Source organism: Hypomesus transpacificus, chromosome 18 (assembly GCF_021917145.1).
Source record: "Hypomesus transpacificus isolate Combined female chromosome 18, fHypTra1, whole genome shotgun sequence".
NCBI lineage: Eukaryota > Metazoa > Chordata > Actinopteri > Osmeriformes > Osmeridae > Hypomesus > Hypomesus transpacificus.
The window spans coordinates 11378449-11448153 of NC_061077.1; the positions used below are offsets into that span (position 1 = coordinate 11378449).

The 69705-nt window shown below is 44.6% G+C and overlaps 6 protein-coding genes across 7 annotated transcripts in view; 5 read left to right on the top strand and 1 right to left on the bottom strand.

Moving 5' to 3' along the window:
• The first annotated feature begins 7906 nt into the window (after window positions 1–7906).
• Window positions 7907–18597, top strand: nr1d4a (nuclear receptor subfamily 1, group D, member 4a). The gene is made up of 9 exons (XM_047040760.1): window positions 7907–7986; window positions 8047–8101; window positions 12426–12722; window positions 13008–13096; window positions 13218–13362; window positions 15630–16201; window positions 16354–16539; window positions 16685–16895; window positions 17086–18597. Exons 2-9 carry the CDS (start codon window positions 8080–8082, stop codon window positions 17280–17282), a joined length of 1719 nt encoding a protein of 572 aa, XP_046896716.1. The 5' UTR covers window positions 7907–7986; window positions 8047–8079; the 3' UTR covers window positions 17283–18597.
• Window positions 18598–19074: 477 nt separating this feature from the next.
• mfsd5 (major facilitator superfamily domain containing 5) lies at window positions 19075–21783 on the top strand. Its single transcript, XM_047040733.1, has 2 exons — window positions 19075–19219; window positions 19672–21783. The coding sequence occupies exon 2, from the start codon at window positions 19744–19746 to the stop codon at window positions 21187–21189; it is 1446 nt and encodes a 481-aa protein (XP_046896689.1). The 5' UTR covers window positions 19075–19219; window positions 19672–19743; the 3' UTR covers window positions 21190–21783.
• A 552-nt stretch (window positions 21784–22335) lies between these two features.
• On the top strand, window positions 22336–27048 carry LOC124481042 (protein lifeguard 2-like). The gene is made up of 12 exons (XM_047040803.1): window positions 22336–22526; window positions 23763–23880; window positions 24010–24098; window positions 24274–24338; window positions 24551–24604; window positions 24713–24763; window positions 24859–24898; window positions 25060–25097; window positions 25316–25403; window positions 25551–25646; window positions 25782–25835; window positions 25924–27048. Exons 1-12 carry the CDS (start codon window positions 22512–22514, stop codon window positions 26068–26070), a joined length of 855 nt encoding a protein of 284 aa, XP_046896759.1. The 5' UTR covers window positions 22336–22511; the 3' UTR covers window positions 26071–27048.
• A 391-nt stretch (window positions 27049–27439) lies between these two features.
• senp1 (SUMO specific peptidase 1) lies at window positions 27440–34630 on the top strand. The gene is made up of 18 exons (XM_047040693.1): window positions 27440–28059; window positions 28299–28357; window positions 28440–28636; window positions 28728–28809; window positions 28907–29102; window positions 29305–29458; window positions 29656–29774; window positions 29892–30178; window positions 30308–30371; window positions 30468–30506; window positions 30644–30728; window positions 30900–31043; window positions 31780–31911; window positions 32091–32294; window positions 32700–32779; window positions 33115–33199; window positions 33291–33386; window positions 33473–34630. Exons 1-18 carry the CDS (start codon window positions 27926–27928, stop codon window positions 33533–33535), a joined length of 2220 nt encoding a protein of 739 aa, XP_046896649.1. The 5' UTR covers window positions 27440–27925; the 3' UTR covers window positions 33536–34630.
• A 266-nt stretch (window positions 34631–34896) lies between these two features.
• Window positions 34897–51987, bottom strand: rbms2b (RNA binding motif, single stranded interacting protein 2b). 2 transcript variants are annotated; one of them, XM_047040744.1, is made up of 15 exons: window positions 51850–51932; window positions 50153–50346; window positions 46600–46793; window positions 43334–43392; window positions 42929–43020; window positions 40709–40866; window positions 40166–40245; window positions 39831–39940; window positions 39536–39582; window positions 39254–39347; window positions 38955–39005; window positions 38739–38849; window positions 38441–38521; window positions 38220–38307; window positions 34897–38025 (listed from the first exon to the last, which is right to left on the bottom strand). In XM_047040744.1, the coding sequence occupies exons 2-14, from the start codon at window positions 50315–50317 to the stop codon at window positions 38233–38235; spliced, it is 1317 nt and encodes a 438-aa protein (XP_046896700.1). In that variant the 5' UTR covers window positions 50318–50346; window positions 51850–51932; the 3' UTR covers window positions 34897–38025; window positions 38220–38232. The 2 variants fall into 2 exon arrangements, with proteins under 2 accessions (XP_046896700.1, XP_046896702.1); XM_047040746.1 differs by lacking the exon at window positions 50153–50346 and having other exon boundaries at window positions 51850–51987.
• A 5104-nt stretch (window positions 51988–57091) lies between these two features.
• Window positions 57092–69705, top strand: part of lrp1ab (low density lipoprotein receptor-related protein 1Ab) — a 79402-nt gene continuing 66788 nt past the window's right edge. Inside the window, exons 1-2 of the mRNA XM_047039379.1 lie at window positions 57092–57729; window positions 67705–67830. Coding sequence (XP_046895335.1) covers window positions 57657–57729; window positions 67705–67830 — 199 coding nt within the window. The 5' untranslated portion in view covers window positions 57092–57656. The remainder of the gene's footprint in view (window positions 57730–67704; window positions 67831–69705) is intronic.

Sequence of the window (69705 nt, forward strand, 5' to 3'; positions counted from 1 at the left end):
GGCATTCAAAGCCAGTACTGTTGATTCAGTGCTGCAAAGTCAACAATTACTCTCAAATGTAATTAATAGCTCAGTAAATATTGTCAAGATGGAGATAAGCTGATCCTGCACAACCCATCTTGGCAATGTAAACATAATGGTTTTGCACGATGGATTTGAAATGGATGTCAAATATATGACATGATGCAGTATAGTAGGATACAGTATTTACAGTGTGTTGTGTTGGGAGCATTATGATTATGGTAACGTTATGGTACCATATTATGGTAAAGTTATGACATACAGTGCCCTCCAAAAGTATTGGAACAGTGAGGCGAATTCCTTTATTTTTGCTGTAGACTGAAAACATTTGGGCTTGACATCAAATAATGAACGTGAGACCAGAGATCAACGTTTCAGCTTTTATTTCCAGGTATTTACATCAGGATCTGATGCACAACTAAGAAAATATCACATTTTGTTTGAATCCACCCATTTGTCATGTGATCAAAAGTATTGGAACAGATATACTTAAAACATATTTAAGTGAATAAGACTTAATATTTAGTTGCAAATCCTTTGCTTTCAATAACTGCAGCAAGTCTGTGACCCATTGACGTCACCAAACTTTTGCATTCTTCCTTTTTGATGCTTTCCCAGGCTTTCACTGCAGCCTCTTTCAGTTGTTGTTTGTTTTGTGGGGTTCCTCCCTTCAGTCTCCTCTTAAGCAGGTAAAATGCATGCTCTATAGGGTTTAAGTCTGGAGATTGACTTGGCCAGTCTAATACCTTCCATTTCTTGCCCCTGATGAACTCCTTTGTTGTTTTGGCAGTGTGTTTTGGGTCGTTATCTTGCTGCATGATGAAGGCTCTGCCAATCAGTTTGGTTGCATCTCTCCTTAAATTGGCAGACAAAATGTTTCTGTAGACTTCCGAGTTCATTTTGCTGCTGCCATCATGTGTTACATCCTCAATGAAGATTAATGAGCCCGTCCCAGAAGAAGCCATGCAAGCCTAAGCCATGACATTACCTCCACCGTGTTTCACAGATGAGCTTGTGTGTTTGGGATCATGAGCAGTTCCTTTCTTTCTCCAAACTTTAGCCTTTCCATCACTTTGGTAAAAGTTAATCTTTGTCTCATCAGTCCATAAAACTTTGTCCCAGAATTTTTGAGGTTCATCTCTGTACTTTTTGGCAAATTCCAGCCTGGCCTTCCTATTCTTCTTGCTAATGAGTGGTTTGCATCTTCTGGTGTAGCCCTTGTACTTTTGTTCATGAAGTCTTCTGCGAACAGTAGATAGTGATACCTTCACTCCTGCCATCTGGAGGTTGTTGCTGATCTCACTAACAGTTGTTTTAGGGTCTTTCTTTACAGCTCTCACAATGTTTCTGTCATCAACTGCTGATGTTTTCCTTGGTCTACCTGTTCGACGTCTGTTACTTAGTACACCAGTAGTTTTCTTCTTCTTCAGGACATTCCAAATGGTTGTACTGGCTATGGCCAATGTTTCTGCAATGGCTCTGATTGATTTTCCATCTTCTCTAAGACTCACAATTGCTTGTTTTTCACCCAAAGACAGCGCTCTGGTTTTCATGTTGTTTTCACCTCTGAATACAGTCTGCATAGACAAAACCTATCTTACCCAATCTGAACCTGAGTGTAGACATTCAGTGGTATTTATTGATTGAATAATGTATGTAATAGGACACACCTGGGCAACAAAACACACCTGTCAGTCACATGTTCCAATACTTTTGCTCACGTGACAAATGGGTGGGTTCGAACAAAAAGGTGATATTTTCTAATTTGTGCATCAGATCCTGATGTAAATACCTGGAAATAAAAGCTGAAACGTTGATCTCTGGTTTCACATTCATCGTTTGATGTCAAGCCCAAATGTTTTCAGTCTACAGCAAAAATAAAGGAATTGGCCTCACTGTTCCAATACTTTTGGAGGGCACTGTATTTTGTTTTGATCATAAACAACAAATGATCAGTGATTGTGTGTATCTAGGGTGCGTGATTATACATTTGTGTGGTGTTTGTGTGTACGTCCAGGCTGGCATGCATGAGTGCATGCATGCATCCGTGTGTGTGTGTGTGTGTGTGTGTGTGTGTGTGTGTGCGTGTGTGTGTAGCCAGTAGCAGCGGGCAGGTCAGAGGTTAGAAGTGTTTGTGTTTCAGTGTCAGTGGAGTGTGCTGCAGGCTGAGATTTATGATCTTTGTGTCTGGGAGACTACAGAGTGGGGGATAATGAAGATAGATCAGAGTACTATCTTTCTCTCACACACCCCTCTTTTACTGGGCAGCATTGGAAACATGCCTTATGGCCTCCTAAGTCCACACACACACCTCCTCAGACTACAGCTATCACTTGCTCATTGGCAGTAAGATCATAACACACTTACTGACACATGACATTAATCCTCACTCTAAACCCGGCGCACACACACTAGCACACACACACCAGCACACATGCTATGGCACGCACGCACAAGCATTCTGTAACCACAGGTCCACTGCTTTTAGACAACGCCTCGCAATATGGGTTTAAACTCAGACTGTTGGTGTAGAGCTCACTTTGAGCTCAGTTTTTTTTATGGACAATATTCATGAAAACATTACTCCAACGTGTTTCTACTTTAGAGCCAACTCTTATTTGCATTTGAGAAACTACAGAGGGGAAGAAGCCTGCGGCTGGCTGGCTTAGAGGGGGAAAGAGAGAGGACAGGGGTAATCGAAAGAGGCAAGGAGGGGAGAATGAAAGGGCGAGGGAGGGAGCAAAAAAGAAAGAGAAGGAGGGAGGGAGGGAGGGAGGGGAGGGGAGGGGAGGGGAGGGGAGGGGAGGGGAGGGAGGGAGGGAGGGAGGGAGGGAGGGAGGGAGGGAGGGAGGGAGGGAGGGAGGGAGGGAGGGAGGGAGGGAGGGAGGGAGGGAGGGAGGGATGGAGGTGGTGGTGGTGGCCGCGGCAGGCTTTAATCAGGAACAAGATGCTTGTAATGAGATCACTATTTCCCTGCCTTCAGATTGATGTCATGTGAAGTTTGGTGCCGCACTGAGACATGCAGGGGACGCAAGGCAGGCACACGCTGCTCCAACAAACACACACGCACAAATATACACTAGACACACACTTACTTGTGCATACTGCGTTTTTAGTTACAGACTTAAACACACATCCTGTGCAATGAAGGAGCTCATTCATCCAGGCTGGCAAAAACGCATTCATTTCAGACTCCAACTGCCATGAAGTATAACACACACAGAGGAATACTGCTCAGAGGAAAATGAGCCGCTTCCAGCACTAGGGACTGTGTGTATTAATCACAGACACTGAGCCAACACTATGAGCTGTATGAAACACAAATGTGGAAATGGGCCACAAATCAGTAAGCGGGATGGGGATGGAAGTGTAAATGCAAGGAAGAGTGTCTGTGCACTGTGTATGCCGATATACGTGTGTGTGTGTGTGCGTGTGTGTGTGTGTGTGTGTGTGTGTGTGTGTGTGTGTGTGTGTGTGTGTGCGTGCGTGCGTGCGTACAGAAGTGTACATTTTGGGGTGCAGAGCAGGGTTGTCCACACAGCAACCAGCATGTGTGCCAGTACATGAGTACATTGCCTATTCCCCAACATGTGTGACCAATGAAAGGTGAATAGCCCTCCTGTCTATACTCTCCTCAAAATCAGCCATGATGTCACTGTGAACCCTCTCTGAACCCACCTCTGTCAAGAGGCATTACCCCAGCACTCCTTCTTTCTCCCTGATTTTCTCTTCCACCTCTCCCTCCTGTGTTCCCTCTCCGTTCTGCCTATCATTTTGCCGGAATTCTTTCCCCTGAAAACCACTTTTTTTTTTGGTTCCTCTTTTCGTTTTCTTGTATTCTTCCACTTCTCCCTCCCCCGTTCCCGTCTCTCTCTCTCTCTCTCTGCTTCTCTCTCTCGTTGGCTAGCTCGTTCTAATTGAATCACCACAAGTGCAGCCTCACTGCCAAATGCTGCCAGGATGTTCTGATTAAGTTAGACTTTGTTTAAGCAGTGGTTTTGCAAAAATTGCTCCGAGTCCTGAAAGAGAAAGAGAGAGAGTAAGGACAACAGTTCAGACACAGACTAGAAACAGTGTAGGGAGAGAGAGAAGGGGGGGAAGAAAGAGAGCAGGGGAAAAATGGGGTGGTGGAGGCAGAGAGAAGGCATCCAGAGATGCACATATGGAAGTGATTCAGTAATTACGGCAATTCTGTGAGCTCAAAAGGAAAGGTCCTCTTTTCCATGCCTCCTTCCCTGCACATAAAACGGGGCCTTGTGAGAAAACTGGGTACTAAAAACTATGTGGTGGAGGTTTAAAAAAAAAAAAAAGTTTTAATTTGCTTTTCTTTGAATCAATTGCCCACAGGCCTCATGCAAAGGAAAGTTTTAGTCAGTGTGCTTTTTTTCATGTCCTCATTGTTGGAGTAAGAGGTAACATCTCATTTCCCTCCATTCTCTGATCTACTGGGCTTGCTTGATGAGCTTAATCAGCCATCACATAGCAGTCTAAACCAACTATGGGGCTTAGCTTGGTATAAACTTGTTCAATCCTCCATCAACCATAGCTTAACTGGCATTACCTCAAATGTACCTCAAACATATTTCAACACAATGATTTGTGTGTGAGTGTGTAAGGGGGGGGGGGGGCTCTGCGTGTGTTTGTGGGCGCTAGTCTGTGAGAGAAGGGGTGTTACAGAAAGTGATGACTGTCTTTTCAGCCTCAGGCAGAAGGTGATTTGCAGGTGTGTGTGTTGGCAGCAACTTCTGTTCAGTCCCCAAACGGTTCCAGCACCCTGTAATTACCTCATACCCTGCCATAACATGTTTGCATGACGTGCGTGAGTCGTCCAAACACACACATTTTGCTTTTGACGGCACCGAATTTGGCATCAAATTCATCTCGGCTAGAGTTAATTTATGTAGGCTATGTATTATCTTAGTGTTGAGTTATAGGCTGTAGGTTGATGCTTTGTAAGATGAAGTTGCCATGCAAAAACAACCGTCTTTTATAAAGAAATTAGATATGGCAAATCGCCAATGACCGATGGCCGAACAATCAACCGTTAGATGCCGATGCTGCATGTGACAATTTTGAATAAAGACGGAATTGAACTTTCCTTGTGCGCATTGTCGTCGTAGTTTGTTAAATTACTTAATTGTCATGTTCATGTACCGTCGTCATTACGGATGTGGAAATAATTTTCAGACTAAAAGGAGAAACTGCTGGAGATTATTAGCTATTTAGTTCCCTCTAGCGACATAATAATTAAGTACAGTTAGTGTGCGCCTTGGACATGAAATATGGTTAATGTTCATAATTTTTGCTTGGTCTCAAATGTTGTCGGTATTTTTTCTTCACCATAGCTGCCTATTAGCAAACCAACGTACAAATTAATGTAGGCCTATGCATAAACTGCATTTGTTGCAGGAATTGAAGCAGTTGAACGTTGTTGGAACTGTTTCCACTCGTACTCATGTATTTTCAACTATAGGTCGTCGAATGATTCAAATGATAGTTTAATGAATATAAACTAATAGGCCTGTTCATCTTGAGAAGGCTGTGATACCTGGCTGCTCTGCAGAGAGCGATTTGAACCGTCAGCCTTCAGGATGGTCCAGCTGATGCAGAGGGAAAAGGACACGATCTGTAAGAATCAGAACATTCTCTGGCCCTGGCTCATCTCTGCTGTAGGTTGAGATGAAGTTGAGCACCCACAGCAAGGGAGAGAGGAGTGTCTGGATGAGCAGCTCATCTGGGGGAAGAGGGAGGGCCTGGTGCAGCTGCTCCTTGGTGTGAGAAATCTGTTGTTCCCGTCTTTTAGATACAGGCCACTCTAATATTTACCTTTGACTGATGTCCCTAATAAGTAAGAAATAAACAGCAAAACGTTTTAGGTTTTTATTTTAGGCGAATTCCTCATGTGTTGGATGTGTCACATGACTATATATACAACTATGAGAACCCATTAGTTTGTGGTGCCTTCTGTTGGGGGCATGTGGAAAAAAATAGATTCTCCACCACTTTGTGTTGGTTACACGTCTGATTGGTTCTCTAGTCTGCATTAATAACACACAACTCAGTCATGTCAATGACATGTCATTTACAATGATAGTTGACTGTGTTACATCAACTAAAATACAGTCATTTGAAGGAGGGGATCCCTCACAGTTGCGCCTCAGTTTTCTTCCATGTTTTCCTCCATAGAGGTTTCCAGGTGGTTCAGGTTGCTTCAGTGCAGTTCTATGGGTGGATGTGAAGTCTTCTGGGACTGCTTGCAAAGCGGGATTAACAAATACCTTTAATTTAATTAATACAATTAAGATCCATATATGTTTATTGTATGCACCTTCCTGCCACAGTAAATTCCTTGTTTGTGTGAACTTGCAAGGCAAATAAAACTAAATGTGATTACCTCTAAACAGGCATGCTTCAAGATATACATTGTAAACTTATACAGTTAATACAGTCTGTGTTAAATCCCCCTCTTGACCCTATCACCTACCCGGGTCAGTGAACACTAGTGGCCTGGTTTGCACCAACTACTCACCCGTATAATATCTGGGATGTTTGAAAGTTGTGTGAACGAGCCAAGGTATTTATTTTGTGCCCCTGCAGGGATATAGTTGACTTCCAGCTATGAAGTAAATATGAAACTTACCTCAAAGTGTAAGATTCAGCTCCAAAACGTACTAGGCTATGGTATACAAAGTGTGATTGCCATTTAGTCTACTGACAAGTTAGTTTGCAACACCAACGCAGTTCCGCTCACATTATACCTTGCCTTTTTCATTTGACAATGATGGTGGGCCGATGAGGTTGTTATCGTTTTGAGCAATTGTTACACCACCAGGAGGCGCTATACAACACAAACCATTTAGCAGCAGTCCATGTCTGTTTTATATAAGTCTATGGTCCGTTCATGTGATGCAGTGGCCCCACTTAACCATAAATTCACATCTGTCCTATTGGATTTCTCACTCATGAATGTTACAGTGAGCCAGTAGGGATGAGCCAATTTACTGAACACTAGAGTAGCCTACAGTGCTGCCCATAGTCCACCATTTTGTTTACATCTTGGAAATCTGATGTTTTTCTCAATGTCAAACACATTTTGGTAAATGTGTAAATGCATAAAGAGCCACATTCAGACATATCTCACTTATACGAAATGGCACACACGCGTGAGCGCACACACACACACCAACAAACAAGCCCACTGTCTATAGAAAGCTTCACCACAACTGACCGCCATTTGACATTGTGTTCAATGTCCAGTGTTCACAATAAAAGTGTAGCCCGCAACTCCAAGAACAAGTAGTCACGTTAAGTCACGCCCATTGCCCATGTGCCTCACCCCCACCCTCTACTGTTTCTAATCGCGTGCTCCGTAGTTTGCATAAAATGTGTGTCACTAGGGCAGCGCTCTCCGTGGCACATGCCGAATGCACATGTAGCATGGCTTTAGAGACCGCATCACGGTCGAATAAGTGCGTCAAACTCCACTTACCCATTCCCGCCCGCCAATGAAAACGCACCAAAGAGTAATAGGAGGGAGAAAACGAGAGAGACTTCACAGGATGCAGTGAGCCAAAACCCATACCTAACTGGCAAAACAGAAGTTTTAGAGAGCAAAAAAAAAACGCAAGTCACATTTCTTAAGTCACCTGAAAACGTGATTGATGTGGGTGCATTTACCATTGGTTGTGTAGCCCCAGCCAGTTCATTTTAGGAGATCCTGAGGATTAGGAATTCCTAGGATAACTGAATTCACTTTTCTCTGCTCGTGCTGTAGGCTACCGCTCTCGCTCAACCAAAGTGCTCTATTCAGAGTGCAGAACGGACCCAGGTAGCGTCAAAGCCGTTCAGCACACCTGAGAGGCACAGCTGTGCAATTTGGACAGCTGTATACAATTAACTTTTTCGTGTCAAGATACATTGTCAATAACGCTTCGGATCGGAATTTCGTGGCCCAGTTGTTTTGTGACGGTCAAACTTTTTTGATTAAGACATTTTGCTATTGACTTTGACAGAAAAGTATAGTCACGAAAAGCACTATCATCTGAGCACTACAGGAAGATGGATAACAATTCCGGTGGTGGTAAGTAATAATATTTGTGATTAAGATGATAATTTTGACGATTAAGAATGATGAGGATTTATGCCCATTCAAAAAAATAAAATAATGGTTGAATGGTTTAATCGTAAAGAAGATTGCCTATATGTAGATTTTAATTTGATAATGATTACCATTTTGAGTCCACTTGAATACAGTTCCATCATTAAATGTGTTTTTTGTCGCATTGAACTTTAAACAAAATTGTGCAGGCAAAAATGTTTAGTACAGAGGTATAGGCTACTCGCTATAGCTTTCGTTTGAGTGTTACGCGTCAATCTATTGGCGACATGTTATTGCGGTTGCTGTCCTAAGTATCAGCCCTAAATAACTGAGTCAAAAAATATGTTTGCAGGTCAAAATTATATTGTAAGCTATTGAACACTTATTTGAGAAGCCTGATGTGTACAACATGTCAAATGTTTGATAAGAACATTGGTGCTGTAAATGTATCCAGTTACATGCTAAAACTGGGACTTTGGCGTTCTCGTCTGTGTGTGACAGATTGGCGGAGATATGAAGTGAGGTTCGCCTTAATTGCACAGAGGGGCGACTTCCTGTTTCTCGCATGAAAACAAACTCACGTGGAGCTGCAGGCAGCTATCTGTCAGTGGCTTAAATGCCTTCACAATACAGTTATACAAAGCCAAGTTCATTTTCACGCGTCACGTTAACGATTGTCAACAAATCCATTGTGGTGCGTCACGCGTAACAATTTCCGAGGTAAATTGTTTGGCGATTGCAAATAATCACTATGGGAAGGTAACACGCCACTAAAGTTTTTCCTTAAGGTTAGGCAAAGTGCTCATGTGAACTTGTCACAATTCCGGTTCACACTTCCATTAATTGACGGGAGAGAACAAACCAGTCACGTTTCACGACAGGTGATGAAATGGCTTGTGTCAAGGCCCACCCTTTTCCATGAGTAGTTTGACACAGAACCCATCTAAAGCCAAGCGTAGAAGTGTAGTTCATCTTACCTAAGGCTACTGTAAATGAGTCACCCGTTGGCAAGTTTCAGACGGGTGACTGATGATTAACTGAGTTCCTATTTTTTTTTATCCACCAGATGGCAGTTATGGTAGATTGTGTGACTTGCAAATCCACAAATATGGTTCATGGGGCTTACAGTAGCCTATGACAAAAAGGTACATCGATGGAACCAAAATAACTGGGATCATTCTTTGAAAGGATGAGTGCTTTTCCGGACCTCTCTTTTACATGACAATGTCTGAAAAACATTTAAATTGTGTATTTATGGAAGCGCACCGATTTGTCATGGAGACACGGTCATGGTCACTGTCTTAATCTCAACATGAGTTGACCATAAATCCCCATTTACCCAGACGCATTACAAGGGCAAACAATTGGCTACTGACGTGCATGCGCGCGAACAGCGCGCACACAGCTACTCGATTACTAATCAAAACATGCAAGGTGTCTATCACTAGGTGGTCGGTTTTGCCATGTGGCTAGTAAGTACTAGTACAACACAATGCATCTTATGCCAATCACTAGGCCCTCATAGCCTAACCAGTGCCGTTCAACTCTTTCTCATTATTGTGAGTATCTATAGGCTACTGACAGCATGAATGATGACGTTAGTCCAGAGCTTGATGGTGAATGATAGCTGTGCTCGTTGCTTCGTCAGAACACCCCCGCTCACTCTCATCTATCCTTCTCTATTTAATTCTACTCTTTAATTATAGCGAAGGAGCCGAAGCTTCTGTCGGAGTTGATAAGTTATGACTACCGGTGGGAGTGCAGCGCAATGTAGTCTAACTGAATGCACTCCTTCCATCGAATTCGCCTCACGTGTGAATGCACTTGCTGAGCCGCGTGCTGCGCGTGATTCCCAGGCCTTCCTCCCTCCAGTTTCTCGCTCTCATGGACATTAGTCTTGCTGCCGCCTGCGGTGTTGGATAGGGGGAGGTTGGTCAGTGGGTCAGCGATTTCATGCACGGAGTTAATCTCATGTCACGTTTGTCCGCCTCATGCGCATTTTGTTCTTTCCTTCTTTTTTTTTATTGAAGGCAAATGCAGTAGTGACATGGTGGTGGTTCAAACACACAACATCTGTCCCCAACTCGATGCTATGCGCGCACACACCCGCTTTCTAGTGTTACACCTGGAACTACTATGTCCGTCTCTTCCCATTCTCAGCGCGATACTGATATCGATACAGTATTAACGCTGAAAGTGCAAAAAGCTATTGGTATTGCTATAAGTAGGTTACAGAGCGATTGAAATAATGAGACTTGTATACTATGGTTGGTCACTGCAAATGCATCCCATGAATGTCAGTGAGTTACAATGCAGTATGGCACAGGGGCCCATTCAAATTCTATTGTTGCTGTGATATTGACCTACTTACTCTGGACAGTATAATGGAGTTGGCTGAATGCTCCTCACAAGTGACTGATGACAGCTGTACAGATAATACATTATAGTAGCATGACACAATAAGTCATGGCTGATAAACATTTGACTTTTTTGACACTCAAAAGATAACATGTGTGCCCCTATCTCCCCAAGTCCAGCAACTTTACAATCGAGAGACACGCCACCAATATAAATATTGGTGTGCTCTGTATTCTTTCTGTGCCGATCATGGGCGTGAGAGGAAGGGTATAATGAAGGGAGAGCGGGAGTAGGGGACTGTTACAAATTGCTCACGTTTCTCTTCCTGCAATGACTCACAGGCAGATTAGTTCCTGCCCGGGCAGTATAAGCTCACCATGGGCTGCATGGGACCTGCTGATTCTTCAATGAATGCCAGTGTCTGCACTGACCCCAATAGCAACTGACTTGTGTGACTGACTATAGACAGTGGCAGCTTCTCTCTAGGTTACATGGGCCATGCTCTGGAAATGAACACTAAGCCTTCACCGATCCTCCATCCTGAAGTGTACAGTGTTGAACTACAGTCACCTGAACTAGAATAAGTTAGTCTGTTATTGTTAAAGTTAGCCATTCAAAGAGTTGGTTGACATAGAATCCCATCTTTCTATCAAGCTGTTTCCGAATGGTTCCGCTTTACCTCATAAACCAACTGTAAAAGTTATTATCAGCACAAAGTTTATGGCATGGTGGCCTTCAGAGCCATATTAACAGTGTAACGTGTTAGCTTCCATGTGAGTCTTCAGGTGGATTTGCAATGTTTTTGGGTGGGTCCAGGGATTTCAAAACAGGGCTGGGCTAGAATTGGAGATGCATGTCTCAGGTATAGAGAGGCCCAGCCTTCCCATGTGTATTGAGTGTGAGTGACCGGGTCAACAGACACAGTGAAACGTGCAGACCGAGGAATCACAACAATCCTTCAGCTAAACAAATTCCTTGCACAGCAAAGAGCAGTACAAAAACAAAGTTCAAGAAAAACTTTCACTCACACAGTCCAGCCTACTAAAGCCCGGAGTTGCTTCCAAAACATTGTTTTATTGGTGTTTTTGCCTGATATTTGGGATGACCGTGTATCAAACCATCCTATCCTCTCTGTCTCTCTGTCTCTCTCTCTCTCTGTCTCTCTGTAGCATAATGTGACTCATTGGTGGCAATGCATGCTGCATTGTATACCTCTGGATAGCGCAGTATCCATGGGGCGTTGCCCTTGTATGTGACAGTAAACACATAGCTGACTTGTGATTATGGTATAAGTCAACACGAGACTGCGGATTTGGCCTGGGTAGTAACCGTGTCTGTCAGGAGTCCATGTGAGTCGGCGGTCAGGTGTCGTGCAGTTAGTTGGCACGGTGCCAGGGGAGCGGGGCTATTATTGGAGCGAAGTAGGCAGCAAACCTTGCAGACACGTGAGGCTGTGTTTCAGCTCATCAACAACGCATGACCAATAGATGCGAGGGAATGCCAGTGAAGTGAAAGCAGAGATATTATATATTTTTTATTTATAAGAAAACACTTAGCCTGTTCAAAACGACGCATATAAAAATACTTTTGTTGAATGACGCAGGAATTATTTGCCAATGTGAGGTATTTTTCCGGCGAGTCCTCTGTTGCTGTGCTTCCCGTAGTATTTTTAGCGCTCACTCTGTCTCTGTCGGCCTATTATACTCGACTAGGCTAGGATGCTTGTACTTTTCAGTGTGGCCCATCAGAGGTTGTTCAGGATTGCATCACATGCTACGCATCAGTAAAAGTGACCCCCCCCCCTAAAAAAAGATATAGGGTATAACACTAATGGCACTGTCATAACATATTTTCACCCTACCAATTGTGTGCTGTCAGCCTAGTGGGGTATTTGTTTTAATTCATGAACTTGACTTTGATTCTTCTGTGTACTTCCCTTGTTCTGCAGGTGTCATCCTGTATGCAGGCTCCTCTGGCAGTGCCAGCCCCAGCCCTGGCAGTCCCTCTAGTGGGTACCAGACACAGTCCCCCTCCTCTCACTCCCAGCCCTCGTCCCCGGAGGAGGTCACATTCACAGAGATCGGTGCGCTGAAAGGGCGCGTGGGCAGTGGCACCACGTCATCCTCCAAACTGTTGTTTCAGTTCCCTGAGGTTTATAATGGGCCCTCAGCGGCCCCGGTTCAACACGTCTACCAGCACCCCATCGCTGGGAAAAGGCAATGCAGCTTTACAGGAACCTTCACCAGTGAGTTCCATACCAGCTCCTGCAACAACCAAGTCAAATACTAGAACTGTCTTTACTACATTAAGAATTCTTGATTTACTTTACTCAGTATATATGATAACCATTTGGGTAGTCTCATAAGAGAGCACATAAGTCAAGCATAAGTCAAGTTGACCTCAAATTATTGTTAACCTCTAACTATGGTGCACTGTGACTTGACCCATACCCAGCACATTTGGGACCAGTCCATTTTGATTCGGACCATGTAAAGTCTCTGCCCGTCTGACTTTGGGTTTCACTTTGCAGAGACTGGTGGAATGGTGCTGCTGTGTAAAGTGTGTGGAGACATCGCTTCAGGGTTCCACTATGGAGTTCACGCTTGCGAAGGCTGCAAGGTAAGGAAGGCCCTTGACGGCCGCCCAAAATAGCTTTTGAAGAAGTGCCCCATTTTCAGTGTTTCCCAAAAGGATGAGCGTGTGGGCCGACCTGACCGTGACCCCGTCCTCTGTGCTGCAGGGTTTCTTCCGTCGCAGCATTCAGCAGAACATCAACTACAAGATGTGCGTGAAGAACGAGAACTGCCTCATCATGCGCATGAACCGCAACCGGTGCCAGCACTGTCGCTTCAAGAAATGCCTCTCGGTCGGCATGTCTCGAGACGGTGAGAGTTACTATCATTTGGTTACGGCTCGCATGTCAATGTGTCACCTGGAAGCGCTCCAGGACAGTACTCAAGTCAGCTGTGATATTGGGTAAATGAGGAGTTGTGTCTCGGAGATTGAGGGCATGGTGCAGAGCACCTCTTGTAGGTCACCGTGCCAGTTGTAGCCCAATCATTAGTGTATTTCGCAGTGCAGTAGTCTTGTCCTTTAAGCAAGTGTCACGGCACCTTTTATAGGGAAGGGCACATTGACAAACAATACTCCTCCTCGTTGGCCTGCATCCTTCACTCGCTAAGTTTCAGCGTATGCCTTTCTCTTGCCCTTTGCAGCATCCTCCTTTCCTCTTTTATCTCCACTCTGTTCTTGTCCCGTCCCCCCCCCCCCACCCTCGGTGTTCTCCATGTTCCCTGGGCTCCCCCCACCCCACCTCCCCCCGCCCCCCTTCCCATTTCCCTCTCAGACAGTGATTTATGAGAATAGGAGTCTTGAAGTCCCTGAAGCGATCTGTCATCCGGAAAACTGCAGCAAACACAGGAATTATTTTGGGAAATTGGAACGGGGGCAACTTGATTACCTTGTATATGCCCTTATACCATCTCTCAGCAATTGATGAGAGCTACGCTGGCAATTAAGCCTGAGATGCGGAAAAAACGTCTCTCCCTCACACGATTCGTCAGTTGCGACGCCCAAGTCGTCCGCTTTTAGTCGTGCCCGTTGAATGTTGATTAATTACCTATCACAGACAATGAAGATATACGATTGGGTTGACCTAGAAAAACAAAGCAGAATTGGGCCTATAGCATACGTACACATGCTGACCTACTTGGAGTAGTTTGTCTCCTTCCTCTTTGTACTGTTTCCTCTGATGTGCAGCCAGCCTTGCCTACTCAATGTGTGAGGGAGAGCTTGAGTGAGATAAAAAGGGAAGGGGGGGGGGGGGGTTTACCACACGGGTCAACAGTGCTGCAGTAGCTCAGCAGTGTTGGAGCTACCTGGTAAGGTGGGTGGCTAAGAGAACAGCAAGGAGATCTAAAAGAAAGAAATCAAATCAACCCCTTTCAAAACCACAACCTAGAAACCCCTTTACCTCTGCTCCACACATTGCGAAAACAGGAAAACCACTGACGACAGAAACACATTAAAGAGTACGCCCTGATTGCGAATGGGGTGGCTGTGTTAATCTGGTTCTGCAATAGGCAAACTTCAAAGTCAGTTGGCATGATGGCATACTTTGCATCCTGTAGTGTAATTACAACTTCTTAAAGCTGCAGTTCATTCAAAAACTCTTGATAAAAGTTGTATGAAACTCATCAAAAGTCTAGACATGCAATTGTAAGAAAAAATGGCAAATACATTCACCTGATCTTGATTTTGACAAGAGTGAATGAAGTATTACATATCTATGAAATAACATACATGGACAGTGATTTGAATAATGTAACAGAGCACACCAAAATGGATGTATATGTATTAGTAGACTCCTGCTTCAGATATCCCAAATAATCAATAAAATAAACATTCAAACGTGTTTCCTGTTGAGTGATCAGGAAACCCTACGCGTGTGCTTAGTTGGATTTTGATAAAAAAATACATCAATTTTTTGTATCAAAAGGAGAGTCTGTGCTAATAAACCTCACCAGCACACTCCCGCAGCCCCTTAACCTTGCTTTCACTCTTCCCTCTCTCACTTCTGCTTATCGGCAAGCTCTCCTGTGAGCAGGGAACTCGCCTCCCTCTCTCTATTTTTCCCTCCTTCCCTCTCTCCCTCCATTGCAGTGGTGGTTGCATCTCACTCACGTTGCTCCACTGCCCTACTTACAGGCCAGGAGGGAGGGAAAGAGACATTGAGTGTGAGAGCATGGGGTTGGGGGGATCTAAAAATACCCTTTCCAGCTGATGAATGCTCTTGGGGTTGTGAGTGGAAGGGAGATGGAGGGTTGGGAGTCTTGAGTAAGGAGGTGGAGATGGGGGTCTACTTACAGAGCGCAATGTTCTTTGCATTTCATTAATATCTGAACTAAAACGTGACTACGGCATGTTCACTTCACATAATTGAAGCAGTCTATTTTTACACCCTATTCACGTAATCATACCCAGTACATGATTTACTTTATTAGTCCAAGTCTTCTCGAGGCACCGTGTGATGAAATTAATCCCATCTTTCAAAACCAGAAACAATGTGAATGTGTTCAATTATGTTTTAATGGTGCTCAAAGAACCACACAAATATCTGCAAATAACACCAGCCTTATTGTGTTGTTTCTAGCTGTGCGCTTTGGGAGAATCCCCAAGAGGGAGAAACAGAGGCTGTTGGACGAGATGCAGAGCTACATGAACAGCCTGAACGAGTCCACCACCATGGATGTAGATGCCTCTCCCGTGAGGGAGACTCTGCCCAGCCCTGTTGAGAGCCACTGTAAAGAGCCCATCTCCAGAGCCTACCGCGACATCTTCGTTAGCAGTAGCAGCCAACCACAACCAACCAAGAGGACCAACGTCAACAACAACACCCCATCACCCTTCCCGAGTAACTCCGCCCCTCAGGAGGCCAACTACGCTCACGTGTCTTCCCAGTCCCAACCTAGCCCCACGCAGGTGTACCAATCCTGCCCTGCCTCTCGTTGCCCTGTCACCTCCAATGACAACCCCCATACATTCCCCACAATTGACAATAGTCTGTATAGTTACCCCAATTCGTCCAATCAGAATCACGGTCAGTCAAATGGAGGTGTGGCTCAACAGGGCAGCTCTGCCAATTACAACAGTTTCTCTGCTTCTGGAGTCACCCAGAACCAGCCTTCCTGTCCATGGAAACTAGCCCCAGGGGCCAAAGTGCTGGTAAGTAATCAGTGAGTTGTGAAGTAACTATAATTGTTTTTTACGTACTAACGTTTTTAGTGATATCAGAACCGATTTCAAATACAGCTATGATCTGCGGTGCATGATTTATAATTAATTTGTCTCTCTCTTCTGCCCTCCTTCTCCCTCAGGCCTGTCCCCTGAACGCGTTTCCTGTCTCCGGAGCAGACCGCTCCAGCCAGCAGGTGTGGGAGTCCTTCTCCCAGTGCTTCACCCCAGCAGTCAAGGAGGTGGTGGAGTTTGCCAAGGGCATCCCAGGGTTCCAGGAGCTCAGCCAACATGACCAGGTCATGCTGCTCAAATCAGGCACCTTCCAGGTATGTTCCCCCTGTTCACTATGTTAGAATTGGTCATACAGAACTCATGTAGTTAATGTACATGAAAATGATTCAGTTTGTGTTCCAAAGCTTTTCTGATTCCACGGCGATAACCTTTGTCCACTCTCCTCCCTTTCCCTGCCAGGTGCTGATGGTGAGGTTCTGCACGCTGTTCAACGCCCAGGAGCGCACGGTAACCTTCCTGAACGGGCAGACGTACCCCCTGGCCTCTCTCCGGGCGCTGGGCATGGACTGCCTGCTGGACGCCATGTTTGAGTTCAGTGAGAAGCTGGGCTCTCTAGGCCTAGAGCCTGATGAGATGGCGCTCTTCATGGCAGTGGTGCTAGTCTCTGCAGGTGAGATATTTAGTGAGCTGTAGTTTCAGTGAGCCGATAGACGAGAACAATAAAAAGCAAATAGTTTAGATAGTGTATTTGATTCAGGCCTGGCCAGAGAAGAATAAAACAGAAACGCATAGGTATTGCTCTTTTTGTTTGCTTCTGCCCAAACCTGACTCTTCCCCCCCCCCCCCCCTCTCCTCCCCAGATTGCTCGGGGATCGCTGACGTCAGGGCCCTGGAGCACCTGCAGGAGGGCCTGATCCGCGCCCTGCGCTCCCTCATCACCCGACGACGCCCCGACGATGCCTCCCTCTTCCCCAAGCTGCTCCTGCGTCTGCCTGACCTACGCACCCTCAACTGCCAGCACTCAGACAAGCTGCTGGCCTTCCGCATCGACCCCTGAACCCACATGTTTCAAAAACTGAAACTCTTTTTCCAAGGGCAGAACTTCCTTTGTCATTGAGGAACTAATTGTGCAATCAGATGGACATTTCTCAAGAAGCTAATGTTTGTAAAAGGACAATAACAAACATAACTTTTTCTTTTCTTTTCCATCCGCTTGAAAAATATTTCACTTTTAACACACAGGTATGTGCTTGTATATTTACACAACAAACACCTCAAGATGTCTTGGGGAAGGGTGGTTAGAAGAGTGTACATGTTGTTAGGCTTAACATTTTCTGGACAGTGTTTGTTCACTTCCTAGTATTTCCAGTTTGGTGAAAACCAAAAGCCATTTCACTTAAGTTTAGTTTCTCCTTCTCAATTCCTATTATCTCTGTTATTTTTACATTTGTAAAAATGGATAATGCAGATATAAACTGAAAACGGGGACCATAAGTGATGAATGAAAGTGTTTCCATTAGTGCATAAGATAAAGGGACCATGTACATAATTCAAAGATAACTTCATAGCAAAACTGTTCTGTGCCATTCACTAACCAACCACACCATACAAACTAGTATTTGAATGAATGATTGTGTCAAGAGGAATTCAAACTTTTACTGTTTTAATAAGATAAATAACCTCCAAAGAAAGTATAGTTTATTTCACACATGGATTTTATATACTCTAACTCATATATGCATTCATCAGATTTTGTTTAAATTAAAAAGGTTAATACTGTATAGTTTATATCTTAATCTTGTCTGGAATCACAGCAGGACTGATGGAAATGGTCTCAATGCATGTTGGATTTTAAAATCCATTTGTTGATCTATGTGGCTGGAAATATATATTGTTCATCCAATTTGTCTATTTTAACAACCTGATTGAGAGGTGGTGGTGGAGAAGGGAATCAGTCTAGAAGAATGTATAGTTTCTGTTGGCTGGGGATGGTGTGCGAAACAGTGGTGGGATATGCCAAGAGAACACGGAATAGGACTCTCAGAGGGCATGACAGATTGAGATGCATAATGGTACTGTTATTATGTCTGAATCAATTGAAGAACTTGTCCTGGTATGAGATGATGCAACAAACCAGCGTATAAAGCCTAAAATCACCAGCACAGCCACTTCTCATGCCCCCTGTCCCCTACCCCCAAACGTTTGTCATACAAACGCAAGCGTTATATATTTTTGGGCGAGGGATCTTCTTTTACCAGTACAGATCCGCTCAGTGCTAGTTTGATTATGGTTGATTGAGCACATGTTCTTGTACATTTTGTAAATGTTTTTCTCTTCCTTCCATAGAAATGATATAAAATGAAATTTCTGTACTTTGTTGCTTGTGTCTCTTCTTTGGTTGCATCCTTCCTATGTTTCAACTGACATAAAAATGATGGATATATATATATATATAAAAATATAGGATTATTAAATAAAAATGCAAAAGGACTTTGTCAGAAAAGCTTTGCTTAAAAAAAAGAAAGAAGAGAAACTCAAATCACAGCCTATAAATTAAGCACATAAACTAAAATTAGGCACATAAACCGAAAATGTCAAAATTGACTGAATTGGCATTGCAGTTAAAGCTTTTGTCTGCTTTTGACATGTAGTGAAGGATTTTACTGGCATTCAATTTTGTATTGCACAGTTCATGCTACAATAAAACCACCTAAAGTGGCACTTCTTTCTAAACATCCTGACAGTTATTGGAGGCAATGCTGTGACAGAAAGGGAAAGACTGCCACCCTGCGTTTAACGGATGTATTGTTTTATAACACGGAAGTATATATTTTTTTTTACACGGAAGTATCTTGGATGATGTTGTTTCTAACATGGGTTAGCTACCTAGTGGCAAACAATCAGCCTCTCTGGAGCTAGATAGTGAACTTGATCGTTTATTACAGCAATGATTTAATTATATTAAGTGGCATGGAGACAGTATCAAACAACGTGGTAAGGATTGCTAACTTTGTGAAATTGAAATAGGCCGGATAGTTAAAAAATATATAAAAAGTAGCTAGCAAGCTGTACTCATAATGCCCATCTACAGTAGCTAGCAGCTTGCAACTCAGGTTGCCATAGCTTGAAATTATTTTTGCATACAATTGTGTAGATTTAGGGGTATGCAATTTAGATAAACCGTCGCTGATTAGTGCGAAAGCTAACAAGATAGTTACAGCGGTAATTGATATACTGTCGGACAGGTGTTTATGAACCTCTGCCAGCCATTGATGAGTTGCATCCTACCTAGCATACAACAGCAGTCACTGATAACGTGGCATTTTTTTTTACTGGCGGTGGACTAAATGTCAAATCTCCCTGACAAGTGTAGATTATCTAATTGGCTTTAATAACCATGTTCATTAATTGGGATGCTGTTGGTAACGCGTTATTTTTCTTCACAGCTTTTGACTTATCCTCTGAGGACAAGACTTAAGAAATTTTGAACGATAGGAAGATAAAGAGCATATGCCATCATGTTGATGACAGCGTACCTGGCCATAGTACTGTTGCTGGCACTTTGTGTCTGCTTGGAGCTCACCGCGCGCCGCGTTACCCATCCTCAACCTGCCCCCACGGCTGTCGCCAACCCAGTTTTCCGATGCTTCCAGGCCCTCTTCCTACGAGGCTATCTACTAGCTCTGTGGGCTGACTGGCTCCAAGGCCCCTACCTGTATAAACTTTACCGCCATTACAGCTTCCTGGAGTCCCAGATAGCCATTTTGTATGTGTGTGGTCTGGCATCGTGTGTGCTGTTTGCTCCTGTTGCTGGCTGGCTGCCACAGGCCCTGGGTCGAAGGCAGACTTGCCTGCTCTTCTGTGTAGCATACTCTGCCTGCTGCCTCACCAAACTCTCAAGGGACTACTTTGTTTTGATAATTGGCCGTGTCCTGGGAGGCTTGTCCACTTCCTTGCTCTCCACCACCTTCGAGGCCTGGTATGTGCACAGGCATGTGGAAGCCCATGACTTCCCCAAGGAGTGGATACCCAGCACTTTCGCTAAGGCGGCTAACTGGAACCATGGGCTGGCTGTCGCTGCCGGTCTGGTGGCTAATCTGCTAGCCGAGTGGCTTCATCTGGGGCCGGTGGCCCCCTTCCTCCTGGCTGTCCCCTTTCTGGCTGCGTGTGGCTGGGTCGTACTAACCGATTGGGGCCAAGAGGAGCGAGAGGGAGAGCTGGAAGGGGAGAAACATACCTGTCTGCTGAGTCCTCCTAATGCCGCTCAGGCTCGCCTGTCTGCCAGAGCCCGCTTCTGGAGAAGCTGCCAGGAGGGGCTCCGCTGTCTGTTGTCCGACAGGAGAGTGATGGTCCTGGGGGCAGTCCAGGCTCTGTTTGAGAGTGTCCTCTACATCTTCGTGTTCCTGTGGACTCCCGTGCTCGACCCCCACGGCCCCCCACTGGGCATAGTCTTCTCTTGCCTCATGGCTGCCAGCATGGCAGGCTCCCTGCTGTATCGCCTGGCTACCTCCACCCGCTACCGGCTCCAGCCCGGACACCTACTCTGCCTGGCCGTACTGCTGGCCTTTTTCTCCTTCTTCATGCTGATCTTCTCCACCGCCCCAGGCCAGCCCCGGCCCCACGAGTCTCTGCTGGCCTTCCTGCTTCTGGAACTGGCCTCTGGCCTCTACTTCCCTTCAGTCAGCTTCCTCCAGGGCAGGGTGATCCCTGAGGAAAAGCGGGCTGGGGTGTTAGCCTGGTTCAGGCTGCCCCTCCACCTGCTGGCCTGCCTGGGGCTACTGGCCCTCCATGGGGAGGTGTCGGGGACCGGGGGTGGGGAGGAGGGCAGTGGGACCAGGCACATGTTTGGGGGTTGCGCTGCCATGATGCTAGGGGCTCTGCTGGCAGTGGTCAGTCTCTTTACCCTGGGCAGAAACGACACAGAGCTGAGGCTGGAGGGAGCCAGAGGAGAGGGAGAGACATGAAGAAGTAGAGTGGGAGGAATACGGTTACTGACTTGACTGGGATTTATTTTCTGCATGATTGGGGAAAAAAAGACACATCATTAAATGTTCCCCAAATTTTGACGGGGGGTGGGGTGGGGGGGGACGAATGTAAGGGGTATGTTGGTATGTCACTCACTAACCTTTTCTGCTATTTATGTCATTTTAATTTCATAAAACAACAAATAGTTTCCTGTGACCTGCGTCATCGCAGATTATTTCTGCGCACTTCCCAAGCAGTACTTGGCTACTCCACTAGATGGTGACAGTGATAAGCAGGGGGTTTCATGTTTATCAACTGCGTGGTCTGGTATGTAACTAGAGCACAGGATGAAGATATGCTCCTGGGCAATACAAAACTTATTGCATAAATTCAATTGTTTATATGGTTACTTCTAGTAAGATGGAAAAGTGGAACACATGGGCTCTAGGTATGATCAGTTTGGAAAAGGAAGGGGTTATTGATGGTTTGTGGGCCAATATATGAATCTCAGTCTATGTTCTATTAACAAAAATAATAATTCCATTGTTATGGGGCTTGTACATAAGTAATAAATCATCTTTTATTACAAACAAGTTGAAAGTAGTTGTTGCTTTTATTTCTGCTTACATAATGAGTCATCGTTATCATCTGCTGAAGGTTATAAGGAATATCTGTAAATGTTTTTTTACTGTATAGCAGAATTATTGCATAGATTATTGGTGGTTAAACCTGAAGTATCTCTAATGTGTATTTTATTTGTACCTTTTTGGAAGAATAAAAGTGATTGTGATCACTTTCCTTTGGATAACTTGAACATTATAAAATGCTTGCCCCCACAATCCTTCTCTTGAACCTTCCAGAATACTTACCACCTGCAGTTCCCCCACTTCATTTTACTGCAGACCTAGAATTCCAGATCACTCTGGTCTTTTCTCACTGCCTCACAGTGTGATGCATGTCTCATACAATTGTCCTCCCCTCTTTCCCATGACATATTGGTACAGTCCAAGCTTCCCTCTTCAAGGCTGTATCGCCTGGATGTTGCTAGAATGTCTGTTTAATTGAAGGGAGGGATTGGTGTGTGTCCTTCTGTAACTGCGTTGTTTTGGGTCGATCCACTGCATCACCGTCAGAGGGGGGTTTTAATCCTAGCGTCAGATAGACGAGGCAGTGTTCCCAGGCTATATTCTCAGCAGAGTCATTCTCTTCTCAAGTGACTGCAAGAAGTGGACTATCCAGACAGGCAACACCAGAGCTTTCATTGACTGGTATAGACGTAAACACAGTAGGCACCTGACAACAGACACCACCCAGAGGCATCATGACACAGGGAAAGGTAAGGAAGGCATATTCACATCACATGTTTTTCATACTATATTTTGCTGATATTCTGTTATTTATTGTTCCTATATATTTTTTAAATTATGTAATCATACGTTACATATGTTGTGTCCATCAACCTGGCTATTCTATGACACTGCTCAGAATGAATAGCAACACAAAGACTGATTTCATTTATGAGTGTATAGACTCTATTAATTGAAAAAAAAAATATTGACGCATAATGCAGTTTAATTTGACTGGTAACATAAGAGGTCTACATCAGTTTAGACCTGTATCCTCCCCATGCCAAATAAGGTTACCATCCTTTTGACACGGACTTGATATTTCCCAGGGCACTGACGTAGTGTTTAACCACTGACGTAGTGTTTAATTCAACATTGATGATGTGTCACTCTTGAGTAATTGATATTTTTGTTTGGCGAAAACAATACATTGTTGTAATTATCCTAGCCTAAATAATAAAACAAGTACCCACTGGAACAGCATTAAGTATGAAGGATTTGGGGTGGCAGGGAATATTCTAGATACTCTACCATTCAGTTTAAGATGATGTGGGGGGAAATAGTGAGAGGATACGAGAGGATACTGTATTATACAGTATTTACTTCTATTGGATCACCTTCCCTCGTTATCTTTAGGACGGACCACAGTGCATCCAAACAATATAGGATTATAATGGTCAGACATAGCTTTAGCGATCTTAGAACGTACTTATGTTCATGACAAAATATGCTCCTCCAATAATTCCAGTTGTTTCTCTCTTTCCATACACAATCTCAGGTAGTCCTCTATCCCCAAAAATTGCAATTTTGTCTTGATCTATGAGCTAACTAGCACTGTAGTGTTATTTGCGGTTAGATGGGGAGGATGAGAAAGGAGAGGAATGTGTCCAGAAGAGCTCAGGGCAAGACTGACCAGCTGTTCAATCAGCAGTAGGGTTGCATAACACCTCATTCACTCTAAAACAGCCAATGCAGTGTCTGAAGCTCCGCCACAGCAAAGGCCACACGCAATCAGTAGGCCATCAGATGATCTCAAACATCAAAAACGACAAATATAGTCAGAATATTTTCACGAAAAGTTTAATAAGGGTTGACATGACTTTAAGAGGACATTATAATCCTCATAATCCTCTGTGGAAGAGCCTTAGTTTATAGATAGCTAGTGTTTAGTCAGCATCTATTGATCTGGTTGTCTGTAATCTCTCTGATGTTTCTGTTACCTCTAGCTGTCCCTAGCTAACAAAGAAAATGAAGCTGCTTGCGCGGGAAACAAGGATTCCCTTGGAGCTCCCAGTGGAATTGCAGTACCCCCAGAACCTCCTTCCTATCAGGAGGCCACCACAGGTGAAACCCATTATACTTCTCTCAAATTCCTTTTAATAACTCATTATCTACCAGTCTTAAGATGATTACAGAGAAACTCAGTAATTAACCTACAGGGAAGGGAAGATGACCTGTGTGTGTGTCTGGCAGGTACCAGCCCCTGCTACAGTGGCGATGCAGAGATGCTCACTGAATTCAAATGGGATGACAGAAACATCAGGCGTGTCTTCATCCGCAAGGTAACTACTTTTCATGAAATCTCCAGAAATGTTGTGGTCAAGACTGGGTTGCTCTGAGTGAACAGCTTTATTTTCCCTTTAGTAAACACAAGATTCTGATTCATCCTGTATTGTACACACACACATACTTGACAGTGTTTATGCAGGACCTGTTACATAGTCTACCTTTCCTTAGGTGTACTCCATCTTGATGATCCAACTTCTTGTCACTCTGGCCATAGTGTCTCTCTTCACTTTCTGGTCAGTGTCCTAATTATTCCTCAGCTCCACTATAATTTCTCTTGTTTCAAGTGTGCAATACACAGATATTTTGTACACATTTAATTAATTAATAATATACATATAATACACACATATAATAATAAATAATTAATCAATACATACAATTATGTTTCTCAGTTCGTTAACTGTTTACTATCCAACAGTTATTAACTAGTCTCTGCTTCCTTTAGTGACCCAGTGAAGACCTACGTGCAGTCTAACCCAGGGTGGTACTGGGCATCTTAGTAAGTGGAAGAACCCTTCCTTTGTTCAAGGCATCATCATATATATTGGAGTTAAAATAAAGTATTGATACAAATGTTTATTTGATTAGCCTGCTATCTTCTCCACAGTGCTGTGTTCTTTGTCACATATCTGACTCTCTCGTGCTGCTCTGCGCCAAGGTGAGTCCATGATTATGAAAGAGAAAGAACTCAACATGAGTTTTGTTAACAGCGGACCTTTGAGAATGTTCATCTCACCCCACCGTCTCTTACAGGAGGAAATTTCCATGGAACCTCATCCTCCTCGCTATCTTTGTGGGTATCCAATGATGTTTCTAAATATGTGTGTACATGTAATTGTGAATCAAATTAATGTAATAGTAGAAGGAGACGCCATAGCTGCTTCTAAAACAAAATACTTATATTCCCCAAATGAATGCAGTCATATTTATGTACTACAATATCTCTTGTTGCAGACCCTTGCCCTCGCCTATATGACAGGGATGTTATCCAGGTATGGTTCTCTGTTGTATCTGAGTCTGGATGACAGTGTGGCCCACCAGTCACTGTGTCTTATATATTCTGCATGCATCCTCTGTCAGTCTCAGTACAGCCAGCAAGTTTGCCACTGTGAACTATTTGTCTTCATTAGTCAGCTACCCTAAGGGTTAAGCAGTTTTTCTGAAAACGAAATGCACACAGTAAATACAACCACTTTTCTTTTTTCTGTAGCTTCTACAATACCAAGTCTGTGGTGATGTGTCTCGGGATCACCTCCCTGGTATGTTTGACGGTCACAATTTTCAGCTTTCAAACTAAGGTGAGACAAATATCCAAACACATGAAATTGTCACCTCAATTACTTTGCAGAACCTTTAGACTTCACCCTTGTAGCTTAAGAAGGGCTAACATCTTGCCTTGTCTTCTTATCTTATGCCTGCTGTCTCCTAATCTCCTAATGACTCAGTTTGACGTGACATCCTACCAAGGCGTGCTGTTTGTCTTCTGTATGGTCATGTTCATCTCTGGAATTGTCCTGTCTGTGGTCTTGCCCATGGGCTATGTAAGTATATCCATCCATAGTCAAATCTACCCATTGCTTTTTTTGTAGAAACTCATTTGAAGTTAGTTAGTTTTATGTAAAATAAGTCAAATCTTTTGGCAAATGAATCTGTGACATTCTCTTTCTGTATTGCAGGTTCCCTGGGCTCATGGTGTCTATGCTGCTTTGGGGGCCTTACTGTTTACCATGGTACGTGTACAACTGACGCCATTGGATTAATGTGTCAGGACAGCAGCATCCTGAAAAGGATTAACATCCTCTGTTTCTTCCTTTGCAGTTTTTGGCCTTTGACACTCAGATGTTGATGGGGAACAAGCGCTACACCATCAGTCCAGAGGAATATGTCTTTGCCACCCTTAACATCTACCTAGATATCATCTACATCTTCTCTTTCTTTCTCCAACTGTTTGGAACCCGGGACTAAACCTGAGATGAGTTCGAACGAATCACTACTTTTTTCTCCAACGAATAAACATCTCACATAACTTCCCACGCTGTCTGCCACTACTTATCCTTCTTTCTTTGGCATGACATTGACCATTTTCCCAGGTGTGTGGTTGTCTTGTTTACAGTTGTACACAGTTCTTTACCCCACTTTATTGCCCTACTTTCTTTGCCCCATACAGGGCAGACTATCAGACTTTCCTAAATGTCACAATATCTTAATGTAGTCATGTGTCTCTCAATGGTTGTCCATAGCAGGATTTGAGTCTAGAAATAAATAAATGCATGAATCCCAGCAATGATGCCAACATGTTGACATCATACTCTTGTTAGATCAGTGAGTAGAACATTATTTCAGTGAATGATGGGAGCACATGTAGGGGTGTCTTAGCTCTAAGAATATAATATATGGAGATTCAAGACTGATGTTTTGATATATACCCCAATGATTGCAGGCAGGAAAGCCTAGCTGCCTCAACAGAATTGCAATAAACTAGAGGTGAAGTTAATTTATTTGCTCTGTTCATCCACCTTGCTTTTATTTGTAGTATTATGGTTTCTATTGAGTTCACAGACCTCAGTACTAACATTTTATTTCATTGAAGTTTAACCCTGAGGTTCGAATTTATTCATTGAGGTTGTGTATTGCCAATGACACTGGTGTTTTTACTTATTTGCAGCATGATGCAGTAATTGGCTAAAGTGTGAGAGAATCCTGTGTCACATTTGTGAAAATAATTGACAGATGTTTTTATTTTATTTTAGGACCCCTAATGTTCTTTTTCTCTGGTCTGGCTGGAATGTGGCCTTGGAATACTGTTATATTGCTATTATGTGTGTGTAATTTTCTGTGTAAATATGCAGCTTTTGGCCAAATGCACTGTGTAATATAATGTTGTAAAAATCTGATTTAATTTGCTGTATATTCAAATGTATTTATATTAATTTATTAAAGAGGAATGGGAATTAAGCCTCCTGTATTCATTTTATGTATCTTAATACTTACTTTATAATGTTGTATACATTGTATCATGGTTTAATGTAAGAATAAAATTGTATTTTTAGAAAGATAGTTTTAGCATATTTTCCCTTACTCATGTGAAGGGAGTAATTCTGCATTGCCATTTGCCAGATGTGAGTTAAAGTACGATTTAAGAACGTCTCATTCCTATTTAAATAAAAACTATAATATATTTGTATACTTTTTTACATCGTGTGTACATATTTGTGTAAAGTGTTGCAGATTATAAGCCAGTTAGGCCTGTCTCACGTGACTAGGGTTTCCTTTGCACGAAGTCAACCATTCCCTTACTAGAGCACTCATTTGCTAAACCAATGACAACGTTTCATAGTAGAACGTCCAAATCGGCCATGTTGTGGTTTTGAATAAGGAAGAAGCGGGAGAGGTTATCTTTTAGCGAGTTATTCCACCGTATTTTCAGTTTAAAGTCAACTTCTGCACTGTTATTCAATTTCTGGAGTCATTTTAAGCTTTATTCTGTGTTTTCTAATGTAGCTTTGGTAGTTAAATACTCAAGTAGAAATTGCAACACAGTAAATACCTCTATAAAACAGTTCGCTAGCTAGCTTGCTAAGTAAGCTAGCTAGCTAGCTAGCGTTAGCTAGCTCAATTTGAAGAAGGTAGAGTATCTAACATGATGGTAGTTCGCTAGCTAGCAGTGTTAGCTAGCAAGCGAATAAGCCACAGTTAACCTACCACAGGCGAATGACGTGTAGTGTCTTTAGGTGTTTTGGCTCCACTAGGAGGTGGGTTGGAAGTATCCATAGTAGCCATTTATTTTTCGGCGAGTGGAAGCTTCTGAACTTCTCCAAACATGTTCAATAAGATTTACGAATGGATAGGAACAGGCTTTGGCAACCTTCGCAACGGAGCGCCAGATGCGGACCAGCCAGATACACATGGAGTACAACCGGGTGGTCCAAGTAGGAAAAAAAGATCAAATGACTGGTATGTTTTGGCAACTGGCTTTAGCGTTGTATTTAACTTAGGATATCAGTGTCAGTTTTCTTGATTTTTGTTTAGGACATTGACACACGTGGATCGCAAAGTTGCCCGTGCAAACGTGCTGACTCTGCAGGTTTACTTATGCCTCTGGGTTTGCAGAAGTGCATACATCAAAGGGGGACGGGTTTGGAACTTACATTTTCAGTTATCCAATTTCTCAAACTTTTTCTCACTCAATGAAGTTTGGAGGATGGAGATACGCTCGATCAAGATGGCATTGCAGTGAAAAAGTCTCGTATGGGTAAGCAGCAAACGTAACTTCATTTTGACATGTGGATACTTGAACCTGTCAGAGTGTAGAACTGAAGTGTACTGATCCCCAGGTGACCTCATAGACTCAGTCAAGACAGCAGCTGAGGGGATGAAGAGCCACAGCACCAACATGGCCTCATGGGTCAAGAACAGTATGAGCCCCACCTTGGGAACCTTCCTGCCTGCCTCCGACGGTCCCCCTTTACAGCACCAGCCGGGACCCTCGACATCCACCTCAGCTTCATCAGCTGCCTGGCCGCAAAGTGAGGTGTGTGATGCTTCACCTACATGTGGACTACTCCACACTCATGTTGTTAGGCATTCCATTTCGATTGAGAAATATTTGTTCTTGTTTGCAGGCCCTTGAGAGGAACACTGCTTCTATGGATGGGACATTTGCTGCTCCCGCAACGACTCTGGATTGGAAGACCTCAAAATCAGGCAAGAATGTGTATGAAAACATTACTGCTGTTGCCTGGCAACCACAGCAATGTAGCCATGGATATTAACAATGTGTGTACTTTGTCTCGGTCTGCAGAGTCATTCCGTATCGAGAGGTCCATGATGGGTTCAAAAGTGTGCAGGCGGCAAGTGTGTATGGGCCTGGCCCAACGTGAGGCGCCCAAAACCAACGGGCACCCCGTCAGTGTGCCACCCTCCTCTGCCCCCAAAGCAGCCTGCCCTCCTCCACGACTGGGCAGGCCCCTCAACCTCCGACCACATGGAATTACAAGGCATGTCCGCCACTTCAGAAACGCACGGTCGTGTTTGCGAGGACATTTGAGGGCGTCTGCACGAGTCTTTTCAGTACCTGCTCGCCCGTTTCACTCTGTGGAGCTTGGTGAAGAACTTTCCCCGTCGGTGTGACGGGTCATTTTAACCCAACGTGTCAAAAGCTAGCCCCCCTCTGTCTCTCTCTCTCTCTCGTCCCCACAGCCTGGACACTACACCAGGGGCTGTGTCAGCGGGCAGCAGTTCCTTCACCAGCATGTATGAGAAGACCTTCCCCATCAGGGTGGTGCAGAGTCCCTCCCACAGCGGCTCCATCAGCCGCCTGCTGGGCGCCAGGCCCCGCTGCACCGCTCAGGAGGTCAGGGGACTGCCGCAGGCTCGCTGGGCCCCATTCACAGCACATTACTAACTATTAGTTGTGCCGTCAAGTGTCTCTCAGAAGGGTGCCGGAGGGATGTTGAGATCCAGCGATTGGCGCCCTGCTTGTACTTAATGAGGGAGCTTCATGGATGGTGTTTGGTTTTCTCCCCCCCCCCCCCCATCTTCCCCCTCCAGTCTGTCCGGGAGGAGGAGAAAGAGGTGTACAGACAGCTGATCACCATGGTCTCAGGGGGGCAGTCTTCTCTGCTCCACAACGGCAGCTCCCCTGGGATGGTTCGCTCCCACCGAGACTTGTGAGTAACAGCAGCGTTCCCTCCTCAACTCGCCACACTCGGACGTCTAGGAGCACCTTGCTCCCATACCTTCCCCCGTCTCACTCCCTTCTCTCCCAACGACTCGCTCCCCCGCAGCACCAGCTTCCTAAGCTCCAGCCGCCGACTGCTGCACTTCTCCCCCACTGGGTCAGGAGCGGGCGAGGCCTCCGAGAGCCACAGCGGACCCCCCAGCCCCAGGCCCGGCTCCAGCAAGGGCTACAACAACTTCCCCAGCCCCGGGGAGGGCTCCTGCAGCGGGGGGCCCGGGATCCAGGCCTGGGCCCCAGACTCTGAGCTCAGCCCCAGGGCAGCAGCTGCCGTCCAGTCTGTCCCCTCCCCGGCCGCCCTGCAGGACACCACCTCTCAGGACACCCAGTCGTCAGGTGAGGTCACACCCATAGGGGATCCATTATGTCGTGGGATGGAGTCGTTTCACTGTTTTCATTGTGCTCCGATAAATAATAAGTTAACAAAATGCAACTCATCTCTTTGTCCTTGTCTTTGTCTTGCAGCCCATGATGGGGACTCTGTAATCATTGTGAGAGAACAGAAAGGCAAAAAGGCAGAATCTTCAAGGTACCTCCCTTTTGGTGTCCTAATTCTGTGTGTCAAAGAGGATGTTTGCATCTCCCATATTTCCCAGCTAATTTACCTGGTTTGCTGTCTCCACAGTGTACCCTGCTTCCAAGCTGAACTATGGATCAAGGAACTGTAAGTTTGCCCCCACATTCCAAATCAGATCGCAACTGTTACAATTAATAGATGATCGAAGAGAAGGGGTTTTGATGTTTGGATACAACAACGAGTGGCTGTAGCTGTGATGCTAACGGTACATCTGGCTGTCACAGGACCAGCATGTACGACTCCCGTGCTCGAGAGAGGCGGAGACAGATCGACGAACAGGAAGCTCTCGCTGCCCAGCTGTTAAGACAGGTGAGTCGGAGCCAGTCATAGCTAGCACCTATTGTGAGATACTGGTCACTTCCGAGAGAACCGTAAACCAAAAGAGGAAGGAGGGATGCCTATGATGCCATTCACTGTATCTTCATAAGAAAGAGAATTGAGAAGGTCTCACGAGCCCCGCCCGTCCTCTCTGCTCCCCAGCGGCTGACCGAGGAGAGCCACCTGGGCCGTGGGGATGTGGTGCTCCGCGTCCGGGTCCCCCTGGAGAAGGAGGTTCCACTGGCCCCGGTCCTGGAGGAGCCCACAACCCTGGAGGAGAAACCAGAGTTCCCTGAACTCTCAGAGGTACGATCGCTTTCATTCCTTCCAGCAGCCACATGCTGTCTTCTAGGAGGGGACCTTGGTTTAGTTTAGACAGGAAGGTCTTCAATAAGTCTCCAATATTACTTTCGATAAATCATAAGTGGGTGAATCACCAGTTTCGGAGGAATTTGATGACCGCAGTTCCCTGGAACTAACGCGTGAGCTGATTGGTTTATGAGAGGTTGTGTGTGAGCCAGTGGAGCTGGCATAGAGAATGTGTGTTGACACGGCAGGGTTTCCTCTATGTTGATTTTTGCCGCCACGGTATCAGGAATAGGGCTGTACAAAAGGCCGTCTATCAGCAGTGAGAGTTAGAGTGCATGCGCGAGTGGGCATGTGCCACTGGGCGTCCTTGAGAACTGTAAGTCATATAACTTATGTTGTCAGTACATTTAAGCCTGTTATTGTATTAGTCGATAGTTCTTGCAAATTTAAATTGACTGGTGATTTTCGTTGTTTGTATTCTTCACCTGCTACCTAAATTGCACGTGGCTGTTGATTCGATAGCGATTGCTGAACACCCTTGCTCACGTTTGTATTTTAGGTGCCTTATTATGCTAAAGTAGTTACACTGCATTAAGATAATGTAATTAATAGTGGGTTTATTATTTGCTACAGAGTGCAAATGGGGTTGTTCGGACAGACCTGCCCCCACTGCTAAAACAAATCCTAAAGTAAAGCCTGCACTGTGTCCACTGTGGCTGTGTTCTCCCTGCAGGCGATGGAGGGGGAGGTGAGCAGGGCCCTGAGGGGCGGCGGCCAGGACGAGGTGCTGAGCGAAGGCTTCCGGCTCACCATCACACGCAAGGACCTGCACACACTCAGCCACCTCAACTGGCTCAACGACGAGGTCAGAGCCCAGCACCCACAAACACTGGCCTCTCATCTCGACCCCATTCTTCTCAGCACATGGCCTTACTGTGTTGTGTGACGCCTGCTGCTTTTTTAACGTCGAACGATGTGAAATGAGATATTTCGTGGTACCACAACATTAGTATTGATGTCTAACAGCCTCTCTCCCTCTTCCAGGTGATCAACTTCTACATGAACCTGCTGGTGGAGCGTAGCAAGGAGCCCAGCCTGCCCTCCGTCCACACCTTCAACACCTTCTTCTTCCCCAAGCTGCGCAGCGCTGGCTACTCGGCCGTCCGCCGCTGGACCAAGAAGATGGACATCTTCTCAGTGGACATCCTGCTGGTGCCCGTCCACCTGGGGGTGCACTGGTGCCTGTCGGTCAGTGTGCTCAGCTGCCTCACGCGGCACACGCCCCCTCCCTCACACATCCAGAGGACACGCTGGTTGTTATTGTTGAAATGCTCAAAAGGGGAGTCAGATGGCTGAGCGGTGAGGGAGTCGGGCTAGTAATCAGAAGGTTACCGGATCGATTCCCAGCCGTGCCAAATGACGTTGTGTCCTTGGGCAAGGCACTTCACCCTACTTGCCTCGGGGGAATGTCCCTGTACTTACTGTAAGTCGCTCTGGATAAGAGCGTCTGCTAAATGACTAAATGTAATGTAAATGCTATTTTGATTTGAGCATCAGTCAACCGTGTACAGGCTGAAACGGCTAGATAAAGCGCTGTCCTCCTCTGACTTGGATTCACATGTTCACCAATGCTCTTGTTTGGTTTCCTCTAAGGTGATGGATCTCCGCAAGAAGAGCATCACGTACTTTGATTCCATGGGAGGAACCAATGACGAGGCCTGTCGGATATTGCTGTAAGTTCAATCAGGTCTGATAAGGGATTGTTGAATGCGTTGCAAAGACGTCATATTGTCAAATGTAATGATGTTACTGGTAGAGCCAGGGAGCTGGCCCCCAGGGTTCCCTAGTCCCTCTTTGTCTACATGTTTAGCTGCAACCAGCAGCTCTATATCTTGGTCAGTCAGTTGGCACACCAAAAATGACATAAGTGTGGCTGTATCAAATTTGCACCACATCTAGCGTTTGAGCTGTGACATACGTAGGTTGCAACCTTCTGGAGAGAATGCTTTCAAAGACTAGAATGCCAAACTTGTGAACTGAATGTAATCAGTTTATCACTTGGCTGTAGGAAATACCTTCAGCAAGAAAGCAAGGATAAAAAGGGCAAAGAACTGGATACCTCAGACTGGAGTCTGCAGAGCAAGAGACGCAATGTAAGTGCTAAACCAGAACATGGGGGGATTTGTTCATGACAAGACTGGCAACACGTCACGTGTCAACTTCCTTTCCTTATTCTCTTGACAGGAAATCCCCCAGCAGATGAACGGTAGTGACTGTGGGATGTTCACATGCAAGTATGCAGAGTACATCACCAAAGACAAGCCAATCACATTCACACAGGTACGTACAAGAAGTAGCCCGTCATGGGTGATATCGCTGGTGAACCAATCCAAGCTTTGGTAACATGCTTTCTTGTTTATTCCCAGAAACACATGCCATACTTCAGGAGACGGATGGTCTGGGAGATCCTGAACAGGAAACTGTTGTGAAATTGGGAGGTTTTTTTCTTCTAACTTGAGCGATTGGACAGCTGAGGGCAGGCGTGGTTGTCCCAATTCTGCTGAAAGATCCAGTTAGTCTCACTTATTTAACAGACACTCAAGTGCAGAGATAGTCTGCCCTGGTTTTGTTAAGTTGTCAAAGCCCCACCAGCTCTGCCATATCTGAAGACCTGATGCCCACCTGCCTCAGTTGGCATTGAAAGCACTGCCCCCTCCATCTTAGTGTCATTGTTTATTTGTTGATACTTGGACAGTTTTGCAATGAAACAATACTGTGTATTGCCCAGCAAAGCCCTCTGTTTTGTAAAAAATCTCACACTTATATTCTACCCGAGTGTTTGTCAGAACTGCTTCTAATGGCAGTCCAGGTTTACAGATTGATGTCCATGTCTTACAGAAAGAGAGAAGACAGTCCTGTTGGACCAACAGTTTATTTTAAACCATTGCTGCCCTTTGTATTTAGCGATTGTTGATATTTTTGTAATCTACTTGTTTGTTGCGTCCAATAGAGGTTATTTTTTACATGAAAATGTTCACTATCCTAAGGTTGTAAATATTTCAACCACCACACCTCAATCAATAAATATGATAAATTAAACTGGTGAATTTTTGGGTAAAAGGGCTATTAAAGGTCATAGTATGGTGTTGGCCCTTTAACATTTTGACTCAGTTTTGTATAATTTATTTCATGTAGCAAGTAAATATCTATAGTGATGTTGAGGATGTTACAGTCAGTGTGATTAAGGCTGGGGGTAAGAAGGGACTGAGGGTTTGTACAGTATATGAAGCCAACTTTGCCCTTTTGATGGTAATGTAAGGTGTACATATCTCAGAAGGGGATGCTGTGTTCTGATCTGGACAGAATTACGTGCCTGAGGCCAAATTGCAACTGGACGTTCATAGATAAGATTACGTTAAATCAAACAAGGCTTTTTTGGGAACCAATTAGTGGGAAATTGGCCTTTTCAGGGTCTTTTTAAGTGTGCATATTTCTGCTTCTACAGTTTCTTGGACAACGTATTTAATATAAATTTTGTAAGTTTTTATCCTGTTTTGTATCTAGATTAAAAATAGTTTGAAAAATAAATGCAATTATTGTGAATGTCTTGCAGTGTGCTGTCTACTTTGTGCCATTTCTAAAGCAACAGAGAGTGAAACACTCAGACATGTTAGAAACGAGTTTAACTGTAGCTTCAGATAAAAAATATTTGAAAAGCTATGGTATATACAATTTATAACAAACCATGTTATGAATTACTTTCATGAATCATGGCTGGCTAAGAAAATAGATTGTACAGTTTTCAATGGAGAACATGGTCTTTATACTGTATAATAAAAGGCAAAATACGTGAAAAAAACAAGTACTTTTAATTAAAAAATTTACCCAGCTCAAAAACATTACACGAAAAAACATATTCAAAGCCATAGTTTTCTACAAGGGAAACACGTGGCACAACAGGACAAATAACTGAGAAACCAAACAAGTTGAACATTTGCCATTGGATACACATGATCATCTAAACAACTACCCAGACCTTTTTTTCACCAGTGATATTTCCACATCATTTGACTTCAGAAAAGTCATTCAACCCACTGTATATTTCATTCTAGATACACAATAGTAACCTACTTCCAAATCTAAAATTAGCAGCACAATATTTAATCTGTTTTAAACCTTTTAGTGAACCATTCAGTGAACTCTGAAAAAGGACAAATGCATTAAGAAAATCTTGAATAATGATGGACTGGAAAATGATTTGGTTTCAGAAAACCTCACAAACTATGGTTTGGACTCGAAACAGTAATTTATTTGTCAAAACGTCTTTCCTGTGTCATGACAAATGCGTCATTGAAGTGATTTGATCCAAATGTACATCAATGCATAACAAAACATGAAACATCTAAGCAGTGCATGATCAAAGTTAACAGAAATCCATTTAATTTGAGTAGCACCTTTTTACGTCTTTCCCAAGTGACAGCTAAGGCATTTCTGTGAAAAAGTGTTACTACTTATCTTCTGATGGAAGCAAACCATCTATTGTCATTCCACAATGACCATGAACTAAAAACCAGATTTTAAGATCCCCATCTATGCGCATCAAACAGGAATAGAAAGTAAGAATGAGAAAACGACATTGCTCCAATATGGGTGAAACAGCTTACCGGACCACCGCCCATTTGATGACATCTTTGGTAGTAACACAAAACTAATATCAAACATGTTTGTTCTAAAACGTCAAGGACAGTTCCATTTGAATGGATGGCAGGTGGCCAGTATCCTGTGGTCTGTTCACAAGCTATAGTGTTGAGGGATTTCCTCCAATCACTAAAATTCCCTTTTTGCACATCATTTCTTTACCATTAGATGGACAGGAAGCAAGGACAGTTATGTTTAAATCAAATAAAACATACATCTGTTGATATCAAAGCAAGTTATTTGTCCTACCATCATGGGAGCAACACCCATGCACCATCATATGAAAGAATCTGGTATATCTGCAGTATTGCTTTCAGAACAATAAATCTGTTGCATAGATCACCAGCTATTTTGAAAACAAAACAGCATTATTGGACGACTGACTGCGGGTGGGTGTGTTCTTCCAACATTGGACGGAAGAGTGAGGATACTATGGCCACAGTACCAGCTGTGGGTAGGTTTGAGGTCTACTGTGGTTACTGCCTTTCAGAACATCCCAGAACCTTGCTTTTAAACACCCAGCTGAATGTATCGTCCACTAGCATGAGTAATCTGTATTAACATTTATCTTGAATTATCCCCTAAACACTTGGGAGAAAATTCCAGTTAAAATATTTTACTTCCCAGACATATTTGTTCACTTTTGTGAAAGTACTGAAGTGCCAACGTGACGCAGAGATTACAAACATCTGACCCATCCAGCCTTCTGATCTGATCAACAATAAAACCAGACATAAAGAATCATAAAAATAGCCAAATGCCAAACACAATACTAATATAAAAGCAGGATTGATCACACTGTACATTAAGTCACTCTAATACTGTTTAATAATGCTGTAATTCATCAATAGTTTCATTATGTTGACTAATACAATATTTGAAAAAAGATGGATAGGTTTTGGTCAATATAAAATAATGACTGGTCGAATTCAATATAAATTAATAAATAGAAAGTTAATGTAATAGAAATGTGTAATTACAGCATTATTACACGGACAGAGCACCTTAAAATCTTAAAAAGCATTTATATCTACTGTCCAAAAGAACATTTCACTACTTTAAGCACAAAGCACACTACCAAAAATAAAGTCAAAACCTCTTGAAAAATATGGTCGATCTAAAAAGTATTAAAATTGAATAAAAAATCTCTGGGAACGTTCTTTAAATAAAAGTCTGTAAATCAAGATAAAAACGATGAATGTTAGAGACCATTCAGCTAAGTGAAACCAGAAGAAGCCGTTGTTAATGGCAGGACCAGTCCTGGCCCTGTTCATACATCTTGCCCAGGGCGCCGAATGTGCTAGGACCGCCACTGGTTAATGGCATTGTTTATTTTGATCAAAATAAAATTATCATCTCATTCGAAGACTTTGACAAAAGAAACACAAAGTGTTTGAAGGAAAGGAGCTTCCCAAGCCACTAAAAGAAGAAGCCAGTTGACTGTTCACTACCAGTGTTTTGGCAGGGACAGTTGTTCTTTTGAAATTGTTGATCAATACAATTTGAAGCCATTAGCTCTTTATATCTCAACATAATATTCCTAACATTAACAATCAAATCCATTGATGTATTGATTGTCTGTAGCTTTTTCTGCATATCCAGACTGTTGGTATGTTATAACATAGAATACATTTTAGTGATGTTTTTTGTAACATATGAACGCAAGTGCCAAAATTATGAGATAAGAACACTTTTAATTCTGTTCTATTCTGAAATATTTGTTCTGAATCAAATCTGTGCTTGATGGCACCAACACTGGCCCCAGTTGCAGACATTTTAGAGTACATAGCCTTCTCTCTTCAAAAACATGAAAGTACTTAAATAGAACAAGGCAGAGTAAAGAGGGAAGAGACTGAAGAAGAGACTCTTGAAATATGTACAGAAAATACAGATTCAAAGCAATAAGAAAACTAAATAGAAAAAAGAAAATGTACATGACACGTCGCTTCCCTGTTCCTGGTTCCATTACAACGCCCCAGAATGTTTGTAGAAAATCTCTTGATATAATTATGTGCACGCACACACACACACAAAAGTGTCATCCTGCTTTGTTTTCGTTTTTGTTGTTGTTGACTGGACGAGTAGTTTCTCTTATCAAAATAGACGCTCCGTTCTTGTTCCACATAAACATGTTCCACTGTCATCTTCCTGTCTGGTTAAAGTATAGTTTCTATTGTAAAGTAAAGGTCCACTGTGCAACAGTTCCTAGTCCTCCCCCAGGCCCCACAGTCCAAACACCGAGCAGGACAGGGGGCAGAGGCCTGTGACAATGACTCCACCTCTACAGGAAGAAACAGACAGGAGAAGATGCCACGTCACAACGAGCCTCCAGAAACATGGATAAAGACCCTTTAGTTCCACATCACAGTGTCTCATCAGTTAGCTGTGATTGGTTACTGTTTAGCAGCATGAAATCATCACTTTAGCAACAACGCTCAACAGCGCTCTAGCTACAACTACATCAGCACAACCTACCTCTGTGTTGTCCTCACTTGCCATGCTGGTAAGAGTAGGCTGTGTGTTCTGTGGGTGTCTCTATGGCAACTTGTTGGACGGCACTTTCCTGAAACAGATGGAAAAAAAGGGCAGATTTTTCGGACAAAAGTCACATTTCACAACCCTGAACACTAAAATCCAAATGTAAACACACAGCGTCATGTATAGTGGGATCAGGTAAGATGCTGTTGGCTTCTTACCTCAACTGAAACGCTGGCAGGAGGCACTTGTGTGTACTGGGGTATGAAAGTCCCCTGCATAGCTGCGTTAGCAGGCATGTACTGAGGAGGAGAACAGGGAGGATATGTTCACTTCACATCAATAAGAATATGAAGACATCAGGTTTGTACTACTCCAAGACACTTTGCAAAGTATACACCCAGGCTGTTAGGTAGTAGGCTGTTAAGATGTGGTTTTACATAGCTACCCACAGTACACTGAAGAGTGTCACCAGCAGGGCAGTTGTAATGTCATGTTAAGTGTTTGTGTGAGTCTCACCGTGCCAGCGTTGGCCATGGAGAGGTGACTAAGTTGTTGGGTAAGAGGTCCCATCATTGAGGTGGGCTGGATGGACATGGTGTGGTCCATCCCTGGCGTCAACACTGCCCCCTGCAGACACGTCACGTTAGTACGTTAGTACACACACACACACACACACCACACATATACATTCCTAGCATTATAGTATGAATAGAATAGAATAGAATCGCTCACTGTGGGCTGCATGAGGTATGACTGGTGATGCATCCAGGAGGGGTTATGAACCTGCGGAACACACACACACAAGCACCAATCTTCACTAAAGGTCTACTCCTCTGCATCACAGGCGGATACACCTCGAGTCAGTACTGTACCTATTGAACAAACACCTGCATAAAAAGCCACGGAAAGCCTGATTCCGAAAGTCATAAATAATGTATGAGCATTTGGAGAGTGGGCTCTTTGCTCGCCCACCTAATGGGGCTTCACTGTTCTCATTCTACACACAGCTGTACAACAGAGTGGGTGTGGACCTGGTAGGTAGACACTGGGGAATGCATGTACGGAGAGAGGGAGGTCTGGGCAATCATCCGGTTAGGAGCCATGCTGTAGGGAGACGAGTAGAATCTGGAGAGAGAGAGAGAGACAGAACTCAAATGCGTAACCATAATGCACGTATTTCAGACCACGGGTCCACCTTGGTGTTCAATACCGAGCCTCTTAATATTACAATTGCAGACCTAGATATTTCATGGCTTGGCATATGTTAGTCTACCTGTATGTTTTGACGATTTAACATAACAACATAGTCCTACCCATTCTGTAAGGCTGTGGTGGGGTCGTACGCCAATGTCATCCCTCCCTGTGGACAAACAAGGGACAGACTCACACATCCAAGAAAGGTTTGCCACCTGTTTTCTAAACACAGTGTGTTCATTGTTGTCAATATACACGGGCTGTATGTTGTCCCTCCATACGGTCACAAGCTAAGCAACCCACACCGCGGGCTCACAACAGAAGAGAACCAGCCTCGACGACCGTTCCAAACCCCAGGGAAGACTGAGCGTCACACCGTTGCTTCCCCACAGCGCCCGAGCGGCTCATCCTCACCGTGTCTCCGTCCCTGCCCCAAGGCCGGCCGCTCTGGAGGTACTTCCCCTGGCTGAGGCGCTTCTTCTGGCCTCCGTCTGCAAATTTACACAGGAGGGGCTCTGCTGGCACTGGAGGTTGGAGAGATGGGGAGCAGTGGTGTTATGAAACGCAGCACCCCAAGGCTCACCCGTCCTCTGTATGGGCTCAGATACCGTGAGGGGTGGGCTTTCTAATCAGCTTTCCTCGGCTAGGCCGTGTGATGAAGAGGGGGAATCGGGACTTCTTTGATGTGCTGTTAAAGTTGCCAATGCAAACATCTGTGTGGTGAGAGGTGCTGTGCAGAGGAGCCTCACCAGGAACACCTGGTGGGGTTTTGATATATTTGCCGTTGAAGTGCTGAATGATGGTCTCACATTTCTCCTTCGACTCCATCCTGAGGGGGGGAGGGAGAAAGGGGGGCATATTTTTGGCCCTTTCGAATCATTCCTTGACAGAATATTTCATTTGGAGAAAAAAAATCCTCACTTTGAACTGTTCAAAACACCTCATACATTTAGGGGCGCTGGTTTTCTTTCAAGTACCAGACAGCTGCAGTTGGAGGGATTGGTACAGTACGTGCTAACCACTGTGGCCACCAGATGGCTCCCTCTGCAGATAGTTGAGTCTCCCTCCTCATGCTAGGGGGTGTTTTCAGGCGATGATGGATAAGGAATCTCCCACCCACAATTTCACGTGGCCCACCAGATCGATCAGGCCAAAGAAACTCGGAAACCGCCTTCAAACAAGCTCCAAGGCAGCCACACATTTCTCACCTACAGATCCCATCCGAGAACTCTCTCCTGGTGACGATAAGGAGGATGCTTAGTCTAAGTGTGACCCCGCCTGCAGTGTTTTACCTGGCGAAGCCGACCCCCCTGCTGTTCCCGGCGGCGTCACGGAGGATGCGTGTGGAGATGACCTGGCTGAAGGGCTTCAGCATGGCCTCCAGCTCCTGCTCGTCCATGGACACAGGCAGGTTGGAGATGTACAGGTTGGTGGGGTCTTGTTCCTGTTGCTATGGGAGAGACGGGCAGGGAAAGTGCATGAGTGTGCGTGGGGGCGGCCAATCGGGAAGTGTCATAACCATGAGTCACATATGCTTGAGAGCAGAACTTTAGCGAATGGCTACTTTTAGCTTGAGGAAATGTTCCTTGTTTCGAGGGAAGCGGAAGGAGGGTCGGGGTGCGGAGAGATGTTCCTAACACCTGACTAACTGACCTGACGGCGCTGCCTCGGCTTCCATGCCCAGAGGACCTGTTGCCTAGCTCATTGTAAACGCAACTGAAACTGAAATGGGGATTTGAGTCAACAGATACAAGGCTGTTTGTTTTTCATTGATTCCCAGATAAAGGATGAGAAAAGAGAGAATGGCCCAGGGAGAGGAGGAGGAGGGGGAGGGGGAGGAGCTGAAACAATATGGGATTTGGATAGAGAAAGTAGTAGTGGACTTGACATAACAGTCTCTGGCTCGATCTTCTCTCTCACCCTCTCTTTCCCTCTCTGTCTCTCCCACAAGAACACTGCTCGGCACAGAGGCAGGTGTCAAACCTGATTCAGACTCAACAGAGCATGACGCCATTGCAGTCTCCTGTGGCAATCTACAGTTCATGGATGTCATGTGTAGAAACATCTGTAGCAGGTTGTCAACAGGGCCATCCTCACATGTGTCCTCAGGCATGAACCAGTATCTCTGTCGATCCTGACCTAGAATCCACGTGCCAGACAGGACCGGTTCTGTGGGCTTGCATGCGTTAGTCAAATCATGCAGATTTGGCAACACTTAAAGTGTAGTCCTCAGAGACCGGCTTGAGAAATTCTTGTTTTATGTCACAGGGGTTTGATTGATTTGATCCCTATCCGTCTGCTACCTGCCCAAACAAATTGAATCTGCGGAGGTAAACAGCTAAAGATAGCCCGGCGATATCCAATCTGGGTCTCTCCCGAGTGGCTGCTTTGCATATTCATTACTTGGGTGTGCAGATGTGATTAAAAAGCTGTAAATGCATTTCAAATTCATCTCCCCCTCATGAATAATGGATTTGTGATTGCTGCAACCTGTGTTGGAGGTGAATCCCCCCTCCCTCGTCCCCCGCACCACGATGAGGCGACTAGAAGCGCCAATTGAAACCAGGAGGAGAAGAGGACTGTGGGTTTCACCAGGAATGACTCACCATGAGTCAGAAGCTTGGGCTGACGTCAATGTAAGTCAAGTTGTAAAACCTTCGCGGCCGACACCCGAGTGAAATCGGGTTATTTTTTGTGAGTGAGAATGTCAGTGATCCAGCTTAGGCAGACAGAGATCGGCTTTTCCAGGGTGTTAGGTGTGTGTGTGTCAATGTTCCAGCTGAGCTGAGGTTGGGGGCAGGGGGAGGTGGTGGTGGTGGAGTGTGTGGTTGCCAAATGTACTCAGAGTGTGTGTGTGTGTGTGTGGACGGGGCGGGTGGCTGGGCGTGGGGCCCTGCGGAGCGGGGAGCCGCTCAGACACTGACTCAGACACCACAAGGGAGAACAGACGAGCTCTTTGTGCAGGGAGCTCTGGAAACAGGCTCAGGGACACACTCCCTCAGCGCTGTCACTGAGCAATCCCCTGTAGTGCACACACGTACGAGCACACATACTACATGCATGCCCACGCACACACCAACGTACATACACACACGCATATTCACACACCCTACAGCTTCTCTCTTGAGGCACTGTCAACACAGGAGCCCAAGGATAACCAAAACAAGTCACACCCTGAGGCCTGACATGCCAGAGAGAGATAGAGAGATAGAGAGAGAGAGACAGAGAGAGACAGAGAGAGAGAGAGAGAGAGAGAGAAGGGGGAGGGAGAGAGAGAGAGATAGAGAGAGACAGAGAGAAGGGAGAGAGGGAGAGAGAGAGAGAGAGAGAGAGAGAGAGAGAGAGAGAGAGAGAGAGAGAGAGAGAGAGAGAGAGAGAGAGAGAGAGAAAGAAAGAGCAAAAGAGGAAGTCAGAGTAGTCAGTGGCTGTAGTCTGACTGCTGTGTCTGTGGGGCCCAGAGAACAGATCCTGGTGTGTGTGGGGGTGTGTGTGGGGGGGGGGGGTCATCTTACCTTGGCCATCTGGGCCTGGACGCCCCCTGCCTTCAGCGCTGTCACCGCCTTCTGTGCTGCGGCCGGACTGTCAAAGTCAACAAAGCCATAACCTACATACACACACACACACACACACGTCACACAAGGAAATCTACACTTGGATTTGGCATATCACATGATGGCAGAGTGTGTACCTATGTGTGGGACTGTGTGTGTGTGCCACTACAGTCGACAGATGTGTCGCTATACAACTGTACCCACCTAACTTGTTAGTGTTACATCACAACCCGCACACACACGCCTGTGTTGAACCAGGAAGAACACGCACACTATCTGGAACCCAATACCTCAGCTAGGGGGCATTTACAGGGATCCCTATCTGTCACATACCATCATCCTACCGTGACCTGCTGTTGTCCTCACCTTTACACTTGTTGGTGGACTTGTCCAAGATGGCTTTGGTGGATACGATCTTCCCATAGCTGTCAAACCCAGAAGCAGATGGTTATGGTTGACAGACTCGTTTGAGTAGTCACACTCGATTGACAAGAGATGTATCTGTCTATTAAAACAAACACAAATCTGCTGAGGACGTTTAACATGACTTCCTGGAACGCAAAATGTAGCAGCCTGAAATTTGAACCGCCCACCTATTTTTCCTTTAAGCACGACCCTGTGTAATGGTTTCCTACATAAAAGTGGGTTGGAGCGAAGACACTTCAAAACGGTTGTTTCACTGGGCCGTTTCATCGCTTGCGGCATAAAGTCAAATGGGACGTTGCAGACTGCAAGCACTCGCATTTACCATCCTCATCACAATGCTTTATCAGTAAGTAGAGGTGCCATATCGTCTGTCGGGCCCTAAGTATCCTGCAGGCCTATAGGATTCACTTTATATCTTGAGCTCTAAGCTGCTGCAGGCCTGTGGGATTTAACCATCCCTGCAGCTCGATCTGCTCCATCTCTCCCGGCATGTATCTGCAGTGTAACCTGATCTCCCTCTCCCTGGCTGTCCTGGATAGCACTAGGCTGGCTCCCACCCACACTATCACGCCACTAACATCCCCCTACAACTAGCTACCATTACAGCCACACTACACAGCAGCCCTTCTCTCCTGGGTCCTAGCGGCCCTCCCTGTTTGCTCTGTGTAGGTGGCTGCCTGATGTCTGGGTTACAGTCGTCATGGTTGTAATAGGTTACCTCAGGCTGAATGGGAGAAATATTACTCTGTTATTACAATCTGTTGGCATATCAACTGAATTATGCCGCAATATATCACTGTAAGTCAAGTCAAAATGTGAGGGAAATATGGTTGACATTTATACAGCAAGCACTTCTGACTACTTCTGCAGTCTATTAGTTCAGGTAGAGAAACAATCTATAATGTAATTTTGTATATAATATATACAATAATAAAAACAGTCTTCCTTGAGTCAGCTTCCTGGCAGTCATTGGTCTCTCTGCTCTGTTAGGAACACATATTGGCATGTGCAGTGTATTTTATGGACTCCAGCATTTCCATTAAAGTACCTCATATTGGTGTTAAATAAATCAGACTTTCAAATGGAGACGCTAAAACACAACAGTACTACTAGAAAGTGTCTATGCGAACTCGCATTATGTTTTTTGATCCCATCCTATCATTACTATTTCATGATTTTATCATCTTGAGACTTAAGTTGATGACACATAGAACACACATAAATCTTCGTGTCATATCATTACCATAAGGGACCATGTAAAACAGCAGCATGCATTTTACATGTGTGTGTTTGTTCAGAGTGCCAGACTATAATATGCTTTAGCAGAGGCGGTTGCTTGTGCTTTAGGCTCTAGCTATACAATGCAACGTTTGCCAACCCCCTGTACTCTGGAGCATTGGGAGTGTTCACCTCGGAGCTCTGCGATGCGGAGCGCACCCGGAACACAGACCCAGCCATGTGAGGAAGAGAGAGAGAGCGCTGTGTCCGGGATCTCATTGGTCAAGCTAGCGGAGCTGAGGCAGAATCTGGGGTCAGTCATCCAGAGATGGGGAGAGAGAGCGAGAAAGAGAATGCACTCTTCCCTCATCCCTAGCTCTCTCTCACTTCCTCCATTCCTACATTTCAGAGAGCATGCGTCCAACAACTTCCACTGAGTTGTGTCAGCTTTGAAAGGGGGAGGGGAGGGGGGGGTTGCTGGTTCCTGGTTATCGTGCGGGCATATCTGTTGCTGCTCTGAAATACTAGGAAAACCACATCTAGTACTCCTAAACTTTTTTTCTTTTCTTTTTGTTCTGTGCGTCATTCTGTGCAGACGGAGGCTTTTCTTCCAGTCATGCTGGAAATTCAGTTAGAGGGTCATTCCGGCATGCGGCATGATTTCATCAGCTCGACTAAGAAGAAAGATTCCCTGCAGTGATTTTTGCGGCTCTGTAACGCCAGAAATATGAGACCCCTCCCACCAAAGAGCACCACCTGACATAGAAACCCTCAGCCTTCCACCACTCCTCCCACAGACTCTCCCTCCCTCCCTCTCTACTCTCCATCCCCCTCTCCTCATGTCGTTGCCCTTGTTTGTCTTTCCCTTTCCCCTGGGCACACTGTTTCCTGTAGGGCCGAACAGCCTCATGTGAGCCATGTCTTCCAGACAGCTGTAAAACAGCAAGCCTCTCCCACTCTCTCTCTCTCTCTCTCTCTCTCTCTCTCTCTCTCTCCCTCTCTTTCTTTTACGTCTCTCACTCTCTTTCTTTCTAACACATCTCTCTTTTCGTCCGCATTTTCTCCCTCTCTCTTGATCTCTCTCCTCTTCTCTCCAACGTCTCCCAGCTGCTCTGTTTCTCATCACCAGGCTCCAGTATCCAATTAAGAAGAAAACCAGCTCATTCATCTCATCCCAACTTGTTTTGATCTGTCTGCTTCAAGATCTAACAAACAGGGCTCACGTGATCCCTGCTGCCTGGCTTCTGATCGCACGCTTCCCGCATCACAGGCCTCCAACATCACAGTGTGTGGACGTTCTACAACGAGCGCAGATGATGTTCCACGGAGACATCCCAGTCCAGAATAGGGGAGCCTTTCTCTTAAGATGACAAGACCCTCGTACTCTGTGTAAGGCCCCTAAACTCTCTGGTGTGCAGTACTGTACGCAGGGGAACAGTGAATCATATCGTATGGGAGAGGAAAAAACCGCCAGCGTATGAGGGACAGAGACTCAACACGTCGACGGCCAAGGTGTTGGAAAGTCTCCCCTCAGTTGTGCCCTCATCTGAAAGGTTCTTAGATCGGGGGCCCAAACTGATGTTGATCTTTCCAGAAGGCCACTGACTGGTGATGGCACAGGAAGACCGAGTGGAGGAGCTTAACCGCATTGCAGTGTGAGAACTGTACATGCTTGTGGTTTCAGTGTTAGCATGTATTATGGTAATGTCATATATAATTCAACTATGTAAAGGGTGTGTCAAAATGTATATATTACATGATGTATATTTTATAATGTACTGGATATTGGAACAAGTCAATATCACTTAAAAACCATCTGCTTTTTACCCTGCGTTTTCATCCCCACCCTTCCTCCCCTCTCTCGTTCCCTCCTGCGCTGTTTGACAGGGAGTATTCAGCCAGACGGTGGCTTACGTGTGTGTGTGTGTGTGTGTGTGTGTGTGTGTGTGTGTGTGTGTGGAGCAGCGATGAGTCGGTCAGGTACTCACGGCTGACAGAGATTGACCAGGTCCTGGTCTGTGGTTCCTGGGTGGAGGCCACGGATGTAGAGGTTGGTTTTACTCAGCTGGTCTCCTCCACCTCCTCCTCCTCCACTGCTGCTGCTGCTGCCATTGCTGCTGCTCCCAGGGGTAGTGTTGGGACTGGTTGGGGCCATCTGATAGTTGGAGGACACATACGTTTGCTGGGAGGAAGAGAGGAAGATAGAGAGGACAAGCTAGTGAGCTGCCAGTTTTCCATGCGTTCACAGCCTGACGCCTTCCTGAGAATGGAACTGGGAGATTTTAGGGAGCATTTGAGGCTTTGTTGCTTTCAAATGCTCAACTCAACTGTTCAGAGCAAAATATAGTCATGACAAAGTCCTTATTAAATCCATTTATTTTCTGTTGGACAATCAAATGACACAATAATCATTCCAGTATGATTGCTTATTCAGGCAGTAGTCTGGACTGATACACCAGCATCCAGGTTCTCATGGCCTACTAAGTCTCTCTCACCTTGGGGCTAAATTGGAGAAGATCAATTAAGAACACAATTAGTTGGATCACCAGTTACAAGGGCTGGTTAAGCTAAAGGCATGCTGTCAATAGCAGCTCACAGACCCAGGGTCACTTCCAAGCAATCAATACAAATTCAAGTCCGACATCTCTGTGGTGACTTTCATCATTCTGGATATTGTGGTGGTTGGCTAACAAGGGGAACACAGTCCAATATAAACTTCACCTGCGACTGTAATGTCATTGAAATACTTTAAAATCTACAACTATTGCCTTTTATATTATTTACATTTGGGTTGCCTGCTCGCAACAGTTCAATATTGAGTTAACCCCCCTTTGGAGTAAAATCATTAACGGATTTGACGAGTCACAGTCTACACAAGTCGATATTCACTTTCATTTAAAACCTGAGAGAAAGGGATGGATGAAGTTGGAAAGACAGAATAAACTATGATAAACCGACTTAAGTTCAAATCTCTTGGTTTCATTTAGAAAGAACACATGGTCTTGTTTCAAAACAGAAATACACTGACAAAGACAACAGACTGTTAGGGTTAGGCATAGCCTTTGATGAGAACCACATCAATGGAAAATCCCCATTAAAACAGCTTCCTGGTCTTAGGCAAGGGATCCATATCCGTGCCTGAAACTGACCCAACGGTTTCACTTTCATACTGCAGCCCTGTGTCTTCATGTTTGGGCTATGTTTGGCTCTCTCATTGACTTGCCATCAGTCTTAGAGGAGGAACTTTTTCATTAGTGAGGGTCAGTAAACCCACCCGCGGCAACAAAGGGCTGGCTTGTTGGACACCAGAAGGTCACTGCAGGACCACTGGCCTATTAACAGAACAGCAGTAGAGCGGGAATAGAGCTTATTATCCTCTTCCCGTAAGATGACTTCTTGAAAACACACACTTATTGTTGTTATGCATTTAATGTGTTATGGAAGCAGAATTAGGACCACCTCTAAACTGTATCAACGGCATCATCATACTAAGATTATAAAAAAGGTTTACTAGGTCAAATCCATTGATGAATCTATAATTTGTTGATCTTGAAGTCAGTTCTTCTGTATACAACTCCTACTATCATCTTTGAGGAGATTAACAAATGAGGACTATCGGATTCTATACTGTATTTTGGTAGGAATGTGAATGGTGATATCCATTTCTGAGGTCAATCCCAATCACTGCTCTACACGCACGTTTTATGAATCCTTCCCTGTTGGTGTGCCCACATTTTCCTCTGCAAACACAAATGAGCAAACTCCTCTCTAATATCCCCCTCTCTTTTGCATCAATTTACCGTTGTTTGTTTTTCCACCGTCACAGCCTCCTCCAGAGAGGAGTGATGAAGGCCAGCGTATCAGGCATCTACGCACCTGCAGGGAGAGGCCGGGGAAGGGAGGACTGCTTTGAGTCCTGGGCACATCCAGTGCTTTCTAATTGGCGACGGCGCTCGTTAGCGTAAAGTGCTAATCCCTCTCATGTGCTCTCCGGTCAGAAGGTAGACTGTCTCATTAAGGAGCGCTCCGTTTGGCCTGTTCTGAGGAAGGACCAGGCAGAGGCTCACCCACCAGCCCCCCATCTGCAGCGCCTGACCGCGCCAGGTGTTTGTGCCACACATGCTAAAACATACCCGTCCCTACGGGCAGCGCAGTAAATAAGCAGGCCATTGAGTCAACGCAGCACATTGATGCCAAGCACTTCTCGACTGGCCTAAGCCGATGTGCATGGCCGCCTTATCAGTGTTATTACAACCATGATGTGCAGGGACCAACTGTAAACAATGTTCCACTGTAGCAGCATACTACGAAACAAGGTCCCTCCCCCCTTGACCCCCACATGAGCAGGTCACCACTGTGCAATGCAGGGAGGGGAGCCTGTGTATGGTAAGCAGTGGATCGTGCATGCATGACCACGAGTCACGAGGCTCACGTTACTGCTTGCTCTTCTGCTTACAACAGCACCACTGGACTGTCTTGTCAGCATGGACGATATGAACTCCCAGTGAGTCGACGCCGCGAGCTTGACCCCCTGGGCCGTCTAATGGCTGCCCTTCCTGCTTCGCCTGTCAGGCTTCCCTCAACAGAGCCCCGGAACACGTTCTCTCTCGCTGTTCCATACAAGCACCACAATGGGAAGTCTTCACATTCTTTACATTCCGACGCGGTAAACAAATGTTTGTCTACGGCCTCTAGTGTGTGGTCTCATTCAGAGGATGCTAGAGGAGGAGTAGGTTGCAGTCACCAGCACATTAACTAAGTTCTGCAACGTGCCTGGGATTCCTGTGGTAGATATAGGATGTACCTATCTGAACTAAAATACCACAAATTAAACATGGTCTGTTGAGAGAACATAAACAGCATGTGTGTGTGTGTGTGTGTGTGTGTGTGTGTGTGTGTGTGTGTGTGTCTCCGTGTGTGTGTCCGTGTGTGTGCTACAGTCTGGGGACTGATGAGCTGATGGCTGATACTGGACCTCGAAGGTATTCCCAAGAGGGATGCAGGTGATTTAGGGACAATAGATAAGAGAAATTACTGAGAGTAACGACAACCTAATCACTGGCCATCAGTCAGGGCAGTGTACTGGATTAAAAAGTACATTTAAACGACACAAATGGCCAGTTGTTTCTTAATATTCACAATAACATATTTGCGACCATATTCAACATTATAAAAAGTACAACCAAGCACATAAAATGATAGTAATCCTTACTGTACATGTACATAATTGATATCCTGGAGACAGGATACTATTTCTATGAGATATGGGTATGAGAAGATTCTAAACATTCTTATACAGCCGTAAGACAATAAAAAATACAATTAAACACACTGTAAGCTGTTGAGTAATAAGCTCCCAACACATCATTTGTCAACACATTTCTGTTACAAGAACATCAAACATAGGTGACTCACAACATAAATGATGTTCCAGAACAACTTACTGCTGAAATTATCACATTTTTATAGACATTTCTAATACACTGACATTCTCATATAGCCTACAGGATAGACAAAACACAGCTAGACATTTTGTCCTACCTGCTTGGTAAAAGGGATTTTAAAAGGCACAGTGGAGAAGATCATGTTGATGAAAATTGTGCTGTTACAGGTCCAAGAAAAAAACTGCTGACTATTTTCAACCTGTGCCACCAAATCTTCAATATAGGCATGCAGGTGTGAGCTCTTGTTTGGCCTATTCCTCATGCAGTTCCAACTTAAAACAGGCCAAACCCCTAGGAGCAAGCAAACGGTTCTGTGATTAACAGAAAAATAAACCACAACCCATAAAACGTGGAGGGAGATTAACACCCCCTTTAAAGAAGAAAACTCTGTCTTGTCCAAGTGAACTGAATCACTGACAGCCAAGAAATAAAGGTATGCGAAAGGGAGAGAGTGGGGGAAAAAGAAACCGGGGATAGCGGGGAGGGGCGGTAAATCGAAAGCAGAAGAAAGGGAGGGAGAAAAATCTCTTAATCCTTTTGTTCCCCCACTCTTTTCCGTGTACTAAAAGACATAGACCAGAGGTGACCACTTGACGTTGTCAGATTTCTCTCTGTGAGACTTCTCAGCTCTAACAATGGGAAACTAAGGCCGTCTTTTTTCTGCAAAAAGACTTCAGCTTGAAAAAGCATACACCCCTCTTGAAATAAGCACATTTTGTTAGAAGCTAGAATTCCAGGAATTCCAGGTCATTAATCTGTGCAATCTGAATTCCTGCCAACCATGAGGCAGGGAAAGAAATAACATAGCTAGGAGAGGGAGTTGGGGTTGAGTTGCAGTAAAGACACACTGCATCTGCAATGGTGTGTTCTGCCAGCAATAAAAACCTTCTAACACTGGACAACAGTTTACAGTTATTAAGCATCCATTTTCTTTAGCCATTATTAAAACCAATGGACCATCCCAAACACACAAGTTTTCAATCACTAACAGAGAATGCACATTTACGTAAACTACATTATGAAAGCAATCAAACAAATGTTTGATGCTTAATGACAGAGAAAGGCTTCCTATATCAATGTCAAGCAATTAAGTGTTAATCCATGGAACCTACAATAAACGTAAACCAACGTTAATGTGTGGATAATTTCACCTACAATTCATGTGGATTAGGCACAATATTAATGCAGACGAATAATTACACCAGCGTTATAGCCTATATGTCAGCAACTGTTAGCCTACTGTTCTTATGGGTAGCCTCCTACTTTTTCATTCTGGCAGACGGACGTTTCCAGCCATCATCGTAGAATTTCTAAGGGGTGGAGCATAGGCTAGCCTTTAAGCGTAAAAAAACTTTCGGTTAACTTGCGGTTTATTCAATGAACCCTATTGAACAGATAATCCATCACTAAAGCTGGAGCCATTTTATTTCGTTTATAAATTCATAGTCAACCTTTAAGATTTTAATTATTTCCACACAATTTGCTCAGCAAGTTGAATCCTTTCATTGACTATATCCCTCTTTAAACATGGATAGAGCCGAACGATTCCACATCCGCATGAGAATACGTTTATGGCCATAACGGTCATTAAACGCATTTGCACAACATTATTACAGTGATAAATTAAACACAGTGTGGAATAGTAACCCCGACTTTAGTTGATGTGTTGAATGATCCACTTTCAAGGACACTGCAGATTAATGTCGAGCAACATAACTGCCGATACAAATGTACGAATTACTCCACAGTCAAATATCTACTGTTCGAAAAGGGTATTATAAGGCACTGTTTTACCTTCTTACTATTTCTGCTGGTATAACCGCCGTATGGGTTGATTCCTGTCCTTGGCGGTACGGAGAGCAGCATTTTTGCAGCACTATGTCCGGAGTGGAGAGCACAGCCAAGGCAGTCAGCTGACGTCAGCCAGGGAAATTCAGTTTGGAATCTGTGATAGTGATTGGAAGTTGCGCTCTCAGCCTCTGCTGTGCGCGCTTGAGGTTAAATTGTTATTTTCTTCCATACATGATGCATTTCTGATGGATACCATGTGTGTGTTGTATGTTTTGGGTTTTGTAGGCTTTATGAATCAGACCTACTGTAATAATCTCTATGAATTGTTTTTCATATTTTTTAAAACAATGTAATGTTTTATTGTATCACTTAACTGGCAAACCTTCTCGAAAAATAGGGTTGAGAATAGTTGAAAGAAAGATTTAGATAAAAAGTATAAAGTAGCCTATGGCAATGGGTAACACGATGTAAAGTATATATGTTCCGTATGTCCATACGCACCTTCCTGCCACAGTAAATTCTGTGTTTGTGTTAACTTACATGGCAAAAAAAAACTATTCTGATTTTGATTCTAAGACGATAGTGTCCTTGGATGGCTCTTATATCCATGTGAATGACAAGTGTTTTCATAATCAACGCAAGTTGCTTGGCAACTAAATCCCCCGACCCCTTGCAATGGCTTGTCTACAAGGCTGATTAGCCCTCAAGTGTGCAGTGTAGGCCAACGCAAGAGTTCACTCTCTCACATTGGCCTGAAATGTGCACATTGTTGCCATGACTGACAAAAGTTTCATAATCCATGCAGGTGAGACACTTCAGATGATTCTCATGAATTTCATCCAGATTTCATCATTAGGTCTAGGCTATACCTTGTCAAGTCAGACAAGGATAAAAGGATAGGCTTACTTTTGTGCAAATTGATGAAAGGCCTTACTCCTTAACTAGGAGGAGTATTGAATGTACCTGACATTCTTTGTAATTGAATATCATGTGATAATGTTCCGTGTTTTTATAAAACAATAACAGAGTTAAAATAATTGACTGTTGATGTTAGAGCCAAATGGGGTGGGAGTTCCACTGGGCTAAAAGACAGTTTGGTCTGTGACTGGTCTCTGACCAGTACCGGGAAACTGAGTATTCAGGAAAGAGGCTCGTGGAGAGGATGGGGAAGAGAAGGGTTGTAAAACAGGAATTCCCCAGTTGGTAAATTACAAATGACAAATCACTGCCGATGACGTTCTTTTGCGAAATAATTCAACTCTACATTAAAATGCCAATGTTGGTTTTTGGTTTAGTTAACATCAAGGCTGCATCACACAGTCATTGGCTATAGAGATAATTTAAAATAAGTTACTACAGGATGCTTTCATGTACATGCCTGCCATTTGTATCCCAGTAATCTATGAATCCTGTGAAAGAGTAGGAAGTGAACTTTGTTCGATCCAGGTCCTTCAGCCAAGGGAACATTTGACTGTCACTGCATGCTACACATTCCTCAGGTGTTAGTATAGCCGACTCAGTAATCAGCTTTCTGCAGAAGCATGCACATTCACCTATCCAATCTACCTGTAAGGCTAGACCAGTGGAAGCCTGACATGAGACAGATAGTTTCTCAGGAACAGATATAGCCGGGTACATTAACTTTTACCATATTAATAACTAAATTACTTTAAATTGTTTTGTTCAAAGCACCTTTGGGGATGCATGCTGAGTGCATATTGTATGTATGAATGTGTGTGTGTCCGTGTGTGGGACTCTATGTCAGTGTGTGTGAAAGAGAGTGAGAGAGAGTTCTGAGACATGATTTATGCAACAACAATCAATCTTGTTCCAAGGCCGAGGGCTGGTTGTTAGCCAAGCATACTGCATACAGTGCAGTGCTGTGACGCCATACAGCTGGCCCACTGAGGCACAACATTGGTCAACAAACACACACGCACACATACAGACACACACACTACACCAGTCATCTTGACCAGGGGTTCTCAAACTTTTGGGGGCCATGGACCTCCTTACAGAGGTGAACATTTTCCAAGGATCACCCCCCTACAAACATCCATTCAGCATGCCCTTTGTGCTCTTAAATGGACACAACATGCTTGTTTTACTGGTGCAAATGGTCCCCATCTGGGGGGTGTTCTAGAAAGCAGGTTATGTGACATACAGCTGACACCTAGCGTTGTAGCAACATTGCCAGTAAGTTGCTGCAACATTGTGAATCAGCTGGAGGGTTAACTTACCCGGCTATGTTGCATAACCTGCTTTCTGGAATTCCCCCCTGTAGGTTATTATATATTTTTGCACGTTTTAATGATACAGCACAATTTTACAATGTTACAATTTATGTCAAATTTTTTCGCGGACCCTCTGGCTATGGTTCGCGGACCCTACTTTGAGAACCACTGATCTAGACCACAGACAACACTTAGCAATATACAACAACAAGTTTAAACCTCTGTGTGCCTGCATGTGTAAAATACATGCTTGGATTGGAAAGCAGGGTTATTCAATCATTAACACCCTTCACAGTAAAACAGGTACGTCCACTATCATTTCACCCTTTTAATTACAAAGGGTCCCATCAGTTCATCCTCTGTCTGCAGCCGTTCACATGAGGGATCAGCTCTGTTCCACAGAGAGCAGGTTGCCACAGTCTGGTAAAATGCCTATGTAGGCTCCCTCCCTCCCTCTACCCCTTTCTACCTTCATCCCTTCTCTGTTCAGTCTCCATTTTTGGGTGATTAAAGCTTGGGGGATTGTGTGCAGATGTGCCTGGAAAGTGGCCAGGTCCTTTGCCCTGGGAGAACATGTGGTCTGTTTACGCTGGCACCCACTCCCACACACATGCACACACACACACACACAAACACAATGCATGGCCTTGGTCTCACCCAAGGTTAAAAACACGGAATCCTCTTCCCTTACACCAGCCAAGTGGGGTTAAGGCATGATCAATTATCATAGCTGACTAATTGTGTTGACAGAATTCTGCAAGTATGCCAGTTCACAAGAAAAAGGATGGATATATGGAAAGCAGAAAGACAGATTGAATACAAACTGGGTCTACACTTGTGTAACTACAAGGAGCAAAACAATGTTTTACTTCACAGTGAATTAGATCACACATTCCCATTCTTGTTTATGTCCACCCTGAGGCTTCCCAGTTGGAACATGGTGATCTGACATAGGAGAGCCCCACAGGAGAGACTTCAGTCAGTCTATGCACAGATTTTTCACATACCTCACATTCTCCTGATCTTTAGTACTCCTGGTCTACACCAAACATCTGCAGGAGGCAGACATGTCTGCAGACACTCAGAAACTCTTAACAAAAACAACAATGAGGAAATATGGACTGCTTCATAAATATTGCTAGATATGGCCCTTTTTACAAGCCATGTTACAGATGGCTTCACATACACCCATTGAGCTGCACATCTTACTTGACAATGTTATCATGAAAAATGCTTCTGCTCAACATCTTGACAGTGTTCCGTCTTCACTAACAATGAAGAGAAAACATGTTCTAATGAGAGGCATAGGCATATCTCCATTCTTCATTTGTCGTTATTTCTTGTGGGAAGTTACTGGAGCACTGCATTCACGAGAACAAATATTAACTCAATTTAATCTCAATACCACGTTGGAAACTGAGGGTGTTTCCAGACGTATTTATCTATTTGATGTATATTTAAGCAGTTTACCTATGAGTACAATGTGGTCGACAAGAGTATCCAGCATATTGTATCTTTAATCAGTAGAAATGTGAATCTCTTATGTTAAGAACTGTTTCAAATCACAACCTGAGAAATTGTATTGTTAACAGCATGCTAAATTAGGTGTTCAGTGCCCCCTATAGGTCTAGAAATAGGACCAGGAGATATTGACTGGTACAGATGTGTGTGTGTGTGTGTGTGTGTGTGCGTGTCTGTGAATGTGTGTGTGAATGTGTGTGTTAATGTGTGTGCGTGCGAGTGCTTTTGATGATGAGTCACACCGTTTACATTGAGTTAACGTTTTTAATTGCTATATCACAAACACTGTGTTCACTTCTTTTTTTTTACACTCAAGTCAAAACAGAAAAAAATCACAGAAAACAAACTTCTAAATTAGCTGATGATAGTGTTTCAACATTTGATCTCAAGCAGAAACATGTCTGTCCACTCCACGATCAAGTTCACTTCTTGAGGTCTACACAAGAAAATGTAAAACTGCTGCAATAAGTAATGTAGGCTACTGAGATGGGATTGACACGATGTGGAAAATTGATCTTGACAATTCCTAATAACATTATAGCCTACATTTGCAGAGACTGGAAACATGATGTAGTACAAATATGATTTCAACAAAAAAACACACATTTAGCAATAAAATTATGAATTCATATGGGCCTCGATGCATTCCTTTACTATGTGAGAAAGGAGGATGAAGTTTGTGGACATCACTAAACAAAAATCTTTCATTTTTTTCATGGCCAGTTGTACAGTAAAGTCGGCCATTCTATGTGACACATTTGGTGCTAATCTCAAATATCTTTTGCGTACAGTTACATTTATACCACCAAATCATCCATGTCGAAAGTTCTGGATTGGTTGCATGTCATGTGGTGTCAGTGCCACTAGAGGGTCCTGTTTTATGCGAAAAGCCGAAGCAGTTTCAAGCCTCAACGTTTAATCCATACTGTGACCTAATGATTTTAGTTTTTTATACTTGCACAATTTGGCCAGAATTACAAATTATGTGATTGCATGAGACGTATCGATATAGCCCACTTTTAATTATTGTTTATTTTAATTGTAAACATTTCGTCAATTGTTGCTATACAAACCAATCAATTTGGTTAACTTTGACATGTTTAAAGACTTTTACTGAGTACACACAGAATTACATTGAGTATTACTCATCATGTCGTTTTATTTGGACTGTGTGACACATTTATCATACACACACCTACCAACGTAGGCTAACACCACATCCAACCCTACGCTTGGGCCAGTTTGGGCAAATTCTTAGTGAGTCGTTGTCAGATAAACCGTAAGGCAGTTTTGCTGTAATGATGCCACAAGTGCACTGGTTTGTCACACAGCAGATTAAACTGCTATTGCTGCACCAACGTGGCTGATGGAGCAGCGGCAGTTTATGAAACTGAAAAGCTCATGAAATAGGAGAAAAGGAGTGTTGGCGCTTGCGCAAAGACGGATTGCCGCGTAGTTTGCCCATTTTTAAGCAATAGAATTGGTGACGTCATGCGCAGGTCTACATCGCTGGAGATCCAGATTCACCATCCATTGAAATCGTGGCCACCAGCAACCAAGGCTGTGGAGCTCCAGAGGAAAATACTCTTTTACTTTTTTATTTTAGTTTGGCATGAAATATTTGCTAGACGGCCGAGAACTTGGGTGCTTAGTTTAACAATTTTAGCGGTGTGGAGTAGTCACATTGTGACCACAACAGTGAAGAATAGCATAGGGCAATGTGCATTCATTTTTGCATGCTGATAATCAATGAGATATATACATGACATTACAGCAGCGTAACCTATAGCCTCGACAGGCTGTAGCAAGCCCCTTTCCTCTAGTTTCAGACTGGTTTCTGGAAGGCTACATCTGTGTACCGTAACCTACCCTTGCAGAACGTGACTGAGGGCGCAAAGGACGGACAATCGCACTGGACTACTGGGGGGGGGGGGGGGGGGGGGGGGGGGGGGGGGGGGGGGGGGTTCGGATGAGGTGTTGGAACAGATTGCTTGATTTTAGAATTTTAGTCGACATTCTGTTTTAACAGCAGTGCCACAGGGCATTGCAGAGGTGATGGAAATGTGGTTGTTCTACGTGGGATTTATTCTCATTTTGGAGATCATATTACCTACTGGAGCAATTGAAGGTAAGACGTTCTTGTGTTCTCCTGCCTTGTGCAACTCGACTGCATGTCTCCACTTTCTACTTATGTTCTACCAGTGTCTTTAAACCTTAGGCTAATCGCCTGTGTTCGCTGAGGCCTCAGGCTACGAAGGCGAATGTTATTGATTGTTGAGCAGTGTTCTGATTATGAGGATATGCAATTCTTGTTTTTGTCTTTATCAAAGTAAGACGCCTGTGCCAATTGTGTAACCACCTGTGTAGTCTAGTTGTAATCATTCCACCTGTGTTTACCTCAACGGCATCCAAGTCACAACAAAACATACGTTGTTCTTTTGATAAATGTTACCAGTGCTAATCAATATATAAATGAAAGATTTGTTATCACAGTAGGCTTGCAGGCTACACGATTTCGGAAGAGCTTAAAGTTGAACCATTTACAAGGTAATACTTTGTTGCCTATGACAATATTATTCAGTGACGAGCCTATGGCACAGGTGACCAGTTTATGGCACAATCTCAATGCAATTGTGGGGCCTGGTTATGCCAATAGGATATGTATTATATGCAATTTGCAGTAGTCGATATCGACAATGTTGCCCATTTGACTAGCTTTTTATCCTGCTGACCAACATTTAAGACGAATCGTTCTTCTAAACGGCTTCATCATTGTTGACGTTATGGCACAAATGTCAACCGAGAATTTAGCGTTACGTTCAGCTGAATAGTCTTCCCTTTTTGTCGAGAAGATTGAAGCAGGTTACAAACGCGGGTGTCGCTTATCAAGCCTCAATCTATCACTCCCACATCTATCACTCCCATTGTTGAAAATAGGTGTCTCAGTTTGCATGTTTGTTTTGAGTGCTATGCTACTTAAAATAGGAAAACACTGTTATTGGCGTTCAGATGTGAAGGAAGTTGTGGCTTGTCTCGACGTGCACCGCCGTTGAACAGAGGTCTGAAAACTGAAAATCTACCACATACACTAAGTGAAATGTCAACCCACGGAACGCCTTTGCAAAAATACCCCAAATACTTTGCTTTGACGTGCACGACTTATAGATTGGAATTATAAGGCCTTCAGAATGCTGATAAGTGTCCAGCTGATATGAACATTACACCACATATCTCATACATTTCTTGAAAATGTGCTTTAAGGATGTTATCCGAAGGGAATGTCATAGAACTGTACACACAAGCATTGGCACAAACCAAAGCAACAACAACTAGCCTATTATTATGCATGATATTGCATGACTTTAGATCCTTTTAGTTTCAGTGAATTTGTTAGCGTGTTTATCTCTTCTGGTGTGCTCTGTCAGTGTCATAACCGGCAGGCCTGGCTCCAGGACCCTACAGGAGGGCTAGTCCCTGTGAGGGCTGAGAACTCAGCATGCGAGCAGGGAGGTGCTCGCCCCTCTCTCCCGCTACCCCCATGAGCCTGGAACATCTGGCTGGAGGGAGCTCACATATCCAGCAGGGATGTGACGGTGGGGGAGGGACTCGGGCGGGGGGGGGGTGGGATGGGGTGCAACTAAAACAATCTTTACCAGAAACCATTGCTTAAGGGGGCAGGCCTGATAAACATTGTTGTAGCCTCTGGACAAACTAGTGATTCGAGAGCGCCATCCTCACTGGGTAGAACTAGACAGCTGAACTTGATGTCATGCTGGTGCCATGCCCCATGACCAGCCAGCTGTCCAGTCCCAAAGCCAGGCAAAGCAGGGGAAAGAGGATGTTGGGGGGGGGGGGATGAGTGAGTGAACAAGTGGATGGATGTTTGAGGCCAGGGTCGGCCACTTGAGCTAAAGCACGTGGATTTGTCCTGGTTGGTTACAGCGTAAACTGGGGATTTTGGAGGGGATTGGCGAGGTCAAGGTCAGAGGGTTAGGTCCTTGCCTCATTACCGTCTCATCTCCATGGGCTGTTTGTGTCTGGTGGCATATCAACAAGACTTTCCGCACGCCGTGGAAGTGAGGCGATGATCCTCTTACAGATGCAAATCCATGAACGTTGGGTGACCTGATGGGCACACTTCTGGTCTGAGTGCTGTGAGAATGGCAGGAGGATTGGAGACATCATTTATTTCAGGATGAGGTGGTCAAGTATTAAATCGGGGGTTCATTTCAGTGTCACACATGTTTCACTGTTATACTATACCACAGTGTTTTACTGTGATATGTACACGTGCATCTACTATTTCTTTGTTATGAAAGACGATACATTTCCCGCCACAATCACTCGGTTGAAAGGGAGAATGATAACCAAATATTTGACAGAGAATCTGAATCCCGTTAGTCAGATGTGGTGATGTGGGTTGTGAGGGACGAAGCGGGGAATTGTTGGGAGGTCTATGCGTTTGACTTCTCCTCAGGACTCTTACTAAAAACATTGGCAAGGAAAATGTGGCACCTTTAACACAAATTCAACAGATAAAAGAATGTCCATTACTCTCTTCTTTACCTGTCCTGTCATGCAAGAATGACACGTCTCCCCCTTCCCCTTGAGCTGACTGCAGACAGTAAATCTCCTATAGAAGTGCTTGTGTGTCTAGATGAGAATGTCTTTTCACAAGTCACTGTATGGCCTTCCAATAGTTTTGTGTTACTTCCAGTGATATTTATGCACAAAGCTGGGCATGGCGTGGTATTTGAACCTACAGTAAAGTCATTCGTGAAATGGTAATACCCGCGAGCAAGAGCCTTGACAATAACTGTCAAAATATATCCCTTTTTACCCTCCTCCTTTCTGTAATGCATGATAGACTTCCGAGGAAACTAGAAGCTAAAGCCAGATTACCATAAATGCCTTGTGTATGTATCTCCCTATATTTGGAGAAGGCGTGAGGCCTTAGATGAAAGACTGTTTATTGTCGGTGAATAGCAGGGGTGAACTATAATGGGTGTTTTGTTGCTGTCACACCAGTGTCTATTCAGTTTAGGTCGCAAAGACTCAGAAGGAACTGTACCTGTATATTGAATAAAATGGTGACTGTGGGTGTTAGTGTGGCATGTGACGACGCCATGAATCATTGACAAGGCAACCATCAAAGGCAAATCGTTTGACTTGGCGAATGATTAGACGCACCTAAACACTTCCTCCTTTGGGAGACAAGGCTACACTGATCTATGTTCCATGTATTTCACACAAGAAGACCACATAACTGTTCAAATGTGGCGCCTGTTCGCAACGTTTGCCTGACATCCAGCGCAGGCGTGTGGATACGGGCTTTGTAACTGTTTTGTTTTCTTATTGCTATGTGATGAACTCTTCACCCGAAACCTCTGGGTCCACTGTCTGCCCCAGCGAGCTGGACCTTCTCAGTCCTCTGGTGACGCTGCAGTCGTTCTCTTTGTTCAACCTCCAGCACGAACACACGCACTTGGATACATTCAAATGCACATTGACACAAACACACACACACACACCTCAGATGTGCTTTCCAACACAGGCTGGGGTTTGGGTTTGCGCTCGGCTGGAGAATCGATCGAACACAAGGATACTCAGTGAGCTTTGTGACCTGGACCAGGAGAGAGAGGAGCTGATGTGTGGTGATAAGATTCCAATTTCATGGACGGCTGCCATGTGTCAAACCTGTCTGCTTCTATCACAACCCTAGTCGTTGAACCCCCTCACAGGGGGCTGTCTATGCATGCGGCATACATCATCTGCTCTCTTAATACTCTTCTGATGGCCGTGGAATTCCTGTTCCTACTGCTCCATAGCCACAATTCGGAGACGACGGTTGAAAAAAATACCCATCTCAGAACTAGATTATAGGGCGTGTCTATTGGAATTCATCCCTAAACTACAATAAACAGTTTGGCATGTCGTCCACAGCTGGAACTCTGCATTGTAATTTAATAAAGGGGGTCAGAATGGGAGGGATTCGACGAAATGCACCCGTCACAGAAAACAAGCACATTTTCCACAAAGAAGCTTTTGATCTGCAAGAATTTCTGTTGTTTGCCTGCGTGTTCATCCAACATTCACCATGGCCTAATTCTAGGGCTCCTGGTTTGTTGTGTTGCTGAAATCTTCACCAGCCAGCTTGGGTTCGTGGTTATCTCAGTTGCAATGAATGCCTGGATTTATGAGGTGGGCCGTTATGTCGGTGGCCCCTGTGTTCTGTTTTCATTCCAGCTGAATCAGGGTGGACCTTTCTGCCAGGGGTATGGAGAGCTGTGTTAGAGAGGGGGGGTTAGGAATGGCCACTCTGCCCCTAACTATATAGACCCATCTATAAATGTAGATCTCTCCTTCCCTCTGTGTTTTTCTGGGCGTTTCTCTCCGTCCCTCTCCTGCTCTCGCTCTCCGGTTTACTGTCTGCCGCGTTTGCGCCCCGGCCCCGGCGAGATGAGGACGGCGTGACGGGCCTCATCGTGTTACCTCTGAGGTCACTGGCGGACCTCTTTTGTTGTGCTCCGACACAGAACGGGGGCTGTGGGGCGCTAGGGGTGGGAACTAACCGCCTCCAAGTTCAGCTGTTGTTTGTGTGCATGTTCGACCACTTTGAAAATGACTGTTGAGGATTAGAACCTGAATGGCCCATGGATATTGTGTGTGGTCAGTAAGCCGGTTAATGCTCTACAGATACTAGGCAGAGGCTAGGCGGCCACAAAGCTAAGTGGCTGTTCCTGTTGGATGGACACTGCACAGTGCCTCCATTGAAGAAGCTGTGATCGAGTGACCAAGCCTTGGTGTGCGTGTCACTTTTTTTTCTTCTTTTTTTTTGCAAGCTTCTAGCTGTACAGGACATTTGTCTTTGTTTAAGCGACATCTCTGTTTAGTCCCTGATTAATCAATCCCTGATGATACATTTGTTTGAATGTTGGTGTAAAAGTGCCAGTTCCAAATGTCACCCCATAATAATTTGCAGGACAAGGCATTCCTTAACTTTTACTTTTGGCTTTGTGGCTCTGCAAAAATCCAACAGAATAATAAATGCTCCATAAAATCCAGGAATAACAAGTAGTTTCTTTGCCCTCTCCTTCCTTCCCAAGGTCTTTGTTTGGTTTTAATTGTTACTTGTCTTGAAACAAAGATTCTTGCTTTGAAAAATTGCTAAAAGTAGAGACTGAGAAATGATTTCAAACTTGACCTCAAGGGCCTAATTACATGCTGTGGTTGGTTTTGCTTTTGTAGTTGATGCAGGCAGTGGTGCTGAAAGCCAAATTCCTCTGAATGTAGAACGGAGTGAAGAGAAGTGATGGCTGATGGGAAACAGAGTTCCCCGGCAGTGTTCCTGATACACCGCTGTCACCTACTCACAGTAGAGACAGTCACCCTAGGGCCTATTCATACACTCAGTCCATTCAAGATTTCCATTTGCGACCCATCATTTATCATTTAACAGCATCTAATAGAATCCCAGCACGGTTGAAAACCACTCACAATCTGAAACCACTCACAATCTGAAACCACTCACAATCTGAAACCACTCACAATCTGAAACCACTCACAATCTGAAACCACTCACAATCTGAAACCACTCACAATCTGAAACGACTCACAATCTGAAACGACTCACAATCTGAAATGACTCACAATCTGAAATGACTCACAATCTGAAATTATTGATGATCTGAATTACACCAGCGGAGCTGGATTTGTGAAATGCTGTCATTCCACGTTGATGAGCTCACTGTATGCAGGTTTCCTGTCTGTGTGATGTCCAGATTTGGTACTTTCTAAAGTTATGAAGAAAGTTGCAGTTGTTTTCATCCTGGCATGCTCCTGGGAATTATAAACCAGGACAAAGGTGTAATCTGACTCTGTTAGGGACGGCATTAAAGACATTTCTTAGTCCTGAAGGCACACATTGTACAGTTATTACATTACATACAAGATGTACCAAACACAACTTGTACTATTCAGCCAAACGGTAACAACTTGTCCTCCAAATTCCAAATCCCTCACGCTTTTGACTGGCTCTGAAGCTTCCAAACATCTTTCAAAAGTAAGAGTTGGTTTGAGGCAGACACATGAAATCAATGACAAGGTGCTGGAATGCTCTGTGCGGGGATCTGGAGTTGATTTGTGGAGCTGGGATGGCCACATTGAGAGGAGACCGATGCAGAGGGAGGGAAAGTGGGTCAGTGGGGTGTCCCAGCTGAGCAGGGTGTCTGGAGAGAGCAGAGGCCTCCGCCATCTGACTGACTGCTGCCTGATGGAGAGGAGGCAACAGCTTTCTCTCTCTCTCTCAAAAACTCTCTCTCTCTCAAAAACTCTCTCTCTCTCTCAAACTCTCTCTCTCAAACTCTCTCAAACTCTCAAATTAAAAGCTCTCTCTCAAACTCTCAAATTAATATGTCCACCAGCTGTGCTAATGTGCAAAGTTTGTTCCAGGATATATGCATGGACACAGCTCCATTACTTCCACATATCAAGAACTGATACTGTGAGCTAACAAACCCCCTTGTTATCTTGTTGCGCAATGCCAAAGTCATTAACCTAGATTGGCAATAGGCAGAAAACAACTACAATGTACAGTATTACTACCCATTAGGAGGGTGATACTTCCTCTTCGACTGGCGAGTCCCAGTCGCTGATACAGTAGCCTTCTGTGACCTCATCACCGACGTGTGAAAAGACTCCCACTTCTCAGGTATGTCTTAGACAAATATTATGACAATTTCTACAAAGTGGGCCAGACATGGAGCATTCCTGGCCCTGCGAGAGGGAGAGAGAGGCTGTGTGTGTATTCATATTTAATGGCTTCAGTGACTTGCCCTTAGAGCTTTGCAAAATGAAAAATGCTGCCAGCACAACATGCAGCAATTTCATCAAAGAGTGTCAGGGAGAAACTGTTTGATGCAGATCAGGGCGTCTGGAGACATAATAAACAATATAAATAATGGCACACTAACTTTCTTCCTGAATAAAATGAACAGTAGTATGATCATGCTACAACTGGCACCCACTCATAATGTCCTCATACTGAGGAACAAGTCTGTCACGTTTGCCTTTAGAATTGAAACAATAACTTTTCAGTCCAGTCAGACCCCAGAGACTTATGAAAGACAAATGAGGGAACCCTTCACGTTTCTAATATGAAGAGAAAAGTTTGACTTTTTATTCTGACTGTGAGAGATGTACATGTTTACTTTTTGGGATTATTGCATATGGCGCCTTTTCTTGCCATCAAGAGGGCCATTAAGAGGACTCTGTGAATAATCTGTGGAGATCAAATTGGATTATGGCAGCTTCAAACCCATCACACCAATATAAATGTGCGTTAACAATATTATGCCTATATTTTAAATGAATTACAGCTGACTTTATTACCATGTGAAACCAAGTCCCTGGTTGGATCTGTTAAATGAAAGTGGATTAACAGTATTGAGTGATGGGCACTTTCCAGGCTTCCAGTGAAGGCAGTGTCATCAAATCACCTCTGCACCGGAGACAAAGGAGGAGGCCAACACATACAGGCCAGTTGTGGCAGGAGCTTTTCATGTTCCTTGATTGAATGGACCCGGGTGTTTGGTTTCAGTTTGAGTCCAGTCCCATACGAGGGATAGAGAGCCCCCCACTCTTTTTCTCAGTTAACCAGAGTTGAGACTCTGGTTAACATCCCCAGGTCGATTTGTACCTTCCAGAAATTGTCAGCGTTTTTGGCCGGGTCTTAGGAAAAAAGAAAAGAAAAAGGTGAGCCTGACTGAATTCACAATCCCCATCCTTGTTTGAGATATTTCAGCGCACTTTGAAAAGCGCCTGCCGAAAGGAGGGAAATATTGCCCCCCCCCCCCCCTCGCTTTACTCCCCAGTCCGCAACCTCCAATTAGGCCTGAAGGTTCTCCTCGTCTGAGTCTCTCAGCGTTGGTGTGCGGAGCTGCGATAAAATTAGAAGCCGCAATGTTTTATTTCCAGTTTTTATGCCCAGTCATGAGGAACAAGTTCCTCAGCCCAGCTTCTTGGGGGCAAAGACGCCCTGAGAGGCCTGGAGGGGGGGACTTCCCACACATAGGAGCTTGTTCTGGACTTCTATACCTCCACTGATCTTGGCGTGTGGTTGGCTGATTGCTTGTGCGAGGCAACGTTGTTTAGGCTCGTAATTCCGTGGGATGGCTAAGGAACAGCCAGTGTTTGAGCTCACAGCACTGCTTGATGTAGCAATGGATCTAACAGTTGGCTTCTTCTCGCTGTCGCTGTTTAGTTTGCTGTCGCTGGTCTTCAGACGAAGGTTAGCCCTTCCTGCTGTCTCTGCTCGTGGGATTGGGTGTGTGCATGTCGTCTGAGTCGATTCACCCGCTGGCCTCCAGCCACCCTTTTTACATCCCTCCCTCCCTCCCTCTCAGTCTCTTTATTTCTCTCTTCCCCCATGCTGCTGTTATGGCCTTGTAAAGTTGATGTGCACTTTCCACTTTGTACTCACACATTACCTCCGCGAGACGGTTGCCTGCTTCTTCTGCACTTGCTGCTGTGTCACTCGGTTTAAATGGGGCAGAGGAGTGGAGAGGTGGTGCGGCCTCTTAACTTCCATCCCTCCGCCTGCTGATCTGCCTTGACAAAAAGGTTCTGTTAGCGCAATAAAGACTTGATGGGATCTCAGCAGCCTTTTAGCTTCTAATTGTACTTCTAATAACCTGACGCTCATAAGACCCAGTGGTTGGACCCCCTCACCTCCCCACGCACACACATGCTCAGACTCTCAACAGTGCACAAAGAGGCTCGCGCTTAAATCGCTCTGTCTGACAGAGTACAGGGAAACGAGACCGTAATGATACACTGCCCTCCTCCCTGTAGTCCTCTTGTGATTGCAGTCACATCCCAGCCTCCTTGCGGTCCCCCCCCCCCCACCCCTGCCTCCCTTCCCCCAAACACCTCCAGTCTGCCAAGTGTAGAGGGAGGTAAGTCAACCAGGGCGAGGGAGGGAGGGAGAGGGGGGGAGAGAGAGAGGGGGAGGGAGGGAGGGAGGGAGAGAGAAAGTGGGAGAGGTCTGGTGCAGGTTCCCACAGAGAATCCAAATGAGACGGTCTACTCTGCTCTGTGTTGTCCATTCCAGAATGCTGCTTCTCGTTAACACCAGTACATTACAGTACTTGGGAGGTTTCAGATTAAATATTTACAAACATGACTATTGGTATTCTTCAGTGCTTCCTGTCAAAACCAGCAAAATCCAGGGAAACTCCAAATGTATCACATTGTGGCATTATTAGGTATCTAATCACAATTATGTACAAGACAATGAATGCTTGATACTAAACTGCACCAAAAAAGGAAGAGTATGAACATAAGAACAACATTAATAAATGTCTCCAACTACAGTAGTAGTTTAGTAACACGCTGATACATTGCTTCAGAGAGGAAATCGAGGGACTGATTTTTAGTTCATTAATTCCACAGTGTGTACTATGGGTTCACAATGTTTCTCAGTGTGGTTGAGTCTAACTAAGTCAGCAGTGTACAGTGCCAGAGTATTGTATCTTATGAAGGGTAAACTTGTGGTACTACCCTGCGGTACACCTCAGAAATATCCTCTGACTGACTTCCCTGAAATAATGAACCACATTAAGGCTTTCTGGAGGTCAGAATGAGTGGAGACAAGCTTCAAAGGGCCAATCAAAAAAGAAGAAACGCTGACAATAGGGCCATGTTTGCATAATGAGAAATGAAACAACAAACGAGGAGTTCGAGTTGAGGAGTCAATTTGAAGTTGAAGAGTTTGTTCTCTGAGTGGAGTGTCCCTGTGTAGCTTTTGAAACAAAGCCTTGATGTTAACTTAACTTGACCCCTTGAATGTCACTCTAACCTGCTGTGCCAATAATCTGCTGCCTTGAAGCTGGAAGATTCCAGAAGGGAATGGGTGAAGGAAACAAGCTGGTAGTTGGTCCTGCATGAAGTAAAATATTGATAGGTGTAAAAGTGTTACGTTAGTTCACTACATCTGTAAAAAGTGAATGCTTTACTATTTGGTCCTTTAGGTAATTGTATCTCGTTTTGACAGGCACTGCATTATTTACATGAATCTTAACAGATTATCTTTGTTTTTTTCTAGCTCCAAAGACCTGCAGCCCAAAGCAGTTTGTGTGCAGGGAGGACCAGATAACGTGCATCTCTAAGGGCTGGCTGTGTGACGGGGACAGGGACTGTCCGGACGGCTCCGACGAGTCGCCTGATCTCTGTAAGTACTGCAAGCCCTGCTAAAGATACAGTGAAACCAACCAGGTTTGAGCAATTACGTTCTCAAATCTATTTACAAGTGCTGTTATTATAAATAAATACATATTTGCCTTCTACAGTAATTTTTCTTAGACTGGGTTTGTGATTTGAGTTACTATCAAAATAAATACGATATGATAAATCAAAAAAGATAAACAAATACAAGCCTTTAATCATTAATCAAAGCTGAGGCGGATCGGAATCGGGAATGATGTTGAACCAGCGTTCAGTTGGCTGAGGGTCTGGGTGGAGGATATCGTCTGGTTCTGCAGTCAGTGTGAAGGACACCAACATTGTCTGGCTCCAGCTGCGTGTGACTTGGAGTTCTAATGACTGGGCTTTGTTTAGTCTGCATGGGTCTGCCCAGGCCTGGGCCTTGTTTAGTCTGCATGGGTCTGCCCAGGCCTGGGCCTTGTTTAGTCTGCATGGGTCTGCCCAGGCCTGGGCCTTGTTTAGTCTGCATGGGTCTGCCCAGGCCTGGGCCTTGTTTAGTCTGCATGGGTCTGCCCAGGCCTGGGCCTTGTTTAGTCTGCATGGGTCTGCTTAGGCCTGGACTGTCTGGTCTGGGAGTGCCCTGTCCCAGGAACTCCCATCTGACAGACTCGACACGCCACCTAAACACATACTTAAACACTTTCACTGGGAACACGTCTGACAGTGCTTACAGTATGGTGAGGCCTAATGGTGTGTGTGTGCGCGCATGATGTCTCTGTATGTGAGAGACATAGAGTGATAGGGTGCCTGAGAGATTGATCCGTCTGTCTGTCTCTCTCTTACGGTGTGGGAATCACTGCCTGTGGGCCACACCTTCCATCCGTCACGCCACAAACATTCTCAACAATAGTCTGGCATGCACAGACGAGTGGCTGACACCCAACATCAAGGGATTATTTGTTGCTGGAGTAAACCTGATTTGGTATTCACAGATGGCCATTTGGTTTCAATGTGGATGAAATAGTTAGCCATAAATCATCGTCTGTTGTTTTGTTGATAGAGAAATGAAACATTAGCAGTCGAGAAAGTTCATTTCATTGAGGGTATTAGAGTTCCCCTCATCCTCTGAGTTGTCAAGCTTTACCCTTGTGGATTTACAGCTCAGATAATTTTCATTTCACTCTCCGGAACTCGCTATCTTTGGCAGTTTCATCCATAACCGGCCCATTTAAAACCTCTGTCGCGTCAGAGTCAATGTGTTGCATGGAGATAAACAAGAAAGAGCGGCTAAACTGTTCAATATTCCCTCTCTTCTCAACTTCCTTTGTTGCTCTCTCGCACTTATGTGGCTTTACATGTACTCCAAACAACAGGAAATCTTCTCCTCGATAGCATTTTAATGGAGCAGCGGAAGAGTTGTGCAACGCAACTTATGTTGTTGTTAAGCTAGAGGTTGTTCTCATTAGTTGAATGTATCTTTCGTTCGCTGAGTCCTGTCTTCCAGAGCCATTGAGCTCAAGTGAAATTTCCATAGCACTTATGTAATTTGTCCACATGGACAATGGAGTGATTCATCTAGTCAAAGAGAACCTTATGAGGAGCCATGTTTGAGGCGAATGTCTTGATCTGTGTTGCTCAATTACGTCTTTCCCTTGGGCAGTGGCCTGCTATTACCTCATCTTGAACAGAGAGACCCCTCCTTGATTCATATGAGTAAACAGTAGGACTGTCCGTTATGGTTTCTGAGCAGCAGCATCAGAGCGTGACCTCACGTGGAGCGTGCGGTCACTCTATCTCTTTCCTGTTCCGAGATATATTTGTACATGGGAGTTATCTCAAGCTATTCATTTCTCTGGATCTGCTGTGACGCCAAGCTAGCTATTAGGACGGCTGTAAAGTTATT

What these genes read in the sequence shown, in the direction of transcription:
- senp1 (XM_047040693.1), top strand. Translation starts at nt 27,926, where the DNA reads ATGTTCAATAAGATTTACGAATGGATAGGAACAGGCTTTGGCAACCTT. An exon ending in TGCAGAGCAAGAGACGCAAT is followed by an intron (nt 33,200 to 33,290) that starts GTAAGTGCTAAA and finishes TTCTCTTGACAG; the next exon opens with GAAATCCCCCAGCAGATGAA. An exon ending in AGCCAATCACATTCACACAG is followed by an intron (nt 33,387 to 33,472) that starts GTACGTACAAGA and finishes GTTTATTCCCAG; the next exon opens with AAACACATGCCATACTTCAG.
- mfsd5 (XM_047040733.1), top strand. Translation starts at nt 19,744, where the DNA reads ATGTTGATGACAGCGTACCTGGCCATAGTACTGTTGCTGGCACTTTGT.
- nr1d4a (XM_047040760.1), top strand. Translation starts at nt 8,080, where the DNA reads ATGGATAACAATTCCGGTGGTG. An exon ending in CTTTACAGGAACCTTCACCA is followed by an intron (nt 12,723 to 13,007) that starts GTGAGTTCCATA and finishes TTCACTTTGCAG; the next exon opens with AGACTGGTGGAATGGTGCTG. An exon ending in TCAAATCAGGCACCTTCCAG is followed by an intron (nt 16,540 to 16,684) that starts GTATGTTCCCCC and finishes TTTCCCTGCCAG; the next exon opens with GTGCTGATGGTGAGGTTCTG.
- LOC124481042 (XM_047040803.1), top strand. An exon ending in TCGTGCTGCTCTGCGCCAAG is followed by an intron (nt 24,764 to 24,858) that starts GTGAGTCCATGA and finishes CGTCTCTTACAG; the next exon opens with GAGGAAATTTCCATGGAACC. An exon ending in TTTTCAGCTTTCAAACTAAG is followed by an intron (nt 25,404 to 25,550) that starts GTGAGACAAATA and finishes CTAATGACTCAG; the next exon opens with TTTGACGTGACATCCTACCA.
- rbms2b (XM_047040744.1), bottom strand. Translation starts at nt 50,317, where the DNA reads ATGAGGAATAGGCCAAACAAGAGCTCACACCTGCATGCCTATATTGAA. An exon ending in GGGGCAGGGACGGAGACACG is followed by an intron (nt 39,583 to 39,830) that starts GTGAGGATGAGC and finishes GTTTGTCCACAG; the next exon opens with GGAGGGATGACATTGGCGTA. An exon ending in CTGCCAGCGTTTCAGTTGAG is followed by an intron (nt 38,308 to 38,440) that starts GTAAGAAGCCAA and finishes CATCTGTTTCAG; the next exon opens with GAAAGTGCCGTCCAACAAGT.